Source organism: Euphorbia lathyris, chromosome 6 (genome assembly GCF_963576675.1).
Source record: "Euphorbia lathyris chromosome 6, ddEupLath1.1, whole genome shotgun sequence".
NCBI lineage: Eukaryota > Viridiplantae > Streptophyta > Magnoliopsida > Malpighiales > Euphorbiaceae > Euphorbia > Euphorbia lathyris.
In genome coordinates, this window is record NC_088915.1 from 87,540,980 (window position 1) to 87,613,068 (window position 72,089).

At 37.5% G+C, this 72,089-nt stretch overlaps 2 protein-coding genes across 3 annotated transcripts; one reads left to right on the forward strand and one right to left on the reverse strand.

The window, feature by feature from the left end:
* The first annotated feature begins 11,861 nt into the window (after positions 1-11,861).
* Positions 11,862-16,503, forward strand: LOC136232131 (eukaryotic translation initiation factor 3 subunit C-like). Its single transcript, XM_066021165.1, has 4 exons — positions 11,862-12,052; positions 13,036-13,104; positions 13,203-14,990; positions 15,138-16,503. The coding sequence occupies exons 2-4, from the start codon at positions 13,081-13,083 to the stop codon at positions 16,113-16,115; spliced, it is 2,790 nt and encodes a 929-aa protein (XP_065877237.1). The 5' UTR covers positions 11,862-12,052; positions 13,036-13,080; the 3' UTR covers positions 16,116-16,503.
* Positions 16,504-45,666: 29,163 nt separating this feature from the next.
* On the reverse strand, positions 45,667-51,456 carry LOC136232421 (autophagy-related protein 8C). Of its 2 annotated transcripts, XM_066021577.1 has the most exons (6): positions 51,185-51,456; positions 50,985-51,050; positions 48,573-48,628; positions 48,164-48,216; positions 47,248-47,366; positions 45,667-46,010 (listed from the first exon to the last, which is right to left on the reverse strand). In XM_066021577.1, exons 2-6 carry the CDS (start codon positions 51,019-51,021, stop codon positions 45,916-45,918), a joined length of 360 nt encoding a protein of 119 aa, XP_065877649.1. In that variant the 5' UTR covers positions 51,022-51,050; positions 51,185-51,456; the 3' UTR covers positions 45,667-45,915. The 2 variants fall into 2 exon arrangements, with proteins under 2 accessions (XP_065877649.1, XP_065877648.1); XM_066021576.1 differs by lacking the exon at positions 51,185-51,456 and having other exon boundaries at positions 50,985-51,068.
* Between the last annotated feature and the right edge of the window lie 20,633 nt (positions 51,457-72,089).

Genomic DNA, 72,089 nt, shown 5'->3' on the forward strand with positions numbered 1-72,089 from the left:
TACTTGGATAGATTTACATGCTAGACTAGAGAAAAATAAAACAATTGATAAGAATATTCAAGAGCAAATCAAAAAAGAAAAGCAACACTGGAAGGAGGTACTACAAACAATTTGGCTTTTCGTGGAACAAAAGAGAGACTTTTTGAGGATAATAATGGTAATTTTTTGGGACTAATAGAAATGATTGCTAAATGGGATCCAATAATAAAAGAACATATCCGGCGCATTGAAAATAATGAAATCCATTATCATTATCTTAGTCACAAGATTCAAAATGAGTTAATTATTTCTTTGGCTAGTCAAATTAAAAGTATCGTGATCAAAAAAATTAAAGAAGCAAAATATTTTTCTGTAATACTTGATCGTACTCCAGATATAAGTTATCAAGAACAAATGTCTTGGATATTAAGTGCTCTTGTAACTCTTGATCTTGACATTGATAATATTAGAGGACAAAGGTGTGATAATGGATCTAATATGAAGGGTAAGTATCAAGGTGCTAAAAAAATTGCTTGATATAAATCCTAGGGCTTTTTATACTCCATGTGGATGTCATAGTCTTAATTTAACTCTTTGTGATATGACAAACTAATGTCCAAAAGCAAAAGATTTTTTTGGGGTTGTACAAAGAATTTATAATTTGTTTTCAAATTCAACAAAACAATGGAAAATTTTAAAAGATAATGTTAAAATTAGTGTTAAGCCAGACTACAAGATGGGAAAGCCATGTTGAAGCTGTTAAAGCAATTAGGTTTCAACGTATTGAACTAAGAGAAACTTTACTTGAATTAGCTGAAACTGATAATGATGTTTGTTGTCGGGCTAATGCTTTAGTAACTCTTTATGTTGGAAATTTTGAGTTTTTGATAGTTATGGTTATGGTATGATGAGATTTTGCATGCTTGTTAACTTGATTAGTAAACATTTACAATCTAGTGATATGCTTATTGATGTTGCTATTGATGAAGTGAATGGACTAATTGAGTTTTTTAAAAAGTATATGGAGACTGGTTTTAGTGATGCCAAAAATATTGCTAAAGAAATTGATGTTGAAATGAAAATAGATTCGGTTTTTCAAGAAAAACATAGAATTCATAGATTTTTTTTTAACGAAAATGCTTCTTCACAAGATACACAATTACTAGACGAATCTTTTAGAATCAGTTATTTTATTTATTTAGTAGATCAAGCAATTGGATCATCAGAAAGAATGTTTGATCAATTCACTACATACGAAAAGAATTTTGGATTTCTTTTTTCTTATGAAAAGTTAAATTCAATGAATGAAAGTAATTTGAAAATATCATGTGATAATCTTGAACATGTTTTAAAACACAAAAATTCTTGTGATATTGATAGTCAGGATATATTTCAAGAGTTAAAAAATTTACCTACTATTTTACCAAAAGAAATAAAAAAATGTTTTTGATATATTGAGTTATTTGAAACGGTTTGATTGTTTTCCAAATGTATTTATTGCTTAACGATACTCGTTACTGTTGCATCTGCACAAAAAGACGTTTTTCAAAATTAAAGTCACTTAAATCATATTTACGATCAACCATGCCACAAGAAAAGTTAAATGGATTAGAATTATTATCCATTGAACATGAGTTGCTTGAAGATGTTGATTATAAGAGTTTAATTAGTGATTTTGCTTCAAAAAATTATAGAAGAACTATTTTTACTCGATTTTTTTTATTTAATTGTAATTTTTTTTTGAACTTTATTAGCTAGGCACTTTTTTACTTTTGTACAGGGCACTCCAAATCTCAGGACCGGCCCTGTCACTGATTGTAAAAAAGTAAGTTAAATTCGGAAGATATATTGCACACATGTGTTGTTTGATAAAACTGAAAATTAAGTGCTGAAAAAATAAATACTGAATTTTAAGTGCTGAAAATATTAAACGATGTAATTGCTATAAAAATATTAGTTGATATTGTTTAGTTTAAAATATTTTTTTAAAAGAAAATACCATATATTAAATAGAATCAGAATACAAGGCTTGAACAATGAAATCTGGAAGATTAGTATGCCACTTCATCAGTTCTGGCATGGAATAGGATGCCCTTGCAAGTTCATGGGAAACACTATTCGCAAAACGACTAGCAAAAATGATACTAACATCATTAAAGGAATGAATCAACCTATTACAATCATTAAAAAAACAAGACTGTAATAAGACCTGAAGGTAGGTTGATTAAGATCTAAAACCACCATCTCTACGTTGGTTTCAATAAGACAGTCGTCCATACCCTTTCTGTTGAGCCAACTTAGAGCTTCCTGAATGTCCATAGCTTCCCCTACACGAGGCAAGAAATCACCCCACACAAGTTTGGAAAAAAAGCTCCACAAAACTTGTCGATACAGTCTCATAGCACCGCACCTAAAACCAACATACCTGACCCCGAGATAGTAGAGGCATCCACATTCAGTTTAAAGCGAGCTGGAGGTGGCCGTAACCGGCGAATTGCACCCCGAGCAGACCCTGCCCCATCTGGAACAACCTGGACACAAACATTCATCCCCTCTGATTGAGCATCCTGCCACTCCTTCAACCCAATGCACGCTAGACGAAAACAAACATATGCAGAATTCCTTGAATTATTCCAAATAAAATTGTTTCTATTCAACCACATATTCCACACAACCATAGCCCACAAACAACAATTCTCAACACTAAAATTTGCAAGAATGGAAAAAATGATACTTGGTTTGTTGACCCGGACAAGATCCAAGAGAACTCGAACTGAACATAGGTTGCCCAGCCCACGTTGGTTTAGCTTAAAATGTTAAGTTACATACTTTGACTTATCAAAATAACTGTTTTTTTTAATTTAATTTAGTAATTTAAGTGGTATAGAAGTAATTGTTATCAAATGCACTTAAATTAAATAAGTCCTTAACATTTTAATTTAAGTGATTAAGTTAAATTTTATATGGTTTATAGAAGGCTTAGGCCCTGTTCTTTATCACTTAATTTCAGTAACAATCAGTTCAGTTCAATTCAGTTCAGTTCAATTCAATTCAGTTCAGTTCAGTTCAGTTCAATTCAATTCAGTTCAGCATTCAGTAATTTATCATTATTTATTATATTATAATTATTATTATTATTATTTATCTATAATTTATCATTATTATATATTATTATTATTATTATTATTCATACTTTATCATTATCTATAATTAGATAAAAGTCAAGAAATGATAGTTTATTAAAGTATATATCGTTTAATAAAAAAAATAAAAACTAAAGTATGCATCCATATTTAAAAATTAGGAATTGCATCCATATTATGAATTATTTCTAAAATTTACCAAATTTATCAATGTTATGGATAAAATTGCACCATTTTAGACGTTAGGGGTAAAATTACTCATGACCCAAAACGTTATGTTTGCACTTTAATCCTTAATTAGAATAAAAAATTAAGAGTTTATATTGATATGAAAATTTGTATTTAATTTCATAGGTGATAACTCGGGGAAAAATCCTTGATCGGAGCACGTCCCTGTGAGGCGCCGTTGGGATCAGTCGGGGACACTCCGATACCAAAGTCAGTAATATTTCTGAGAATAAACTGTAAGCACAAAAGTAGAGAATCAGTAAGTGTACCTTTGATCCTAGGAAGCTGGGGTATTTATATAGGTTTCTGTAACCTTCAGCATTAATGGGGAAGCAGGTGAAGAGTTGTGTCATTACTCATCTTTAATTGCTATGAATTCTCCATTAATCCCAGCATTTAGCATTGAAACCCTCAGAGTTGAGGTATTCGAACAGTCAAGTCTTTATTCCCCTTTAATGGCTATTAATTGCAATTTAATTGTATTTATTCCCATTCATGGATGGTAATAAAGGCGCCTTTTCATATTCTTTGATCCGTCAAGGCGTATGTACGCTCTCCTTGAGAGCTATGGTGGGTCTCCACTACTCGCTCTCATCGGGCGTATCTCGTTATGGCGTATCTCGCCATGGTCCATGTGGTGTGGCATAATGCTAGAAACTCGTTCCTTTTCCTCATTATTTGCATATTCACCCCTGCATTAATTATCATTAATTCCACATTAATCATGCATAAATATCTCTTTTAGAAGAAATAATGGTTTGTCATTATTTCTATTAATTTTCCCTTATTCCTTATTCAAGAATAATTTGGGTTGTTATCAGAAGCCCCCCCCCCCCCCTAAAGGTATAAAAAGCTCTTTAGGGCTGTCTAAATGGTGTTTTATTTTTCTATCTTGGAGGAAAGTGGACCCGCCCTAGATGGGGGATCATATATGGAAATGATGCGCCTTTTGGGGCTTCATTATGCAGGATCTTATGAACAAGATCCGCCCTATGTGGGATCATATATGGATATGATGCACTTTTAGGGGGTTTTGCTTCCTTGTGGATAGGTGGCCAACCGTATCCATTGTTATCCTCTAGGGGCTTCTTGAGAGTTATATTTCCTTTAGAAAGGGAATAACCCGCCCTTTATGGGACCATTTTTTCCTACCGCATAGGATTATAATTCGCCTTAGGGACTTCTTTTCTTCAGGTCTGCCATATTGAGGATCATGACCCGCCCTTAGGGATCAGTAAGAATGATCAGCCATTTAGGGACTTTTGTGCATTTTGTTATTTCTATGATGAAGACGTGAATTCATTACTTTGATGAAGACGAGGCTTCATTACTTGGATGAAGACGAGGCTTCATTATTTGGAGATGAAGACGAGGCTTCATTATTTGGAGATGAAGACGAGGCTTCATTATTTGGGGATGAATACGAGGCTTCATTACTTGGATGAACCCTTTGCTTTCCAGAACTATTTTTACTAATGCATTATATCTTTTAGCAAGTAATTTTCTAGAATCTGTTTTAGGATTTCTCTGATTGTTTAGGGTAGGTGGCCAGCCGTACCCCAATGTGTGAACCTTTGTGAAGGTTATAAGCTTTTATTCCTGGTGAGGAAGTTAAGCTGCCTTAGGCGATCGATTTGCTTCCTATCTTTGAGGTGAATCGATCTGCTGCCAGGTCTTGAGACTCTTCTTTGGGAAGAGTATTTGAGAGTGTAAAGTTCTCACGTCTGAGAAATGTTTTAACTCTGTCTCTGACGGCAATCAATTGTTTCCTATCTTTGAGGTAGATCGATCCGCCGCTGAGATTATTGTCCGATTGTTTGTAAAACTTAAGTACAATTGTTTTAATCCTTATGGTCGCCATTTACTTTTACGTTTGCGTAAGTAAATATATAAGTTTGTAGGATTTAATATGGAGTAGGTGGCCAGCCATACTCCGTTGTGCGAACCTTTGTGAAGGTTTGAAGCTGTTCTATTCCTTCTAGAGGAAGTAAAGCTGCCTAGGGGATCAACTTGCTACCTATCTTTGAGGTGAAGCGATCCGCCCGTAGGACTTGTGAACCCTTCTTTGGGAAGGGAGTGAGAGAGTGTAAAGTCCTTGCGTCCAAGGAATGTTTTAACTCTTTCTCGAATGGTGATCATCTAAAGATGGATCCGCCCATGAGAGTGTTCTCCTATCTTTGAGGAGAAAGTTGAGGGTGTAATGATCTCATGTTTGAGACGATTTTAACCCGCTTTTGATGGTGGTCAATCCTTTTCCTGTCTTTGAGGAGAGAGTTGAGCTCATTTGAAAGCTCCTAAGGGTCTGTGCTTCTTATCTTTATGGAAAGGGGATCCGCCCGTGATGGGATCAATCGTCCTATCTTTGAGGTAATTGATCCACCTGTGGAACTTTTCATTCGCCAGCCACTGGGCGTATATCAGCACTAAAAGCTAGGCAAATGAATATAAGAAGTATGGCGAGAAAGAATAAATTATAAAATATAGGATACTATAACAGTTTAATGCACATATAAGAATATGTAAAAATACTGATTTTTAGGCCCATGGTTCCGTCTTTTCTGAGCAACTAGAACCGCATCCTCAATGATGTTTAACTTATGAGTAATCACATCTGGGCTTACTCCTGTGGGGATCTCATTCTCCTATGTAAATACGCTTTCAGACTCAATGAGAACTTTTTTAACATCCTCTTTGATCTCAAGTTTTAATCCTTTGGCGATCCGCACCCGCTTTCCATCAGCAATAAGGAGCGTTTCTGTGTCGCCCAAAGCTGTAGTGACAAGTTAATATTTCTCACCTTCGTCCTCTTTGGATTGTGGGCGGATTGATAGTGACGCCGAGTATAAGTCTCTTTAGCCACCTTTTGGTTCCCGCTAATCATTACTCCTCCTTTGCTGGTGGGAATGTACATTGTCAGACGACGGATGGAAATTAGGGCTGCAACCTCTGGCCCTTGGTCTGGATAGTGTAACCCGTCACTCCAATGATGTCAACAATGGTTGTTTCTATTTGGATCGGATCAACCTTTAGTTTGGCGAATGCACCTTTGGTGATGACATTGTGAGAACTGCCCGTGTCTTTACTCGCTTCATTTTATCTCCCATCCTTCAATTGTCAACGCATCTGTATGTGGAGAGATTACTGGACCTGTTTCTGCAAAAGGGGCAATTGAGGGATGTTTTATCCAGAACGGATATTTTTGCTTTTTCCACGGGTGGCTGATACACTGGTCCATCTGCTATGACATTAATGACACTTTTGAATTTCTTTTTGGGATCTGTCTTCTACTTGTCGTCTTGTTATTTGTTATTCTGGACAAAGCTATCTAGTTTGCCAGCTCCCAGCAAGCTTCAGTGTGGTGGCCAACCTGTAGTATGCTTTGGCGTTTCTTCCAACGGCTACATGCTCCCCTCCTTTGGGTTCAGGATATGTAATGTCCCGCTTATATTGATTCTTTTCTTTTATATTGTGGCAAGTTGGAAGCTTTAATCATTTTTTCCGCCTCGTACCCCATGATTCGTGCTGTGAATGGCGAATTCTTGTTAACTGGATGGCGTATCTTTCTGCATTGTTCTCTTGTCTATCCAGAGCGGCATGCACTCGCCTTTCAATCTCATCATTCGTGTGTTCAATGTTGAATCATGATGGTGAAGCCGGTTCTTGATCTTGATCTCGATCATGTTGAGGTTATGCTTGGAGATATGGTTTAACGCGGATGGATGTTGTCACAACCGTGGGAGCCATTTTATCTAGCTTCGGATATCTTGTCTCCGCATCCTTCAACATTTTGCTAACATAATAGATGGAGAACTGTTGACCTTCTTCTTCTTGAATAACCACGGTGCACATAGCTTTATCCATGACAGATTGATACAAATGCAGGTCTCCCCTTCAGATTGGTCTGCTCATCAAGGGTGGTTCTGCTAGGAATTGTTTTATACCTTGATATGCTTATTGACAATCTTTCTAGTACGATGATCCGCCCGTTCAACCTCTGGATCTTTCTCACCTATTGTGGGGTTTTCATTTAGGCGCTCTTTTCACCTTTTTCCTCGCATGGCTTTTATTTAGGCGCTCTTTTCACCTTTTTCCTCGCAAGGCTTTTATTTTATCTGGATTTGCTCTAACTCCTTTTTGGCCAATGACATAGTCAAGGAATTTTTCTGAAGTGACTCTGCATATACACTTCTTTGGATTGAGCTTTATTTTTCATATCAGTGTTTGCACTGGTTGTAGTATTAGCAACTCCCTTGTACCTGTGGGTTAGCACTGAAAGAACTCCAGAAGTGGGGCATACTCTGTCCATTATTAAAAGATTGTGGTAAGTCATAAAAACTATATTCACTTACCTTGGGGATCAGTGGCTTGATCCACGGAACATACTTCATAGCAAAAGACTGTTTGCATTGGCCTTGTTGGCAAATATCATGTATAATGCAATGTCTCTTTATGGAATTTTTAGTTCATCTTGGAATCAACTTAATAATTCCTTCACGTTGGTCCCTGACTCTAGAATGAACTTAGTCAAAGGATAAAACCGAGTAAATATTATATGTCAAACAAATTCATAATAGAATTTTAATCGTGCTTGTTTTAATAATAATATCACGTATAACGGTCATAACCATAAAGATTGCTACTGCACATGAATATCATAATGAATTCTTAATAAATAACCATAATGAGAATGGTTTAAGAATAATGTCCTTTTGTATTTCAATGCGCATTAATATCCAAGATAGCATATTTATTTTAAACGTCATAAAAGTTATGACATACTATATTGGGTAAGATATCTTACATAGTTGCTATTTACTTGCAATTAATATTGTGCATCCATACATTAATGGCATTCAGAGATCATTAAAGCCTCATTTGAATGAGGTGTAATTAAAGAAAGGTAAGTGATGATTTAATAACATAGTTATACATAAAATTACTCTTATATCATTTCATTTGTACGAATAAAATAAAAGAGAAAGGGTAATTTTGGAAGAAAAATACATGTACCATGATTCTCCTCCAATTTAGAGTGTAAGGAAAATTACTCTAAATCCACTCTCACCTACCTTCACATACAATCCTTCAATCTTTAAGGAATTCTCATGTATATCCTAAGAATTTTGCATAAATTAATGTTCTGATCCGAAACCGACACTTGCACTATTTTGTAGTTAGCTCAGGACATGAAAGTTTTGTTTATCCAATTTGGTAATTCATCAGCCCATAATGGCCTTAATAGTTAGGGACAATTACAGGATAATTACAAATAGACTCAATATTTTCAAGTCTCTTGTGTTGGTAACAGAAATTCTAACAATGTCAAATAAACAGTTTTTATATGAATAGACACATCCTTGTAAAAAAGGGAATGAAATAACTGTTTGACAAAACAATATTCAAAAATATGAATTTCTGATATTAAAAGTACTATATAGGAGAAAAGCCATATATAGATGGTGAATTGTACAAGGAAAAACCAAATATGATTTTTTTTGTAATTTCTTCTAATAGTTATATGCATATTCATCCAAAAGACCGACTAGATCTAAATCGTTTGTAATTACATGAGCCCTTTTATGATATTTTAATATCAAATGACAAAATCACATTGAATGGATGATTTTTTTTTTTGTAAATCCCAAGATTACGGGTCTTATACATGCGTTTGTACTAATTCAATAATAATGGCATATTACACTTGTCATGCATAAAAATATGAGGGCATAGTAAGCATGCAAGATTTAATGAAAGATTTGTGTTTATGACTTCATCTTTCACAATTTATTAGATTTATCATAATAACATGTAATGATATTCATAGCACTTTATAAGAGTGGGGGATCTCAATTTTCTTTAATTAAAAATGGAATAAGAAAGGGGAGGAAATTTATCTTTTTCATCATAAAATTCCAGATTTAATGTAGAAAACTCTTCCCCACCAATATATGGAGAACTGTATCTTTGGATAGATTTGTTGTACTGATTGAGCCAAAGTTTAAGATTGTGATTTCTATTCTGTTGACTCCATTGTTTTGTTCTTTGTGAAACTCTATACAATCAAGATTTTGTGATCTTCTGTTTGTTAGAGATCCACCTTCACCGCACCAATTGATAACTCGGGGAAAAATTCTTGATCGGAGCACGTCCCTGTGAGGCGCCATTGGGATCGGCCGGGGACACTCCGATGCCAAAGTCAGTAATATTTCTGAGAATAAACTGTAAGCACAAAAGTAGAGAATCAGTAAGTGTACCTTTGATCCTAGGAAGCTGGGGTATTTATATAGGTTTCTGTAACCTTCAGCATTAATGGGGAAGCAGGTGAAGAGTTGTGTCATTACTCATCTTTAATTGCTATCAATTCTCCATTAATCCCAGCATTTAGCATTGAAACCCTCAGAGTTGAGGTATTCGAACAGTCAAGTCTTTATTCCCCTTTAATGGCTATTAATTGCAATTTAATTGTATTTATTCCCATTCATGGATGGTAATAAAGGCGCCTTTTCATATTCTTTGATCCGTCAAGGCGTATGTACGCTCTCCTTGAGAGCTATGGTGGGTCTCCACTACTCGCTCTCATCGGGCGTATCTCGTTATGGCGTATCTCGCCATGGTCCACGTGGTGTGGCATAATACTAGAAACTCCTTCCTTTTCCTCATTATTTGCATATTCACCCCTGCATTAATTATCATTAATTCCACATTAATCATGCATAAATATCTCTTTTAGAAGAAATAATGGTTTGTCATTATTTCTATTAATTTTCCCTTATTCCTTATTCAAGAATAATTTGGGTTGTTATCAATAGGCTTTAAATTATTCTTACCAAAAAAAAAAATAGGCTTTAAATTATATGTAAATTTGTGTTTGTATGTAATTTGTATTTTTAATTTAAATTAGACTCATTTTTATTTAATTTTATAGGCTTTTATCGAGCCAAGATTTTATCAACCCGAGCTTTTATTTGATATTCAATTTAGTTTTATCTTTAATAATATATTTATTTATTATTGATATTATTAAATTTATTAAAACCATTATTATTATTATTATTATTATTATTATTATTATTATTATTATTATGAGTTTATTAATGTCCAATATTATCATTAAAATTATGTTAAAGTCTAATATCATCATTATTGTTAAGTTCGGTAGCATTCAGTTAAGTTCAGTACCATTCAGTTAATTTCAGTAGCATTCAGTTAAATTCAGTTCAGTTCAGTTCAATTCACTTCAGTATTCAGTAGCATTCAGTTCAGTTCAGTTCTATTCAGTTCAGTTCAGTTCAGTTCGGGTTTTTTCAGCGATAAAGAACAGAGCCTTAATACCCTCCCAGTCCTTTCAAGTTGCCCTAATACCGCAACTGCCCCCCTCCCCCTCGTACTTACACTTTTAACAAGTAACCCCTCAACTTGCTTATTTAGAACAAATAACCCCTCAAATTGCTCAATTGTAACAAATAACTTCTTAAGTTGCTTATTTAGAACGAATAACCCTTAAACCCAAAAAAAACATTCAACATAATATTACATCAGAAATAAAAGATTTCAAATTATCGGTTGCTACATTTAACTAATCTAGTGATACATTAAGTAAATGACAAAAAAACTTCCGAAATAACCTATTTGATGGGTAATTTGTTCGAAATAGATAAGTTGGAGGGTTACTTGTTAAAAGTGTAAGTACTGGGTGAATTGAAGTATTGGGCCAACTTCAGTGGGGCTGAGAGGGTATCAAACCTTTGTAAGTCTTTGTTAAATATTCAAAATTTTCAAAAGGCCTAATACTTCCCTAGCCCCCTTAACTTATCCAAATTGATCATTTTACCCCCTCAACTCATCGAATGTCCTATTTACCTCCTTAACTCCATAAAAGTGGTATTTATCACACCTTCAACTTGTCCATTTATCCCTCCAACTCATAGAATGTTCTATTTACCTCCTTAACTCCATAAAAGTGATATTTTTCACCCCTTACAATCCGTTATCGAAGCCTAAATTGATAACTTTTTTTAAACGTTAAACCTATATTTATGTTATTTTGTAAGTGGAACCTAAATTGATACTTTCCCAAAAATCATAGGCCTATTTTTGTACATTATCCCTACATATAATGTATTTAACTTCTTTATACTAATATTCTTGTTATTTGTATTTTTTATTCGTTCTTTTTCTTTTCAACTTTTTTACTATTATAAAGGGATAAGAAATACCATTTTTATAGAGTTAAGAGGGTAAATAGGATCATAAGTGGTGAGAAATACCACTTTTATGGAGTTAAGGAGGTAAATAGGATATTCGATGAGTTGAGAAGGGGTAAAATGACAAATTTGGACAAGTTAAGGGAGTAAGAAATACAATTTTTATGGAGTTAAGGAGGTAAATAGGACATTCGATGAGTTGTAGGGGTAAAATGACCAATTTGGACAAGTTAAGGGGGCTGGAGAAGCATTAAGCCTTTTCAAAACAAACGGATCTTAATTTTAAGGTTCTTACAATTTTGCCCTTCAAGGAATTTAGGGTTTGAGCCATACGCAGTTCCCTCGTTCTCTACCTCGTCTACCTAATCTAGCCGCTGGCTGCTGCATATCCCAACCAAGCTGACGGAGAGGGAAATCGCAGCTCTTGTAGATTGAAGAAGCAGATAATTTGCATTTTTAAGGAAATCAGAGGCGTCTTGTTGATCGGCTTCCTTTGAGGCAAGTTTTTGTACTTTTTTTTCTTCATTATCTATCATTCTATGTTGATTTTTGGGTGTAGTCTGACAGTGGTTATTTTCTTATCTGAGAAATTGTTTGGTATGTTCTCCAGTATCATTTCTGATTTTGACCTTGTTTAAGTTGTTATAGTATATACTGAAAATTACTAAGACTTGTATTTGTCTCTGCTGCTAAAAACGGAGTTTTTGGTGCACAGGTTTCTGGTTTTGATAAATTGAGAATTGGTCTTACTCTCTCATTCCCCCCTTATGTTTAATGACCAAATTGATGATAATTCTTAAGTTGTTTTGGTAATTTGATTTGAATTTTGACATGAAAAAATTGATAAATGGGTATTGCTCTTCCTTTTTTTTTTTTTAAAGCTGATGAAAATATTCAGTTGAATGAAGATGGTTGGTGATGTGATGATAGAGCTAAAACATGATACAAAATTAGCAAACCCTTACCCACCTAAAGATGTTATGAACATTCTAGTTTTGGATTCACTAAAATTTGTAAAGTATGGTACATTATTTTGGGTCTTTTCTTACGAATATGTATAAGTTTTTTTGGAGATTTTATGTTTATGTGATGTATTTGGCTCCTATTAATACTAATAGGTTAGATTCGTTCTGGTTATTTGAGTTGTCAGATTAAGTCATGCGAGGAAAACATGGTTAATTATTTACACATATAACTCTTGTTGTGTCATGTTAATTGTGTTTTTAGTAGGTGGTGTTAGTGTTTGGTTTTTGGACATTGCACACGAATGATTCCATGATGTGTTTGTGTTTTCCATTTTTATTGGTTTATATAACGTAAACATAATTCACGAAGTTGATGCAGAGCTTTCTAAGTCCGCCCTTTCTCAAAACACCAAATATGTTCCTTTTGTGTCTTGAGTGTTTGGTCCTTTTGTTCTGAACTTTAGATTTTTTTTTTAAAGAATTCACCTTACGATTATCTTATATTTGTCATTGCAGGTTGTAGAGGTTCTCCGACTTAAAAGCTTTTTTTTTTTTCACAAGATGGCATCACGTTTCTGGGGACAGGTATGTTCTAGATTTAGTCTGTATTTTGGATTTGTTTGTTTTTTTTTAAAATTCCTGTGTCATGCTACTGACATTGAGATACCTTTCTTATCATTTAGGGTGGAAGTGACTCTGAGGAGGAAGAGAGTGATATTGACAACGAAGTTGCTGATGTTGAAGTAGGCGAGCCTAGTAACCAAGCCCCGCAAAACAGATATCTCAGAGGAACTGCTAGCGACAGTGATGAGTCAGATGACCAAAAACGTGTGGTCAGATCAGCCAAAGACAAACGGTTTGAGGAGATGTCGGCTACTGTTGATCAAATGAAGAATGCAATGAAGATCAACGATTGGGTCAGTTTGCAAGAGAGCTTCGATAAAATGAACAAACAGCTTGAGAAAGTCATGCGTGTCACAGAATCAGAAAAAGTTCCCGGCCTTTATATCAAAGCTCTTGTTATGTTAGAGGATTTCTTGAATCAGGCAATGGCTAATAAAGAAGCAAAGAAAAAGATGAGCAGTAGCAATGCTAAGGCATTGAACTCGATGAAACAGAAGCTGAAGAAAAACAATAAGCAGTATGAAGAGATGATTAATAAATGCCGAGAAAACCCTGAGAGTGAAGAGGAGCAGGAGAATGATGAGGAGTCAGAAGAGGAGTCGGATGCAGATTCAGAGACGGTAGAGGATCCATCGAAGATTGCCTATCTGTCATCTGGGGACGATATTGATGATCGTCCAGAAAATGAAGAGCGTGAAGGAGACTGGCAGAAGATGATGAGCAAGAAAGATAAGCTCATGGATAAACAGTTTATGAAAGATCCTAGTGAAATTACCTGGGATATCGTAAACAAAAAGTTTAAAGAGGTGGTTGCTGCTCGAGGTAGGAAAGGAACTGGAAGGTTTGAGCTGATTGAGCAACTAAACTTTTTGACCAAGGTTGCTAAGACACCTGCACAGAAGCTTGAAATTCTCTTTAGTGTCGTATCTGCTCAGTTTGATGTGAATCCCGGGCTGAGTGGTCATATGCCTATAAATGTTTGGAAGAAATGTGTGCAAAATATGCATATTATTCTCGATATTCTTGTGCAGAACACTAACATTGTAGTGGATGATATGGTTGAGCCTGATGAGAATGAAAGCCAAAAGGGGTCTGACTATGATGGGACAATTCGGGTTTGGGGGAACTTGGTGGCTTTCCTTGAAAGAGTAGATGGTGAATTCTTCAAGAGTTTGCAATGTATTGATCCACATACACGTGAGTATGTTGAGAGGCTTCGGGATGAACCAATATTTTTGGTGCTTGCTCAAAATGTTCAGGAATATCTGGAGCGAGTCGGAGACTTTAAAGCTGCATCAAAGGTTGCCTTAAGGCGTGTTGAACTGATTTATTACAAACCTCAAGGAGTTTATGATGCTATGAGGAAGTTAGCTGAGCAGACAGATGATGGTGAAAGGTTGGGAGAGGATCTGAAGGTTGAGGAAAGCAGGGGTCCGTCAGCATTTGTTTCTACTCCTGAAGTTGTGTCTCGGAAGCCAACATTTCCTGATAATAGCAGGACAATGATGGATATTTTGGTCTCTCTCATATACAAGTATGGAGATGAGCGTACTAAAGCTCGTGCTATGCTTTGTGACATTTATCACCATGCTCTCTTGGACGAGTTCTCAACATCCCGTGACTTGCTATTGATGAGTCATCTGCAGGATAATATCCAGCACATGGATATTTCTACTCAAATACTTTTCAACAGAGCTATGGCACAGCTCGGTTTATGTGCATTCCGTGTTGGGCTTATTACTGAAGGACATGGTTGTCTTTCCGAGCTGTATTCTGGTGGAAGAGTAAAAGAGTTGTTAGCACAAGGTGTTTCTCAAAGTCGTTACCACGAGAAAACTCCAGAGCAGGTACGTTTCTTCTGTATTTTCTTATATGTATGTCCGTAATTGAGTATCACCTTTTTATTGTTGTTTGAAGTTCTGAACTAGTAACTATTGTTGTTGTTAATTTTGGATTTCATAACTATTGTTTTTGTTAATTTTGGATTTCAACAGGAAAGGCTTGAAAGGAGACGGCAGATGCCATATCACATGCACATAAATCTCGAGCTTCTCGAGGCTGTTCACCTTATTTGTGCCATGTTACTGGAAGTCCCTAACATGGCAGCCAACACACATGATTCGAAGCGCAGATTCATTAGCAAGACATTCAGGCGTTTGCTCGAGGTTAGTGAGAGGCAAACTTTCACAGGCCCTCCAGAAAATGTCAGGGATCACGTAATGGCTGCCACCCGGGCTCTTACCAAAGGTGATTTTCAGAAATCTTTCGATATCATCAATTCTCTTGACGTCTGGAGACTAGTTAAGAACAAAGATATCATGCTCGATATGCTCAAGGTGAAGATCAAGGAAGAAGCCTTAAGGACATACCTTTTTACCTACTCTTCATCATATGAGTCACTTAGCTTGGACCAACTTACAAAAATGTTCGACCTCTCGGCATCCCAAACGCACAGCATTGTCAGTAAAATGATGATAAATGACGAGCTCCACGCAAGTTGGGACCAGCCAACACAGTGCATTGTTTTCCATGATGTGAAGCACACAAGGTTGCAGGCTCTAGCATTCCAGTTAACAGACAAGTTAGCCATCCTGGCTGAAAGCAATGAACGGGCCGTTGAGGCAAGGATTGGTGGTGGCGGTGGTATGGATCTATCTACAAGGCGAAAAGATGGCCAGGATTATGCCAGCATGGCTGCTGGGGGAGGCAAGTGGCACGACAACTCAAACTTCACTCAAGGGAGACAAGGCCGTTCAGGATATAATGTCGGTGGTGGAAGACCACCAGCATTAGGCCACACTTCCGGTGGTGGTGCTGGCTATTCGAGAGGGACTGGACGAGCAGGTGGATATTCTGGAGGCGCGCGATATCAAGACTCTGGATATGGTGGGTCAGGTAGAAATACAGTGAGGGGATCTCAGATGGATACTTCCAACCGGATGGTTAATCTCAACCGGGGAATTCACGCTTAGGGATTGACAGTCCAAGAAGTGCTGAGGAAACGAGGATTTTATATTAGGATCCTGGATAATATTAGGACCTTCCATACAATTTTTGAGGCAAGTGATCTCTGTTCTCCATCCAGCCACAGTTGTCACCGCTTCTGATCTCCACTGTCAAACAAGTGCAGGTCGTTGGTGATTAATCAGACTCTTAACATTCATCAGACTCTTCTCGAGAGAAAGACGGAGCAAGCAAAGGCGATATTGGATTTACTTCTCAAGAATTCGACATCGGTGTTTCTGTTTTAGGACTAGACTGTTGTAATATATTATTGTCTTTCTGAAGTTTGTATGTTTTGCTGAAGTTTGATTTCTGAAGAAGCTAATTAAATAAACCATGGCACCAGAATTTAAGATACTATACAAATTTGCTGAACAACTGACACCCTCCAAAGCCTATAGAATATAACTGGTTGGCTTAGCCATCTTACACATTCGATTCAACTCTATTTCAAGCTGGATCTATAAGGCGAATTTAAATTATAAGCGAATCTTAAAGTTCACTTCGATTCACTTTGATTTAGGTATATTTTGAGCCTGTGAATTTCTTCAACAAGCCAGATTGTAGCTTCAGCTTTACATGGATGAATCATAATATCCAAGGGCTTTTGCTCATCATCATCATCCACACCTGCAGATGTCATTTCTTTTGCAGGTTGATCAATTTCAATCAGTGGGGAGAAATTCAGCTCCATTTGTCTCTACATGATCTGGCGAAGAAGATTCATCATCTGATGATAAGACGAACCGAAAAAAAAAAGAGGTAGCATTTTGCCATCATCAAGACGAACCGAAACTAAGCAGGTAGCATTTTGTGCACCTATTTTTTCTTGACTGGCGATGTCATTGGAAAATGTCACGGAGGATGACTTTTGGCAAGGTTTGTAGAGCATTATAGTAATTCATGTCCTCCCAGTTGGTAGCATTTGTGCTGCAGAGATCTTGCTGTTGAGTGGAAGGGTAATTCTTGTCCTCCCAATTGGTAGCATTTGTTTTTACTTGTGGCAATTGAGGGCTGCTGTACAAAATCATATCTGTAGTCTTCTGATGTGCATATTGAGGCTGTAATTCTTGATGTGCATATTCGTCATTCCTTTTTTCTTTTTTGGGGATGATTCCTGGCAACAAATGGCTCATTTAGTGCTCGTTTTTCATGCAATAAATCGTATTCCTGACGCATTTGATCAATAGAATGACTACGATCACATGTGGGTTCTACCATGACTTCAATTCCACGCCCAAAGTTCACATAGGAGTTGAACATTTGAGCAAAATGTTGGAGAGGCAGTATTCCTTCCTGGCACTCATACCAAGTCAGATGAAAAAAGCAATGATTGCAGGTCACCGGCGAAAACTTCATTCTCAGACTCGGACGAATTGAGGCTACAAGGTACGTTGATGTTTAAAATAACTAATCTCTTATTAGTGTTAATCTGTCCTGAAAAAAAGATGAAGTTTTTGTATTGGTTCTTTTAAATTGTACGAGCTAATGTCTAATTCAATCCGAATGACAATAAAATCATTGTACTGATTAACAGATGGGTTTTTGTATTGATTCATTGTGTTCTTAAGTTGTATGAGCTAATGCCTTATTCAATCTGAATGAAAAGAAAATCGTTCAACTGATTAGATCAGTTTTTGTATTGGTTTATTGTGTTCTTAAGTTGCGTAATTATTGATCCTTAAAATCATTTATATCTTTCGTTACCATTCAAATTCCTGATAGAGTTGCAACAGAAAAGAAATGATATTTGAATGTATCCTCGTTACCATCTTCACGTGCTTGTAGGTGAGTTAATATGCTGCGAAGAAGGCCCCTCGACCAAATTTAATGTGAGAAAGGAGGAGACACAATGGTGTTCTCTCAAACTACTATTACAGCAAAGATGAAGATGAAGACAAGGAAATTGATACCTTCTCTGATCCTGATTACACCAGAAAATGAAGAGTCTGGGACCGGAACCAAAACCAAGGAGCTGGTAAACCAAGGCAAAGGAGAAAAGTTACTACTTCTGCTGCCTCAAGTCATGAATGTAGCACATTATGAAGACAAAGCGAAACACAAGAGAAAATGATAGAATGATCAATAGAAGGTGTTTTGTGTGGATGTTGCAATACTCTGATGAATGATTTCCGTTGAGAATGAATCTCGAAACCAAGCACATTCATCACAGTATTGCAACATCCACACAAAACACCTAACCCTTTCTTTTTGATCATTCTATTGATTTCTCCTTGGTTTATCTGAGAGACTGTACGAATCAATAGTTGTGATTCGGACTAATAACTCGCTGTTGAAACATCTTTTGAAGATTTGGAATAAGGACAGAACAGGAATTATTCAACACAACATAATGGTGTAGTTCTGAAACCTGGTTCAGAAGATGGTAACGATGATACATGTCAAATATGATGCGATGAATGCCCCTTGACTTTCGCGTATTAAAGTATGCAAAAGCAATTAAAGTTGGAAGAGAAACAAGAGGTTGATTCTTAACTCACGAGCAACAAGCACCAACTATGTATAATTTATATTTATTTCTAGTTGTACCCTAGAGATTTGTAATTTTTGTTTTGTTTGGTATATGAACTTTGGGTAAATTACACCCATGGCCACTTAACTTTATCTATTTTAACATTGTGGCTACTGAACTTAAATTTTTTAACGGTATGTCCATTAAACTTTACATTTTTTAACATCGGTGGCCACTCAATTTTAACTAACTCCTCAAAATGGCTGTTAACGACCGTTAACGATCTCAAAATGAAAATATTCAAGAATTAAAATTGATCAGAACGATATTTACCATAGAACTACATTTTTTATTTTCCAAAATCACATTTTTTGGAGCTTTTTCTCTCTAAAAATTCACTATCTCTTCTAATAAAACAACACCTAAATGATCCCAAAACGAAAATTTTTAAGAATTAAAGTTTCTTAGAATATCATTAACGCTTTGAATTTTTTATTTTTAGACCGTCAACGGCCGTTTTGAGACGTTGAGTGGCTACCGGTGTTAAAAAGTGTAAAGTTCAGTGGTCATACTGTTAAGAATTGAAATTCAGTAGCCATAATATTAAATGGGTAAAGTTCAGTAGCCATGGGTGTAATTTACCCTATGAACTTTGTAGTTTTCTTAGATGCATCATCTGAATTAACGTGTAATTTCCATGTAAAACTAGTGTTGGATTGATGCCCTAGATTATCAAAACAAACTCTCTAACATTTGTAAATGGAGGATTTTTGTGTTAGACATTGTTAAATTTGGCCGTTAATGACATTAAAATGAAAATTTTGAGGAATTTAATGAGCATTAACATGAAAATTTTGAGGAATTTAATGATATTTTAAGTTTTGAGGTCATTTTAGATATTGTTTGAATAGAAGATAGAAAGTTAATGTTTAGAGAGATAAAGCTCACAAAATGATGATTTTGAAAAATAAAGGCTTAATAAATCATTTGCTCCATGAACTTGTCCAAAAAGGTTGATTGGTCTCCTAAACTTTCAAAATGTCCCGATAGCCTCTTGAATTTGCATAAAATGTTCAATTAGCCCTCTGAACTTGCGTAAAATGTAATCAATTGATCACTCGGCCACAAAAAAAAAGTAAGTTAAATGCGAAAAATTTATTGCACACGTCTTAAAAAGAGTAAAACAATCAAGATCGGGGTATTGTGGTTGTAATATTAGAGAATACAAGGTTTATAGTTGAGCAAGTAATAACTTCATTTTTACTCTATTATTGAATTATGCAATAACATTCTAAGCCACGTGGAATACATCTTCCGCATTTATTATTATTTTTTTTTTTTGCAACCGAGTGATCAATTATTTACATTTTACGCAAGTTCATGAAGCTAACTGAACATTTTATGCAAGTTTAGGAGGCCATTGAGACACTTTAAAAGTTCAGGGGTCAATCAACCTTTCCGGACAAGTTCAGGGGGCAAATGATGTATTAAGCCAAAAAATAAAAAATATGATGATTTTGAAAAATAAAAAATATGGTTAAACATACCACGATTTGATGATTTTAAAATGAAATTTTGAAAAATAAAAAATATAGTTAAGAGCGATGAAATTGAAACACAAATATGAAAATATCACCATAATTTAAGCATGAGCAACAAGACGATTAAATTTGCATTCTCTAAGAGCGGGAAACTCAAACACCTGAATTTGCATTCTCTAAGTCATTCTATTTTTTTGGTAGAATAAACCTTAAACATACAATTGGACCTTTAAATTTTATAGTTTTAAAGATTGGGTTAATTATAAATCTGACCCATTTGAAAGCTCATTTACATATTAAGGTGTTGTTTAATAAAACTGAAAATTAAATGTTGAAAAAATAAGTACTGAATTTTAAGTGTTGAAAGTATTGAATGATACAAGTTTTATAAAAATATTAATCGATAATATTTAACTTAAAATATTAAGTTAAATATTTTGATTTATCAAAATAAGTGATTTTTCACTTAATTAACTAATTTAAGTGATAGAAAAATAACTGTTATCAAACGCAATTTTTTTTTTTTGAGGAAAGTTGAATTTGTATTACTGAATAGCAAGATTACATATATCCTGTAAATAACAATGGGATATTTCATCCGGTACCTCCTCTACAAGGATAACCGCGTCATCAAGATTTCGCCCCCATCTAGCTAGTTCATGTGCCACCTTATTACCATCTCGTTTTGTATGCACGAGCTCTATCTTTTGAAAATCCAAGGCTAGCACCTTTATGTCCATAATCAGCATTGATCCCGACACCATTTGCAACCGAAGCTCCATTTACTGCTTCTACAATATTTGAGCTGTCAGTTTCAAGTATGATATTGCGCCAGCCTCCGTCACGTGCCAGCTCCAGAGCCCAGATTGCAGCCTGCAATTCTGCCATTTCAGCGCTAAGGCTGGCCTCATTTCGCTTCGCGGCCGACAGCAAAACAACACCCTCCGAATCACGGATAATTACACCAATTCCGCCTGGACCCTCCTCCGTCCATGCTGCATCGGAGTTGACTTTAATTATCCCCATCCCCGGCGCCCGCCAGACGACAGCCTTCGCAGGATCAGCGCTGCTACTTCCACGATCATTTTCCATTTTCTATAATATCAGCATCCATTCCCGTCTCATCTCCTCTGCTCTCTGCAAAATATCATAATCAGGGCTGATATCCTTTTGGTGCACTCTTTGGTTTTGAACATACCATATAAGCCAAACCACGGTTACAATTAATTCAATCTGTTCCCTGTTTTCGTAGCCTCTGATATGTTCAAACCATTCTCTTATACTCAGTACCTCAGCCTTCCATCTGCGGTCCTATCCGAACAACCTCTTCCAAATTTTTCTAGTTTCAGGACACTGAACTACCAAATGCATAGCGTTTTCGTTCGGTACTCCGCACTTGATACATTGTAACGGCGTGGTGACCCCCTCCCTCGCAGCTTGTCAAACGTGGGTAGCGTATCCTTACATAGCCTCCAAACAAAGTGTTTAATTTTAGACGGTACATTGAGCCACCATATCCAGCTCCATTCTTCCAATTTGTTTGCAGACCCCGATGCCCTACATTCCTCGCTTGCTCGGATTTGCTCAGCAAGGAAATAAGCGGATTTGACAGAGAAGGTTCCGAACTTTGTTTCTGACCAGTACAGTTCATCTTGGAGTCGATGCCAGCTAATGGGGATTTTTTCAATTGCTGCAGCCTCGTCCCTGCTAAATAATCGGCGAGTTGAAGTCTGATTCCATTGGTTTGTTTCCGCACAGATGAGACTATCTACTGTTGTGCAATCAACTTCATCTAGTTTTGTCACTGCTTTTTTGAAATTTAAAGCTGGTACCCAATTATCTTTCCAAATGTCAATTTGTTGTCCGTTGCCTACCTTCCAGCACATCCCCTTTTTTTTTTATCAATTCTCGAGCTTTGATCAAACCCCTCCACACGAAGCTGTCATTGCTTTCGCCTCTTGCTTGTATAAATACTGAGTTTGGGAAATATTTGCCTTTAAATATCCTTGCGCATAGGCTAGAGGGCTGTGTTGTTAATTTCCATGCTTGCTTTGCCACCATCGCCAAGTTAAATGATTCGAACCACCGGAATCCCAGCCCGCCTTCCCTTTTAGCTTTGCACAAGGCATCCCAGGACAGCCAAAAAATAAAAAATATGATGATTTTGAAAAATAAAAAATATGGTTAAACATACCACGATTTGATGATTTTAAAATGAAATTTTGAAAAATAAAAAATATAGTTAAGAGCGATGAAATTGAAACACAAATATGAAAATATCACCATAATTTAAGCATGAGCAACAAGACGGTTAAATTTGCATTCTCTAAGAGCGGGAAACTCAAACACCTGAATTTGCATTCTCTAAGTCATTCTATTTTTTTTGGTAGAATAAACCTTAAACATACAATTGGACCTTTAAATTTTATAGTTTTAAAGATTGGGTTAATTATAAATCTGACCCATTTGAAAGCTCATTTACATATTAAGGTGTTGTTTAATAAAACTGAAAATTAAATGTTGAAAAAATAAGTACTGAATTTTAAGTGTTGAAAGTATTGAATGATACAAGTTTTATAAAAATATTAATCGATAATATTTAACTTAAAATATTAAGTTAAATATTTTGATTTATCAAAATAAGTGATTTTTCACTTAATTAAATTTAAGTGATGGAAAAATAACTGTTATCAAACGCTTTTTTTTTTTTGAGGAAAGTTGAATTTGTATTACTGAATAGCAAGATTACATATATCTTGTAAATAACAATGGGTATTTCATCCGGTACCTCCTCTACAAGGATAACCGCGTCATCAAGATTTCACCCCCATCTAGCTAGTTCATGTGCCACCTTATTACCATCTCGTTTTGTATGCACGAGCTCTATCTTTTGAAAATCCAAGGCTAGCACCTTTATGTCCATAATCAGCATTGATCCGACACCATTTGCAACCGAAGCTCCATTTACTGCTTCTACAATATTTGAGCTGTCAGTTTCAAGTATGATGTTGCGCCAGCCTCCGTCACGTGCCAGCTCCAGAGCCCAGATTGCAGCCTGCAATTCTGCCATTTCAGCGCTAAGGCTGGCCTCATTTCGCTTCGCGGCCGATAGCAAAACAACACCCTCCGAATCACGGATAATTACACCAATTCCGCCTGGACCCTCCTCCGTCCATGCTGCATCGGAGTTGACTTTAATTATCCCCATCCCCGGCGCCCGCCAGACGACAGCCTCCGCAGGATCAGCGCTGCTACTTCCATGATCATTTTCCATTTTCTATAACATCAGCATCCATTCCCGTCTCATCTCCTCTGCTCTCTGCAAAATATCATAATCAGGGCTGATATCCTTTTGGTGCACTCTTTGGTTTTGAACATACCATATAAGCCAAACCACGGTTACAATTAATTCAATCTGTTCCCTGTTTTCGTAGCCTCTGATATGTTCAAACCATTCTCTTATACTCAGTACCTCAGCCTTCCATCTACGGTCCTATCCGAACAACCTCTTCCAAATTTTTCTAGTTTCAGGACACTGAACTACCAAATGCATAGCGTTTTCGTTCGGTACTCCGCACCTGATACATTGTAACGGCGCGGTGACCCCCCTCCCTCGCAGCTTGTCAAACGTGGGTAGCGTATCCTTACATAGCCTCCAAACAAAGTGTTTAATTTTAGACGGTACATTGAGCCACCATATCCAGCTCCATTCTTCCAATTTGTTTGCAGACCCCGATGCCCTACATTCCTCGCTTGCTCGGATTTGCTCAGCAAGGAAATAAGCGGATTTGACAGAGAAGGTTCCGAACTTTGTTTCTGACCAGTACAGTTTATCTTCGAGTCGATGCCAGCTAATGGGGATTTTTTCAATTGCTGCAGCCTCGTCCCTGCTAAATAATCGGCGAGTTGAAGTCTGATTCCATTGGTTTGTTTCCGCACAGATGAGACTATCTACTGTTGTGCAATCAACTTCATCTAGTTTTGTCACTGCTTTTTTGGAATTTAAAACTGGTACCCAATTATCTTTCCAAATGTCAATTTGTTGTCCGTTGCCTACCTTCCAGCACATCCCCTTTTTTTTATCAATTCTCGAGCTTTGATCAAACCCCTCCACACGAAGCTGTCATTGCTTTCGCCTCTTGCCTGCATAAATACTGAGTTTGGGAAATATTTGCCTTTAAATATCCTTGCGCATAGGCTAGAGGGCTGTGTTGTTAATTTCCATGCTTGCTTTGCCACCATCGCCAAGTTAAATGATTCGAACCACCGGAATCCCAGCCCGCCTTCCCTTTTAGCTTTGCACAAGGCATCCCAGGACAGCCAATGGATGACCCGCTTTTCAGAGGTACCACCCCACCAGAACCGTCCGATTAGACTTTGGACCTCCCTGCAAAAAGATTGGGGAACAATAAAGCACGATAATAAATATTGCGGTATAGATTGGGCAACCGCCTTGATCAGAATCTCCTTTCCACCACTCGACAGCAGTCGCTCTCCCCAGCCTTTAATTCTCTTGCTCAATATTTCAAGTAGGAACTGAAATACTGCTTTTTTGGATCTTCCGATAGTAGTCGGCATGCCTAGATACTTTGGAAACTGGCCGACCTCTTGTACACCAAGTGTCTGAATGATCTGATCCCTCATTTCCCTACTTACACCTCCACTGAATGAGATATCTGACTTCTCATAATTGATCATTTGTCTAGAGGCTCTCTCATACTTTTCCAGAATCATTTTAACCACCTTTCCTTCTTCATTAGTCGCTCTACCAAATATTAATGAGTCATCTGCAAACAGTAAGTGGCTAATTTCGAGGCATCTTCTTCCGGCTTTTATTCCGTGTAGCTTCCGACTCTGGTTTGCCAAATGTAGCTGCGTAGACAGTCCTTCTGCACAGATCACGAATAGATACGGTGATAGAGGATCACCTTGCCGGATTCCCCTTGTCGGAGTCACAAAACCACTGGGCTTTCCATTCACCAGGAAAGAGAAAGAAGATGATTTAACACATGCCATGATCATCTTGATAAAGTTTGGGGGATAACCCATTTTAGCCAGCATTTTCTCCAAAAAGGACCACTCAAGCCTGTCATATGCCTTACTCATATCCAACTTAAACGCAAATGCTCCTTTCTTACCTTTTAGCCGTTTTTTCATGGAATGGAATACTTCAAATGCAATTAATGTGTTGTTTGTAATTGCTCTACTAGGTACAAAGGCACTTTGGTTTTCAGATATCACTTTACTCAAAGTGTGTTTTAATCTATTTGCCAGAACCTTCGCCAAAACTTTGTAAAGCACGTTGCAGAGGCTAATAGGCCTCAGGTCCTGAACCCAGGTGGGGTTGTTTACTTTTGGTATCAGCGTGACATAAGTATGATTTAAATTACCCGACATGATACCACTATTAAGGAATTGTAGAGCCATTGCAATAACATCAACCCCAACGATATCCTAATAAGTTTGATAAAATAAAGAAGGCATACCGTCAGGGCCAGGTGCTTTGTCCGGGTGAATTTAGAATACAGCGCCTTTTATCTCCTCTGTAGTGAATGGCTGATTAAGATTTTCAATGCTATCCTCAGACAGGGTACATCGCACGGCCTCAAGAAATTCATCTTCCCCTTGGACTTGCCCTGCACTAAACATATCTTTGAAATATGATTCGATTACTTCCCCAATTCCATCCTCAGACTCAACCCAAATCCCTTGATCATTCTGCAGCTGTCTAATTTTGTTCATATTTCGCCTACTGGAAGCTTGTGCATGAAAGAAACCAAAGTTTCTGTCGCCTTCCCGTAGGCATGTCACTCCAGCCCGCTGCTTCCACATAATTTCTTCTTTGGCTTGTAGTTTCGCCAACCTTTCCTGTATCAATTGCTGCTCCTCAGCACTTTCACTACTATGATTCATTTTCTGTAGGTTCAGTAGTTGACTAGATGCCTACTGGATCTGTTTAGCAATGTTTCCAACTGTATTCTGATTCCAGCTCGATAACAAAGTCACGCACTGTTTAACCCGTGCTTCAATATCATTGCCGTTTTCCCCACGGAGCCATGCGCTTTCTACAACCTCTCTACAGGTGCTCTCCCTCAGCCACATTTTCTCAAATTTGAATTGGCGCACTCGGCCTCCCGTTCTTACTTGTTCTGCTTCTGTTTTAACAAGAATTGGGCAGTGATCAGACCCAAATCTTGTTAAGTGATTAACTCTGTAATGAGGGAAGATGTCCTGCCATGCTTGGTCACTAGTAAATCTGTCTAAACGCTCCATTATTAATCCATGTTGCTGTCTCCCATTAGACCAGGTATACTGTGGACCCGCAAAGCCTAAATCATGCAATCCGCAGTCTTGAAGGCAGTCAGAGAAACCAACCATCTTATTACACTCCTTTTCTCGCCCCCCAACTTTCTCAAATGGATAAAGGATCTCATTGAAGTCACCAAACGCTAGTAGTGGGTATGTGTGGAGTTCTGATAAATGCCTGAGTAACTCCCACGTACTGTACTTGTTTGTCTCCTCGGGCCAACCATAGCACCCCACCCCTCTCCATATCACCTTATTATCCCTGTTTCTGACAAAGAAGTATATATAGTGATCCCCATAATTCTTTATCTCTACTATAAGGTCCTTCCTCCAAGCTAAAAGTAAACTTCCTCTCCTTCCCCTTGGCTGAACGTTGAATATTTCAAAGTTGCTGTAAAAAAATTTCAACCCTGCAAGTTCATTGTCAAATGCTTTTGTTTCCATCAAGAACACTATATCGGGGCAGCTTTCCCTTAATTGTTTTTTAAGGGCATGGAATGCGCGCGGACTCCCCAACCCTCGCACATTCCAGCTAAAGATTTTCATAACTCCGGTTGGGACCGTCCTGTGGTCGCCACCCTTTCCTCAATATCTCCAACCTGCATTCTTAGTTTTTTCCCATCATCCACCGGTGTCATTTCAATATCATCATCCAGAGGCCTTTTGTGACCTTGCTTGGGTTCAATAGTACTTCCCACATTGTAGTTTTGTTGTGGTGCAACGGTCTGGCTTCTTGCAAGGTTCTTCAATCAGAATTTCCTCCTCTTCTGTTGAACTTTCCCGCCCTTCTCTGTGTAGCACCCAATTTCAAATCCTAGTTTGTCGATGTTTTGGATTTGGTTCACGTTTGTAGCATCGTCAGTTGTGGTGGTATGGACAGCAGTCACAATATTTATAATTCTGAGACCCTGGCTGTCTTGTACCTGGCTAACCGATACTTCTTTTGCCATCTGGTTACCTTGCACTTGGCTAGCGGATGTTTCCTTCTCCCTTTGGTTGCGCTGTTCAGCATTCTGGACAAACAATTGCCTCCTAGCAGAAGAATTGCTTCCTTCCCCTGATTCTGTCTGGCTACACTGGCTCTCATCCCTTCGCTTCTCTTTAAATCCACAGTTAAAGGACTTTAGTTTCACTGGTGTAGCCCTTAGACTTGGACCATATGGGCACTCATCCCCTTCACTTTCCTCGTATCCCTATTCACAGTCATCCTTTACATGTCCAATCACACCACACACGTAGCAGTAGCTTGGAAATTTTTCAAATTGGCACTTGACCTAGGTTTGGAGACCATCCCCATTCCTAATTTTGATTCCTCGCTTCAATGGTTTGCGAATATCAAGGCTGACTCGTACCCGCACATAATTTGCCCAGTTCGTCAAGCTCTCTTCATCAACCGACATTGCAGTCCCTGCACTGTTTGCAATCTTCAGAATTGTTTTGGCCCCCCGACAGTTAAAAGGAATTCCGCTCAATCTGACCCACGTCTCACAGAAGTTAAGATCAATCTGCGTTAGTTGCGTAATCCCTTCGAAGTTAGCAAGAATGACTAGTTGTCTATCGTAATGCCACGGTGAATCGTCCAGTACTCGATTTTTGTCCCTCTTCGACTCAAATTCAATCATGAATATACCGTTACCCCATTCGTTCACTTTAAAACCCTTATTCGTTTGCCAAATTGAGGAGAAAGCATTCGCCATAGATTTGAGGTTCAAGGGTTTTGTCGAAACTAACATGCCAATCAGTTTGAGCTTTGCTATAGGATCTTCAATAAGTTCTTCTTGCTCAATAATAATCTCTTCCTCGTCATCTTCGTGTAATTTTAATTTCCTCCAAGCCGCCTCCAATTCGTCCCCCATCTTCCTACAATCTTCCTACGATCAGTTCCGCACCACGGCGGCAGTGTAACACCAAGAGTCGGTATTACCGGTGAGGCCACAGCGGCCGAAATCCTGAGAAGACCTAAAGAGAGCTAGGGTTCCAGGCAGAAACCGCACAAGGGGCTTTTTTTTATATATTATCAAATGCACTTAAATTAAATAAATGCTTAACATTTTAATTTAAGTGATTAAGTGGGGGTTATCAAAAAAGGCCTAAGTCTAGTTGTCCAACATCTTAAAAATCTAGACACTTTCACTATACTTAGACAAAAATACCATCATCTTCCTCATTCCTCATCTTCAACCTCAGATATATCGAAAGCTCGTATCTTTCATTTCTTCCCTTCTTTTTTTTTTTGCTTTTTATATGTGTATAAGATGATGTATATAAGATATATATGTCGAGGATTAATAAAAAAAATAGTTTAGGTTTATGCAATTCGAAACTATACATCCCATTGAAACTTTGCATTTTCAATAAGTTCTCATAATACTGCATTTTTCTGCAATTCCTAACATTTATCGCATCTGTCACATTTCCACTTAATGCGACAATTGTGTAGTGTTTTTAATCTTGTCGCATCTGTCGCATTTTATCATGATACGACAAACTTCAGTAATTTGAACTTATCGCGTCTGTCGCAACATTTTACCAAAACTTTTCATTCTCTAATTCTTTCAAACTCTCAACTCTCTAATCTCTCCTAAAATTAGATTTCGAAACGAGAATCATGTCGGGAAATAGATTCCATCAAGCATGACAAAATCAATTATGATTTGAAAGATACCGATAATAGATTCCATCACAAACATTATTATACAAAAAAAAAATGAGATAATAACATACTAATCGATCACTTTAAACAAGAGGTAAATTAAACATTTTAACATTATAGGGAGGAATTGACTTGTTTTAGACAAGTACATGAGCTAGGGATAGAGATTTTTTAAGCGAACTTAAATTGATCCAAATGGTGATATATTTATATTCATCCGTTACAAACCTTTTCCAATAAATAAGGGGTAAATTATATCTATGGCCACTGAATTTTACCCATTTTAACATTGTAGTCATTGAACTTCAATTCTTAACGGTATGACCATTGAAATTTACACTTTTTAACACCGGTGGCCACTAAATTTTAACTAACTCCTCAAAATGACCGTTAACGACCTCAAAATGAAAATATCCAAGAATTAAAGTTGTTCAGAACGATATTTACCATGAAACAATATTTTTTTATTTTTCAAAATCACATTTTTTTGGAGCTTTCTCTCTCTAAAAATTCACTTTCTCTCTCCTAACCAAACAACACCTAAATGACTTCAAAATAAAAAAAAAATCAAGAATTAAAGTTCCTTAGAATATCATTAAATCTTCGAATTTTTTGTTTTGAGGTCGTTAACAGTCGTTTTGAGGCATTGAGTGGCCACCAGTGTTAAAAAATGTAAAGTTAAGTGGTCATACCGTTAAGAATTGAAGTTCAGTGGCCATAATATTAAAATGGATAAATTCAGTAGCCATGGGTGTAATTTACCCACTAAATAAGGCTTAATACTTTTGGAGTCCCTTGTCTAATAAAATTTGATTGGCCTTACAACATGCAAAGTGTCTCGTAAGCCCCTGAACTTGCTTAAAGTAACATGATTAACTCCTTAAATGAACATGGAAGAAGAAGATTGGTTTTAGACAAATTTAAATATTTGTCACTTTAAGCAAGTTCAAGGGGCCAATTAATCACTCTAAGCAAGTTCAAAGGCTAATAGGCCACTTAAAACAAATTAAGGTGGTTAATAGGTCATTTTAAGCAAGTTCAGCAGGCTGACGAGAGGCTTTGTAAGTTCAAAAGGCTAATCGACCTTTTGAGGCAAGTTTAGGGAGCTACTGATGTATTAAACCAATAAATAATAATAGGCTTAATACATCATTTTGCTCCCTGAACTTGTCCAAAAAGCTTGATTGCCCCTCTGAACTTTCAAAATGTCCCGATAGCCCTTTCAACTTGCATAAAATGTTAGTTAGCTCCATGAACTTGCACAAAATATAATCCATTGATCATTCGGTTGCAAAAAAAAAAGTAAGTTAAATACAGAAGATGTATTGCAAGCGTTTTAAAAAAAGTAAAACGACAAAGATCGGGGTATGTGGTTCTAATATTAGAGAAAACGAGTTTTATAGTTGAACAAGTAATAACTTCCTTTTTAATCTATTCTTGAATTATGTAATAACATTCTAAGATGCATGCGTGGAATACATCTTCCGCATTTAACATGTCAACCCTAATCCAAACCCAAAAAATTACGTGTCAACCTAAACATAACACATTAGAGCATCTCCAACAGCCTCTTAAGTTGGCTCTTAAGTTAAAATTTGAGGAAGGAGAATGAAAAATGAGTTCCAACAGCCTCTTAGTGGCTCCTCAAATCACTAAGAACCTCTCCATCCCCTCTATTAATAGAGAGTATCTTTCCACCTCTGAGTGACTCTTAATTCATTTTTTATTAATAATTTATTATTGAGGACTCTCTCTCCTCACACTATTGGTAAATATAACAATAATTAATAATAAAATAATAAAATAACAAATAAGGAGTGAATATAAGGATTATTGTTGGAGATGATAGTAGGGTTGGGCGCGGATCCTGGAGATACTGGACCGGGCCGAATATCCGAGGAAAAAACTCTAGAATTGGACTGGACCGTTGACTTTTTTTGGAGAACCGAACTGGATTGGACCGTTGACTTTTCGTCAAAGAACTGGACCGAATTGGACCGAAATTTATCCAGGATCGGACCGATAACCGGATTGGATTGGATTGGATTGGACCGAACTGAAATAACCAAAAGTTAATAATAAATTTATATTTCATACATTAAATTTATATAAAGAGAAATATTATATAATATATAGTTATATATTTTCTAAGGTTTGGTAAACTAATTACAACAATATAAATTTATAATTTATTAATAAGGTATAACATTATTATATAGTCATAAAAATTATCCCGATTAATTCCCGTTTATAAAATGAAATAAAAAATATTGACCTAAAATGTAGACATGGAGAATCGAACACCTAACCAAATGGAACATTGTTGTAGACACCGAGTCGGAGGACCTGTGACGAAAACCTGAAAACAAGACGGTTGAAGCGGTTGATTCCGGAAGTTTTGAAAAAAAAATAATAAGTACATAATAAGGAAGAAAAAGTTACGGCGGGTCGCTGTTGTCGATCGGATGGCTCGCGAATGCTTAGCGGCAGCCGACGCGCGTTCAACGACAGTCGGACGCCCGCTTGACAGCACGAGGCGCGCGCTCGACGTCCATCGGACGCACGCATCTAACCACGAATGGCACGCGCTCGACGTCCGAGCGATGCACGGGCCCGGCGGCGCGGAGCGCGCGCTCGTCGGCCACGGGGCGTGTGCGCCCGACAGCGCGGAACGCGCGTTCGGCGACCACGACGCGTGGGCGCCCGACGGCACGAAACGCGCGCTCGACGGCCACGGGACGTGCGCGCCCCGGCGGCCGTTGGGCGAGCGCCCAACAACGTCGGACGAACGCCCAACGATCGTTGGGCGAACGCCCAACGGCAGTTGGGCACGCGCCCAACCTTTCGTTGGGCGCTCGCCCAACGCTGTTGGGCGATCGCCCAACAAATGTTGGGCGATAGCCCAACGGAAGGTTGGGCGGCCGCCCAACATGCCTTGGGCGACCGCCCAACCCTCTTGGGCGACGCCCGATTTTGCTCGGGCGTCGCCCATTCTTCCGGGGATCCGATTTACTATAAAAGGCACGGATCCCCATGCATTTGAGAGGGGGAGGAGCCTTTTTTGGAAGGATTTTCTCACTCTAGAAATTTTTAGAGAGAGAAAATTTATTTTTTGGGAAAAAACATTTTTTTTCCTAAAAATTCCAAATCTCCTAAAAGTTAAAATTTTATCAAAAACATCGGGAAGCACGATTCGTGGAATCAATCGACGTCAACCGTCAATACCGAACTTAAGGTATTATCCGAGGACTAGACTCTTTTATTTTACTTAATTTATTTCCTTCTTCTATTTATTTTTATGTTATGTTTTTATTTATTTAGTCATTCATTTATTTCATCACTTTTTATTTAATTTTGGGTATTTATTTAATTTTCATCTCGTGTTGAATAAAATTGGGTTTTGTTTTAAAATAAAAAACCTCGTTTTGATATCCCAATACGAACCGTGATCCGATAAAAAGGTAGTTCGGGTATTGAAAACGTTGTAATTATAAGTTTTTAATTTAAAGAAATTTCCAAATAATGTTTTAAAATAAAAACGTCGTTTTAGGAACTTCCGTTATTGACTATGACCCATTTTTGGTAGTTCGGAAATCCAAAACGATTGAATTAGACTTAATTTAAAGCTTTTGAATAAATCTGGAAACAATTGGAGTGCTGCTGTAATTTTTCGTTTCTGTCACTAATTGCTGTTTACCGACGGATTTTCCATCGGTAAATATGCTGGAATGTAAAAAATGCTGTTTTGGTCCCTGTTTCTTAACTTTTAAGCTTTTGGTCCTTTGTATATATATGTGTATTTATGTAATATATATTTTCAAACTATTTTTAGACATTTGATACATATAGTTATTTAGAATGTTTATATATCATTTTTTATTTTATTTTAAATATAAGTATATGTATATATATCTTTTCTTTTCTTTTTCCTTTACTTAAAGGGTAATGAATTTTATTTTAAAATGATATTTACTTGGGTGTTTTAGGAGTGATTAATTAGTAGACATTTTGTAGATAAATGGATATTATTTTGACATTTAAATTACATTAGGTATGTATATATATAGTTTTTGGGCTATTTGGGCTATATTAGTTATTATTAGATAAAACTATTTTGGGGACAAATGATATTTTCTTATTTAGGGGTTTTATTTATTATTTTCACATATTTAAAGTAAAAATGTATTATATTTAGTATTTTCATATATGTATTATATAGTATCTTTTCATTAACCTTTATTTCATGTTTCTTTTTGGCTAAAATGTATATATATATTTGCCTATATTATTTTCTTTATTCTTTTGGTGGAGTGAGTTTGGATTTAATATGTTTATTGTTATAATTATGACAAGTAAAGAATCCATTGAGTGAAAAGGGGAAAATAAATCACAAAAAGAGTTTTCAATTTAATTATCTAAACTAAAGGTTTTTTAGAGGTTCCTAATGTAGATAAATAGTGTCTTCTTGGCATTTTAAATCATTTCTTAAAACATCACGTTTTAAAACCTTAGTCCGTTCCAACGACGGATTAAGCGAACCTTGTAATTAAAATCGTTTTCATTATAAATAATAGAGTTTCGAATCGTTTTCTTAAATGATTTGTACAAAATAAATTGACTTGTATGCTTAACCACGTTTTCTTATTAAAGGTTTTTACCTTAATGTTTTCAAACGCTTGAGTCGTTCCAACGGCGATTCAGGCGGACTTCATCAAACGGGGTTTTGAAACGTACCTAAATCGTTCCAACGGCGATTAAGGTGCGAACCATGTAAATGAACTCGTTTTGGGGGAAATGAGTTAGTATAGAATTAACACGCAACACGAAATGTAAATCACGTTGTAAACAAATCAATTCTTCCTTCTTTCCCTCTCTTTTATATGTACATTGAACTGATGTAAATGGGTGATTCTTTACTAAAGTGGCTTTTCAATAATATATGCTCAAAACGGTTTCCAAAATGAGAAAGAAAAGGTTTCAAATGAATTTTAAACTTAAAGAAGTATACGATTAGTCCGTTATCGCCTAACATGCTGAGTAGGAGGCTGGTGGTTCATAACCGGACGATGTCGGGGTGCCTAGTAGCCTTTCTCCGGAAAGGAGCTAGCCTTCTCGGCTCGTACCTAAGTTTCCCGAACCCACACCAGTCTCCCGCAAGGGATCGGTGTTCATTTTCCCATTCGTGGGTGGCGACTCTTCCATATCTCCGAGCTCCGGTCCTGCCGAGCAGCTTGATTCCACGATTGGTTGCTTTCGGCGCCAATCACCGCTTACGTCACCATGAGGTGTCCGCCCGAGAGATTAGGCCGCGGCACCTCATCTAACAATTGTTAATCGACTTAACCATCTGAACCAATTTGAGAGAATCTTGTCAAAAATTTCCACACACAAAAGACTTGACTAAAGCATAAACCACTAAAGACAAAGCTCAAACAATTTTACTATTTGACAAGCCAGCTGATAAAGAACAAGGAAAATTAGCTTTTCATCATTTTGATCAGGAATCTTGTAGAAAAGATTTGGTTAAAATGATTGTGATAGATGAAATGCCTTTTAGAACTATTGAGAAACCTGGGTTTAAGACGTTTTGTGCTAATAATCTTTCAGAATTCAAAATCCCTTTAAGGAGAACTATTACCAGGGATTGTTTTGCTTTGTTCAACACAGAAAAAATGAAATTGAGAAGGAAGGTTGCAGGAATCTGGGGATTGTGCGTGCTCGGACGACTGCAACGCTCGATCCTACTGCTGACAAAAGAACCGACGCCCAAATGCAAGACCAAGGTAATCAACAAATTAATAGGGAAACCTCAGAACTGGTGAATGGCCCGGTTCCTACTACGGATAGCGACAATGTCGAGACAAACTATGGAGATTGGATTTGCATCACCAAACGGAAATACAATCCACACCCGAAACAAACAGAGAGCTCTCTTCAATCCAAAACACCAATGAACGCCTAGCTGATATAACTAGAGAGGATAAGTGTGCTGCAGAGAGGGGAAGCCGGACCAAGTCGACCTAACCAGGAATCCATTGGATTCTCGTTCAAAACGCCAGGCTCCCGAGGGAAGATTCTTAAGTCACGACAAGTGCCGAATGGAGGGAAAACTCACGTTTCTCATAATGTTTTTGGGTCCTTATTGGATAGTGTCAGTGATGGGGTGATGGATCTTGATAAAGCACATAGGATAAGGAGAATTGCCTGATGATTACCGATTGCCCAGGGAGAAGCAACCGGAGTAGACCAAGTTCAGTTGCGCAGGTTCTGTTATCTTCTCTAGACAGCTATGTGATCAATGAAGTAATGGGTCAGAATTCTGGCCTTGAAGCTCAACCTCAGTAAAAAGAGGGTCTTGTGCATTACTGTTGACAATGCTTCAGCAAATGATGTTGCTATTGAACCTCGGTAAGAAGAGGGTCTTGTGCATTACTCTTGATTGCTAAGTACACTGAATTTTATAGTGAGAACGATGCTAATGAGTTGGTGGCACAAGTCACAAAGATTATTATTGCATTGTTAGATGGGTATATAGTGCAAAATGTGCAAGAAAATAATCTTGGAGCACATTCTTCTAGTTTGGATGAAGCGGATGATGACATTGCTGATGACATTGATGATTATTTTTGAATATTGATAAAGATATGTCAATGAGGCACCTGAAAAATATGTAATTGAGTTTGACCTTCTATTATGGTGGAAGGTTAATGCTATGCGATATCCTGCTTTATCCAAAGTTGTAAAAGATGTTTTTGCAATTCAATGCTCAACTGTGGCTTCTGAATCTACGTTTAGCATAAGTGGTAGAACTTTGGATCAATTTAGGAGTTCTTTAACTCCTGCTACAGCTGCGGTTTTGATTTGTTGTCAAGATTGGTTGAAAACTTCAACTCAAGCTTTCAAGCATGAAGAAGAAGTTGAAGATCTTGAAGCTATTGAAGAAGGTAATATTTACTAGTTTTATTTTAATTAAATGTTTATGAATACTAACTATATAAATGTTATTTAATTTGTAGAAATTAGTTCTGATCCTGAAATTGCATAATCTCTTTTATTCATATTTCAATTGGATATTTAAGGTTTTTTTAACCGAATCAAATGCACTTTGGTAATCATATTTTTTTCCTTTTACTTTTTGCTAGTGTGTTGACTAATTTTATTCAAGTGAAAAAGCTAATTAATTTAACATTTGTTGATTCACTAATATAGTAAATTTTATATGTTTAGGTTGATGTTTGGCTTTTACTGCCTTTCTTTGGAAAACAAGGAATTTGTTGTGTTAAGAAGATTCAATTACAAATTGAGATGATGATTAGAGAGATTTTACTAATGAAGTGTTGTCTTTTTTGAATTAAAGGTTGTTTGTTTTTATGGATTTGTTATTTTGTAACTTTGATTTTGTGGGTTTTTATAGCCTTGTTGTCTACCGTGACTTTTAATACTTTGATTTTGTGGGGGTTTTTTAGCCTTATTGTCTACTGTATCTTTTAATGAATGTTGTTTACTTTCTACAAAAATATCATTTATTTCAAGTTATGTAAGATAATAAAATTTTGTAAATTAAATTTTTAATTTATTTTTTAGGACTTAAACTATTAGATATTTATCCGAATCATCGAAAAATTATATTGGATTGGACCGGAACCGAATCTCCGAATCCCCGAACTGGACTGGACTGAAATTTTGGGGCAATTCAATTCTGGAGATTTCCTTTTATTAATCTCCGAATCTCAATCCAGTACTGGAGATTCATGAATCCCCAACTTGGACCGAATTGTGCCCAGTAGTCACTCTTAAATCACTAAGAGTCAATTATTTATATTATTTTTATAGATTGCACTAAGAGTCTTTTAAAGATGTTCTTATCTACTAAACTAAACTAAACCTAAACACTAAAATTATGTGTTGTATAATCGGATCGTAGGTACTTTTTCTATCTCTACTACAAATGAGTAAAGTTAAGCCAATTATTTGAATATAACAAGAAAAAGGAAGAAATTATTAAAAGAAGAAAGAAGAAATGTTGAGATTCCAAAACCAAACATAGTTTGCTTCACAAGTAGGAAACAGGTGAGTTGGCAATTCATCTTTTAAAAAAGGAAAAACAAAAACTGAGATAAAAACAGACAGATAGGCAGACAGCCAGACCCATCTACTACTCCATCAATGGCAGCCTGGACTTTTCCTTTTCATCAAACAACAACAATCTCATAGACAGAGTCACAGTCCTCTCTTCTCAATTCTCAATTCTGAATTCTGATCCAGTCAGGTACTTCCTCTTCTCTTTCTCAGCCTAATTTCTTCATATGCTCTTTTCGATCTTTCAATCTGTCAATATGTTCTTTGATTCTTTTTCACCTAGTGTCTGTTCATGATCTTGAGCATAGGCGGAGATAGGGGTCCACGGGTTTAACAGTGACGGATCTAGATTGTGTTTAATTGAATTTCTTTTTAGGATACTTTTAACCTAGAAATTTAGATTATAGCTTTATACATAAATTCAATTGAGTTTTCCGACCATCAATGATGCTTAACCCCCTTTCCAACTCCATAGATCCTGTCACTAGAATCTACTTTAACAGAGGTGGTTCCAGAGACGAATTCAGAATTCAGAATTCATTGAAGGGTGGTTATATGGTTTCGTGGGTGTTAAATTGGTATTTTTAGAATTCAGAATTCATTGGAGGGTGCTTATGTGGTTTTTTTTTTTTTTTTTTGTGATTTATGGATATTAAATTGGTTTTTTTGGTGTTTTTGCATAAAAAAATTAAAGCCCTGTACACGAACTGGTGACAATGGATGCTCAAGCCCCTATTCCCTTGGATCCGTCCCTGGGTGTTTCCAGACACTCAGTCTATAAAGAGTCTTGAGAATTCTGAGATTGAGCTAGCCCACTGATCTTGAATTGATGAATTATTCTGATTATATATCTAGGTTTGTTGGACTTTTGGGTTTATTAAGATGATTGTGGTGGTCTCGTGATTTGTCGACGTTGAATTGATATTTTGTTGGGTGCTTTACACAAAAACCCACACATTTTTCATAGAATTTTTGGCGTTTTCTAGCAAATAGTGGATGCTCAAACCCCTGCTTTCCTCTGGATCCGTCCCTGGATGGTTGCAAACGGCGTTCGGAATAGAAAGAGAGTTCTGAGATTGAGTTAGGCCACTGATCTTGAATTGATGAATTATTCTGATTATATATCTAGATTTGTTGGAATTTTGGGTTTATTGAAGTTTCCATCGTTTGATGATTATGCTTGATTATTATCATTCATTTCCAAATTTGGTTCAGAAACAAATGTAAGGTGTTGTTTCGCCAGAGGCGGAGTAAGTGGTGCACGGGTTCCAATGACGGATTCAGGGGTGTTCTAATGAATATAGGTGTTTAATTGAATTTTTTTGTGTGTTTATTCTAAATGTTTTAAAGCTTCATACACAGATCCAATCCAATGGAGTTATCCGACGATCAAGGGATGCTCAAGCGTCCTTTTAACCCCAGATCCGTAACTGACTGGGTCCCTTTGCACTCCATGTCACTAGAACCCACCTTAAGGGAGGTGGTTCAAGATGGCACTCCGTCTAGAAAGAAAATCTGGGAGTATTGCGATTGCGCCTCCGGATTTGGAATTCTAGCTCCGCCACTCATCTTGAATTGATGGATTATTTTGATATAGATCTAGATTTGTTCATGATCTCGAGTAGAAGCCGAAAAACGGGTGGACACGTTCTAGTGACGGATTCAGGGTGTGTTACAATGTCTGTTGGATGCGTAATTGAAATTTTTCATTGTCTTTTACCGTACGAAATAAATATCCATACACAGTTTCGATGAAGGTTTGTGGCGATTAGTGGACGTTCAAGCCCCCTACCGACTCCCTAGACCCGTCGGTGACCGAGTCCCTTGCACTCCCTGTCACTAGAATCCACCTTAGGGGAGGTGCTTCCAGACGGCCCTCTGTCTAGAAACAGAATCTGGGACCAGCTCCCTAGATCTGTCCTGACCGAGTCCTTGCACTTCCTGCCACTAGAATCCACCTTAAAAAGGTGGTTCCAGACATCCCCATCTAGAAAGAGAATCTAGGACTACCGCAATTGCACCTCCCGATTTAGAATTCTAGCTCCGCCCCTGATTTCAAATTGCGGAATTATATTATTCCGATTATACATCTAGACTTTTTACACATCTGGGTTCATTACAATTCCATTCTTTTCATCATTTAATTGATTAATAATCTCCAATTTTGGTTTCAGAAACAAGAAAAAATGGCAACTCCTTAATTATGTTAATTAATTATAGTGATTTGAAATTTGTTTAACACAAAACTACATAGTTTTGGAATCTACAAGTTTACACGAAACTACTTTGTTTACACTTCGCTCAGCTCATTTACAGCCCTACTGCCGACCTATGAAGCAGGGACTCTTCCCCGGGGTCGCCGTGGCCGTGTCGGACTCGCCGGGACACGGTGGGACTCGTCGGTGACATGGGACACGGATGAGACTCGGCAGTGACACGGTAGGGACACGGCGGGGACTCGGGGGGACACGGCGGGGACTTGGCTAATGGTGAAAATATGTAAAAGTTTAGGGTTTTTTTTTTAAATCTTTTAAAACCTATGGTTCAATTACAAAATTTGACAAAAAAAAAAAAAACTAAACTATATCTAATTCTCACCTGTGTATCGTGATTATAAACGCTTAGAGCTTCGTTCTCTTCCTTCTTCAAGTTTTTTTTTATATATTTTATATCTAATATATATATAATTAATTATACAGAATTTGCCGTGTCCCGCCGCATCCATGTCTCATATTTTCTAAAAATGCCGTTTGCCGTGTCCGCACCTGAGTCCGCATCCGTGTCCGCACCCGAGTCGGTGCTTCATACTGCCGACCCTAATCCATCACCTCCCGATTTGGAATTCTAGCTCCGCCCATCTGATGATTTATTATTCCGATTATAGATCTAGACTTTTAACACATCTGGGTTCATCAAAGTTTCAACCTTTTCATCATTTAATTGATTATCAATCTCCAATTTTGGTTTCAGAAACAAGAAAAAATGGCAAGTGAAGCACCAAGTTGGGCAGATCAATGGGGAGCAGGAGGAATTGGAGCAATGGAAGAAGAAGAAGACACAGCTACCAACAAAAAAGACAACAACAAAAAAGGAGATGGAAAAACTGGATTAAACAAAGCTAAATCTGCAGCTGTTCTTGGTGCTCAGAAGTTCAAATCTGGTGCATCTAATAGCTTCAAATGGGTCAAAGATAAGTGTCAGAAAAAAGGATCCAATCCTAAATGAAACTTCTAAAGATTTGTTTAATTGTTTGTGATGATATTACAATCATGTTCTTCAATGAGTTTGATCCTGTTATTTTGAATCTCGTGGAGCAAATTAAACGAATTAAGATTGAGGTTTAACGGGTTCGGGTTGCAAGTAGATTGACACGTTTAACTTATGAAATAAATGGGTTGTGGTACGGGTTGACTCGTCAACTCATTATAAGCCGTATAATTCAGTTGATGGGTTGTGACAGATTGACTTATCTAGGGGAGGAACTAAAGGGTTACAGAGGATAAGTCGACCCCTCGATTCCGGAAAGAAAGAACAAAAATTATACTTACAAGTCGATAAACATAAGTGTCAGAAAAAAAGGATCCAATCCTAAATGAAACTTCTAAAGATTTGTTTAATTGTTTGTGATGATATTCAATCATGTTCTTGAAAGAGTTTTATCCTGTTATTTTGAATCTAGTGGAGCATTGATGGCATGATTCGTTTAATTCGTAAATTAAACAAATTAAGATTGAGGTTTAATGGGTTCGGGTCGTAAGTAGATTGATACGTTTAACTTATGAAATAAATGGGTTGTGGTACGGTTGACTTATCAACGCGTTATAACTCATATAATCAGTTGGTGGGTCGTGATACAAATTGACTTATCTAGGGGAGGAACTAAAAGGGGTTACGGAGGATATGTTGACCCTTCGACTCTCAAAAGAAATAACGAAAGTCGTTAGTTCTAGAATCTATGAGAAAATTGACATAATTGACGGAATAGGCAGACATTAGTTCTAGAATCACATGGAGCATTTTCCTCCTATTTTCCTAATTTTTTCTATCTATTTAACTAAGGAGCCATTAAAATGATTATACGATAACACGATTCACATAATTTGCAAATTAAACGAATTAATGTTGAGGTTTAATGGGTTTGGGTTGATACATTTAACCCATAAAATAAATAGGTTGTGGTATGGGTTGATTCATCAACTCGTTATAACCGTATAATTCAGTTGGTGGGTCGTAAAGGTGGCAAATTACACACGACACTCAATTTTAGTATTTGGATTTAGCACTGAACATAAATTTTTTGGTTGGTTAGGGTTGGCATGCTAAGACTTGAACCCTCAACCGTTTGGTTCAATAAGCTCTGATACCATATCATAGAACTATTTAAATTAAAAGCTCAAGCTCATAGTTAAGGCTCAATTATAAATCTTATATTAATAACTATATCCTTTTATATTTTTAAAAGTCGTCATTAATATACGTATATAGTAAAATTACATGTGACCCATAAACACGACACGAAATCGGTACTAACCCGATTAAGTTAATACGATTTTGATATAGAAGTTTTTGAGTTTGGTTAGGGTTGACTGATTAGGTTAACACGAAATCGACACTAATCCGATTAGGTTAACACGATTTTGATATGGAAGTTTTTGAGTTGGGTGAGGGTTGACTGATTTTAATATTAATCCGAAATTGACACGATACGAATCCGATAATTGTCACCTCTAATAAGTTGTGGCACAAATTGACTTATCTAGAGGAGGAACTAAAAGGGGTCACGGAGAATAAGTCAACTCCCGACTTTGGAAAGAAAACAACAAAAGAAAACTATATTTACTGATGGAAATTCTGTATAATTTCGGTGGTAATTTTGTTCGTGCTAGAATCTATGATAAAATCGACATTACTGACGGAATATGCAGGCAGAATGTTGCTGAATCTTAAACCAAAAAAAATAAATCTATATTTCTTATTATATTTTTGTCCATTAATGCCCTGAATGTTTAGTTCTAGTTCCGTCACTGGATTCACCAACTCGTCATATATTAAGGGGGTGTTTCTTTTACCTTTTCACATCTGCGGTTTGCTGTTTGGGACTTAAAAGGAGATATATAGCTGTTTGGTTAAAAATTTGTAACATCTGCTGGTTGCTATTTAAATGGCAAACCGCTGCTTTTTGCATCAGCAGCATAGAGCTACTTTTTGCTCTATAAATTGTTGCTGGTGCTTTTTTCTCCTTAATAAAATAAGGCTTAATAGGCACCCAGCCCTCTAAACTTGTAACTTTTTTTCACATGGTCCCTTCAAGTTAGGGGACAACCTCTCAACCCCCTTAACTCTCCAAAAATATCACATACAACCCCTTAAATTTGTAACTTTTTTCCACCTGGCCCCCTCAATTTAGGGGACAACCTCTCAACCCCCTTAACTCTCCAAAAACATCACATACAGCCTCTTACACCCCTATATCCGGTCAAAATATTGACCCGTGTAGAAAACGCGCTTGACTGTTGACCACACTAATGCCACGTGTCATTTTTTTCTTAAAATTTTCCATGTAAATCCAGTAAATTACCTATAATTTGGGCATCCGTAGAGTCTTCTTCCTTGATTTGCAGGTTTCATGAAACCTTAAGTACAACATATTCACCACAAAAACATGATTCATGAATACCCACCATGAAATCGGTTTCAAGAACAACACAAGCCATAACCTAATTGATAAAAAAAAGAATTATCTCAGAAGAAGAAGAAGAAGAAGAAGAAGAAGAAGAAGAAGAAGGTAGAGGAGGAAGAAAGGAGATGAAGGAGATGAATACTTACTGTTGAACTTGAATCGGAGACCGATCAGAGACAGAAAAGAGGTGAATCCAAGGAATCGGAAAAGAGGAAGGAAGGATTTCTGAGGAGAACGTTAGGGATTTAAGAAGAAAGGGGATTTTTTTACCGTTTAAGTTTCTAAAGCCAACTTTCACGCGAGTGCAATCCCAACTTATTCCATGTCAGAGCCACGTAGGCGTTAAGGGGCTATATGTGATGTTTTTAGAGAGTTGAAGGGGTTGAGAGGTTGTCCTCTAAGTTGAGGGGATCCGGTGAAAAAAAGTTGCAAGTTTAAGGGATTGTATGTGATGTTTTTGGAGAGTTAAGGGGTTGAGAGGTTATCCCCTAAATTAAGGGAGTCAGGTGAAAAAAAGTTACAAGTTTAGGGGGCTGGGTGCCTATTAAACCGTAAAATAAACTCTGAACTTATTATTTCTATAGCTTCTCCCACTCATCTGTCCCTTTGTCCACCACTTTCTTGGTTTTTTTTTTTTGTTTTTTTTTTCGTCTTTTTCACCTTTTATTATTTAAAAAATCTTCAACATAACTCTTTCTTTTCTTCATTTTTTTTTTGGAAATTGATTTAAAAAGGCAAAAGCAAATATCCAAACAAACACAATGCATAATCTAAATTATTATTGTTCACATGGGTAGTTTAGTTTGGAGAGCTAATTTACATTAATTTAGATTATGCATTGTGTTTATTGAGTTCAAAGAGCTAATTTTAATGTGGTGAAGCTCTTAGTCTAATGGTTGAGAGCTTACCTATGACTATGGAGGTTATGGGTTCGAATCACATCCGGATGGGGCCGGGATTTTTCTTTCTTTTTTAATGTAAGCGCATTGTGCGCAAATTTATTTTTTTTTAAAAAAAGAGCTAATTTTAATCATAGTTCTATATAGAAAAATGAAATTATTTATAAAATGATTATTTTTATGTAATTATTTTCATTATTTTTAGAATTAATTTTATATATTTATTTAAAACATGTCCATATTAGTCATTTTACATATTAACAGCAACAGATAATCATAGTTTTACCAAACACTAATAATCAAACAGCAAATAACAAACAGCAAACCGTAGCAACAAACAACAACAACAAACAGCAGGTAAAACAAACAGGCCCTAATTCAATTGACGGTCATGTCAACTCATCCCTTTAACCCATTTAAATTGACTATAAGTGTTGAAACACTATAATTTTGTAAAATCACCCGTGTTATTTTTCCCCCATATTAAATTTGTTTAGCTAATTGTATAAACCTGTTTATTTAAATACGACGTGCCAAGATTGATCGTTAACGTCCTTAACGGATCACTAGGATAGATCAACGTGACATGTTTATGGACTCGTCAACCTTTTTTAAACCCATATATCTGACCTCCATAGAAGCTTCAATCCCTAAGAAACACATGAACAACAAATTCGAGCCATTGTTACTGCTATGCACGAAACTCGACCTGAAATCTCGCTTAAGGAAAATAAACTTCCCTAAACACGACACTAAAATTTGTTTATAAATGTTCTAATCGAGCTTGCTTACGAGCTTTCGAGCCGAGCTTTGGCCTGCTCAAGCTGGCTTGTTTACGAACTGAGCCAGTAAATCATGCTCACGAGCGGTTTATTTACAAATAGAGCCGAATCGAGCCAAGCTTCGACCACCGAACCGCTCATGAGCGGCTCGGCTCATTTACAGCCCTACGTTTAACCATTTAAGTTGACTATAAATGTTGAAACACGGTAATTTTGTCAAATCACCCGTGTTATTTTTGCCCATATTAAATTCGTTTAGCTAATCGTATAAACCTGTTTATTTAAATACCAGGTGTCAAGATTGATCCTTAACATCCTTAACGGATCACTAGGATAGATCAACATGACATGTTTACGACTCATCAACCTATTTTAAACCCATATATCGGACCTCCATAGAAGCTTCAATCCCTAAGGAACACAGGAATAACAAATTCGAGCCACTGTTACTGGGCTTAATACATCATTTGCCTCCCGAACTTGTCCAAAAAGCTTGATTGGGTCCCTGAACTTTCAAAGTGTCCCGATAGCCCACTGAACTTGCATAAAATGTTCAATTAGCCCCCCGAACTTGCATAAAATGTAATCAATTGATCACTCGGTTGTAAAAAAGTAAGTTAAATGCGGAAGATGTATTCCACGTGTCTTAGAATGTTATTACATAATTCAAGAATAGAGTAAAAATGAAGTTATTACTTGCTCAACTATAAAGCTTGTATTCTCTAATATTACAACCGTAATACCCCAATCTTGATTGTTTTAATTTTTTTTAAGACGCGTGCAATATATTTTTCGTATTTAACTTAATTTTTTTGCAACCGAATTATTAGTTGATTACATTTTATGCAAATTCATGGGGCTATCGAAACACTTTGAAAGTTCAAAGGGCCAATCAAACTTTTTGAACAAGTTCAGAGAGCAAGTGATGTATTAAGCCACTGTTACTGCTATGCATGAAACTCGACCTGAAATCTCGCTTAAGGAAAATAAACTTCCTAAACACATCGTTCAAAATGTTTTTTTTTTAAATTAATTCAATTACTCAGTTTGAAACTCGTCAGACTCTGTTTTTTTTTTTTTTCATAACCATTATATTGCAACAGAAGATTTCTTCGGGCCGAAACCAAACTTGCATAAATAACTAAGAAGATATGTCTATACATGATTAGAAAGTGAAAAACATAGGATGATCCGAAACTCTGCCGGAATACAAATGCATCCAATCGATTCCATTTAATGTCAGTTAAGATGAACAAAATAGAATTAGCAGATCAGATCATAGAACCCGTAAGACGGCTAAGAATTTACATCTTGTAAGAGTATCATTTACGCATATAGATTCGACTCCGATCGATCTTAGTGCAATCCGAACGTATTCTCTCCGCTGTAGACCATGTACAGAAAACCATCTTCATCCTTGTTTTCCTCGTAGATTGCAGACATCAATGCAGCTGCAATAAAACAAGAACATTACCGCTTAGAACCATTCATAGGTTGGCTCGGTCGGACTTAATGGATTTACACCTAAACATCCTCAGTTCAGCCCGAGATTAATTTAGGTGAACTCGAGCTTGAAAATCAAATATCAAACAACTTCACACGGGCAAAACTATTGGGGTCATGGAGGGTCCGTCAACCCCTGACTCGGAAAGAAAATAATGAATTTTATATTTACCGACATAATTTCCGTCTCAAAACATAAAAAAAATAAAAAAAAAAAGTGTAAATACATTAGTTCCAAATTTTTTGACAAGTTCGAAATTAATGACTTAATTGGTGACGGATTTTTTCGTGCCGATTCTTAATCCAAAAAAATTTGGATTAATACATCACTTGCCTCCTAAACTTGTCCAAAAAGCTTGATTAGCTCCCTATACTTTCGAAGTGTCTCGATAGCCCTCTGAACTTGCATAAAATGTTCAGTTAGCCCCCTGAACTTATATAAAATGTAATCAATTAAGCAATTGGTTGCAAAAAAGTAAGTTAAATGCGGAAGATGTATTGCACACGTCTTTAAAAAAGTAAAACGATTAAGATCAGGATATACGGTTCTAATATTAGAGAAGACAAATTTTATAGTTGAAGTAAGAACTTCCTTTTTAATCTATTTTATGAATTACGTAATAACAATCTAAGACGTGTACAATACATATTTCACATTTAACTTACTTTTTTTGCAACCGAGTGATTAATTGATTACATTTTACGCAAGTTCAGGAGGTTAAATGAACATTTTACGCAAGTTCAGTGGGCTATTGATCGAGGCACTTTGAAAGTTCAGAGGCCAATCAAGCTTTTTGGAAAGTTCAGTGGGCAAATTTTTGTCAAAAAATCTGTTTTTGTACTAAATTTTTGTCCATTGACCTCCGAGTTTTTGGTTCTCGTGCCGTTACTGGTTGCACATAACCTCACCTCAAAAAATATATTTTTTTATTTTATCAATTATATATATATATAATCATTAATATTAATAGGCCGGACCAGTCCGTCCTACTTTTATAAATCCCAGGCCCGCTTGAGAAAATAGACAGATTTAGACGGGCTTGGGTAGGCTAAATGTCATTTTCTTCCATTCAAACCCGAAATATTGAACGCAACATATGCATTACCCGGGCCAAAAACAGGTCCAGTTACCAATAGAGCTCATGGAAATTATTTATACATAGAATGTTAAAGAATGTAATTTACCAGTAGGAGGCAGTGTGTTCTTCACAAACACAAATATAGCCTTTTCGGCACTGAGCTTAATCCTTTTCCGGACAACATAGACGAACTGTCCCACAGTCAAATCAGCAGGCACAAGATATCTGAAACAATGATACCAAAATATTCGTTTCAAATGAATAGTGTTAGATAGATTCTCTCTATAAATTGTGTTGTCGTGTCAGAAATTCGTAGTCCTACTTCCAAGTTTCATATGCTTTTCAAACCCAAACTAAGAACTACGGGAAATTGACACATTTGTGGTTAATTACTAAACAATTTTTTCGTTTTTGGGCAAATTTCGAACTATTTCTTTAACTCGCTCTGCCGATCAGGAAGACGGATAAGGAAGCTTTCAGAATTTTCTATCAATCCTCCTACCACACTGACGGACCAATATCAGTCCTACCACACAGGGGGGCTAATATCAGTCTGTTTGTCACACAGGCGGACCAACATTTTACGATTGTTTGGTCTAATCGAAACAATTGTGAAATCGAATTCCTTGGCATTTGTTTGTCTAGCTTACCGAGGTTTTTGTCATTCCTTAGCTTCATTCGAGCTGACAAAGATTTCAAAATTTCACAATTGTTTGATGATCAATCTGTCTCCTAAAATGGATTCTCAAGTTGTAATTCGGACACTGATCGATATCCGTCTGCTTGTCACACAGACGGACTGATATTCGCCCGTGTGACTGATACAACAATTCCACATCCGCTTATCTTTCTAACCGGCAGAGCAAGCCAAAATTACCACAAACACGCAGAAATAGTTTGAAATCTACCGTAAATGAAGAATTTGTTTAGAAATTGACCACAAATGTGTCAATAACCCGTCTACCCCGAAACAATCATGCTAACAAAAGTTTTAACAAGAATATAGAGAAGATGCTACTGACTTTTTCTTATCAATATCAGGAACATCAGTTCTTTCAGCCTTTTCCACAATTACCTGCATAACATCCAAAGAATATTCGCATAACTTAAGATGAGACTTTAAATACGAATTAAGGCTCAAAATGGCGTCTGAAGTTAGCAGGCATGATCGGTTTAGCCCAAATCGAAGATTAGGTATCAACTCAGCCCTGAAGTTGGCAATATTCGATAGATTAGTCCAAATTTGACAATTTTTCAGGTATTGAAACTGATTGTATTTGGGCTAATTTGTCAAATATTACCAATTTTAGGGCTCAGTTGATATCTAAAACTTCGATTTGGGCTAAACTGATAATGTTTGTCGACTTCTGGCGTCATTTTGAACCTTAATTCCTTTAAATAGACAGACATTGAAAACAGAATCTTACTTACTGGTATTCTATCGGGATACTTCTCCCTAATGCGAGTAGCTTCTGCTTGTCTCCTCTCTGAATAAATACACACAAAGTAAGTGTAAACGAATGCCTAATTCACCCCCAAAGGTATCCGAAAGTAGAAGAATTGTCTCACATATACAAAGACTCATGCAGCTATCTAATTAAATAATGTGAGATATCTAACACACTCCCTCACATCCAAAACCATTTAGAGCGTGAAATACATATCCACGTATGGAGAGGTGGCAATTTCTTGTTTCGTGTCAAAATTGTGTTATCTCATATATAAGTTCCATATGGTTATATATGATATAAATGCTAGAAAAATAATTTTCGTGTCAATCGTGTCGTATCATTCGGGTTGTCTTGTCTCTATGAATTGTCTTTTCGTGTCAGAAATTGCCACCCCCCTGAAATACAAGATTCTGATACTATCAAAGAACTATTTGACCAAAAGCTTAAACTCGAAAGTAAGGCTCAATAATGACGTTTATTATCATCTCCAGTAATCAAAGCCTATGATTACAACATCTTCACCCTATTAGGGAGGTTAGTGTCGTCACAACCTTGGTTCGGGTGCGAAGAGAAGATTGTTGGGTTTACTCACATCGGTTGTGAAAGTAGCTGTGTTTGGTTAATAAGTGTGAGAGATAAATTTTATCGTTTGAGCTAGCTTTTAGGTTTAGAAGGCCCAATAGCGCCCAACACTAATTGTTGCGTTTTCCCACATTGGTTGTAGAAGGGGCGGGTGTTTCGGTAATAAATGTGAAGGAGAAATCTCATACTTTGAGCAAGCTTTTAGGGTGAGAAGGCTAATAGCACTCAATACTGGTATTAGAGCCTCTTAGAACGAGCGATTGAAGGTTACGGTTCAAACCCTGGAAAAACTCCATTTATTAGTAGAATTTTAACATATGGTAAGATGAGTTTGTGTTGAACACACTTGTGGATCAAATGTTTCCTTAATAAAGAAGATGTAACGATAGAAGGCCTAAACAAGGAGCAGCTCCAAGGGATGGCGATGGGTTCATGCATGAACTGAATTCCACATCAAAAATGGAGAAGGAATCTATGTTGCACAGAGAACACGGGAAACATTATTTCTAAAACATAATCTTCATAAAATAGCCTATAAATAAAAATAGACATGGACACGAAAAGCAGAAACGCTACTAACTAGAAGTGACTGTGCCTACTAGCTAGAAGTGTCCGTGCAACATAGGAGGGAACGAATGAGTTATATTAGTAAGGTTTGTTTCAATAGACTTAATACATCCTCAGCCCCTCTAGTTGTCCGAAAACTGCAACTGATCCCTGAACTTTAAAACGTTACAACTAACCCCTCAAGTTGCTTATTTGGAACAAATAAGCCCTAAACCCAAAAAAACATTCAACATAATATTACATCAGAAATAACAGATTTCCAAAATATCGATACATTAACAAAAGGGCAAAAAAAACTCTCAACTCACAAATATTAACCTATTTGAGGGGTTATTTGTTCCAAATAAGCAAGTTGAGGGGTCAGTTGCAAAATTTTGAAATTTAGGGGTCAGTTACAGTTTTTGGACAACTTGAGGGGCTGGGGATATATTAGGCCTTTTTAATACATATAAATGCATTTTAAAGTCGTGAGTCCAATGTTTTGAATTTGAGTCAAAGCGGACAATATCTAGATGGTATTGGATCATACTATTACAATTGATATCACATTCGACTCTCCATGTACGATTGTGTTGGTTCGGAGATGAATCAGGCGGAAGTTGGTAAACTTGTAACGAACTGGTTCGGAGTCTGTAACGCCGGGGTAGACAGCCTGAGCAAGGAGCCACTCTAAGGGACGGCGATGGGATAGAAGGCCAGAGCAAGAAGCGACTCTAAGGCAATGACGATGGGAGTGGGAATGACCGGGTTATATTAGTAAGTTGTGTTTTCAATATATATAGACGCCTTTTAAAAAGGTGAGATCTTATAAATTGGAGTTAGATCTGGGGAGGGGGCCGGTGCACTACGCGTCCCCGCTGAGCGAGGGTCTGGGGAGGGGTCCACCACAAGGGTGTACTTGGGGCAAACCTTCGTCTGACAATTTATTTGGCAAGAGGCCGCTCCTAAGACTCGAACCCGTGACTTCTTGGTCACACGACAACAAAGTTTACTGTTGCGCCAAGGCTCGCACTCATAGTCTTTAGAGAATATGAATGAAAAATTATCACCAATGTAAGCAATCCAAAGGTTTCACAGACAAAAATCAGCTCAAAACCAAAATAAAAAAAAGGCTGCGCCGTGCACTATGCGTCTCCGCTAAGTGAGGGTCGGGGGAGGGGTCCCATCACAAGGGTGTATCGGGGCAAAAATCAGCTCAAAACCAAAATAATCAACAAAATTAACCCAAGAAATAGAAACGAACCAAGAGGCTGTTCAAGCTTGAAAGAACCCTTAGCCATGGTTGAAGACGAGCTCCAATTACACCTCCCTGCAAATTTCAAACATGAAAACACCATAACCTCTCAAATAAATGTCGAAAATCCCCTACACCATGAAATCAGAGAAGAAAAAACAACAAAAGATGAATTTAACAGACGGGAAGTTTGAAAATCGATAACATACCTAAGAATTAGGGTTTCCGAAGAGAATTGATTGGTTGATCAAATTCAGAATTTGTGACAAGAACAGCTCAAAAGGTCAATATCAAAGAGGATTATAGATTTCTAATTGAGAGGAAACTTATAGAGTTTGATTCAGATTCCAACACGAAACCTTAATCTTTGTAGGATTTTCAGTTCTGAAGAAACCAACTTTTTCAAGATTGGAAAATTTCGATTTGGATTGCCTTCAATTCAAGCAAATTGGGTTGTCTTCGCGTCAGCAATTTGTTTCAGGCATGGCTTCACTCCTTCGTTTTTCTATCCGACGTCGTATAACTTGAGTCAAAATTCATAATTACAATAATTCTAATTAGATACTTATTTTTATTTTTTTTTTACATTTTTATTAAGAACCCAATTCAAAACCATACAAATAAAAGTCGCAGGCGCAGAGATCCAAACCCCACGATCACACTCAGACGCCTTAACTAACAAGTGGATGACCCGATTTGCAGACCGTTTAGAGAATAGGACCGAAGAAATATCGAGCTCTTTTAGAAGAGCTTTACAATCATCCACAAGAATGTCAAAAGGAGAAACCAACACACTAGTGCTATTAAGTACCAAAACTAGAAATTGCGAATCTGATTCTAATTGAACATTGAAGAGGCCAAATGTTATTAACTAGCCCAATGTTTCTCAGCAGCTAAGTGCTTTTGCCATGAGGGGATCCGGGATAGAGGGGATCAAGCCGTTTGCAGCAGATACGAACTCACCAGATGAGTTTCTAATCACCATTCCGAAATTAGAACAGCCCAATTCCTCGAAGGTTGTTACGTCGATGTTTAACTTCAACTTGTTTGGCGGTGGGGGCTAACACTTAATGGATGCAGCCACTGGGCTAGAAACCAGGAATGATGCTTGAGCCTGCTTCCATTTACTCAAGTAAGTTGTCATGTTGCTAAAAGAAATACTAGGAAGAGTAGACCTGTTTGTCCAAACTTTGAGGTTTCGATCTTGCCAAATGGCCCAACAAATTGTAACAGTTGTCTTAAGAGTTTTCCTCTCAAAACTTTCTTTCACGTGTGCCCAAAATTCATGGAAATTAGACACCAGTAAAAGAATAATTCCATATCAGTTTAGCTCTAGGGCATGCGACCAAAGCATGATAATCAGTCCCTGAACCAGCATCAATTCGGGGACAAGAGGGTGGCACATCGATATACCTGCAAATTAACGTTGTGTGGGGATGCATTTTGCACTGGTTCGCCAGATAAAACTTCTAATTTTTGGCGGGATCGAATTTGCCAAATGCTATTCTAGAATTCTATAGAATGAACAGTAACATTAGCGCCATTGACAGTATTCAGGAGCATGTACCCACTACGTACCGTGTAGCTACCCTTATTATCCGCGTTGTACCGCCAACGGTCCCACACATAACGGTTACTCAATGAGATCCTAATTATAAGAGCTTTATCCTTGACCGAGAACAAATGATTGAGAACCTGCATATTCTAGGGACCGTTTGGGCTGATACGTAAACTGTCAACAATAACATCTTCAAGGTCTAGGGGGAAAGACTCTTGATGAGGGTTGAACTCATCCACCAACCATGGGTCACTCCAGACACTAGTCGTCGACCCATTGCTTACCAGAATACAAGCTCAAATTTTAAGAAGGGGAATGCTTGACAGAATACTGTGCCATATGAAACTAGGATTTGCTTTAATAGTCGCATCAAGGAGTGACGTAGAAGGGAAGTATTTTGCCTTAAAGACTTTAGCCACCAATGAAGTCGGATTAGTAAGCGTCCTCCAGACCTGTTTTACTAACAATGCAATATTGAACTGGTGAAGGCGACAAAAACCATTGTTATCATATCTCTTTGGAATGCACAGCCGCTCCAAGGACTGCTAGTAAATTCAATGAGTACCACCTTCTTTTGAGCCCCACCAAAAGGAATTCATCATATGTTCCCGGTCTACACAGAGAATTTCAGGAATGAGAAAAAGGCTCATGACATAAGATGGTAAAGACTGAAGCATAGATTTGATAAGCACTTCCTTACCAGCCTTAGATAAGAACTTAGCCTTCCAACTGGTAATCTTATCCTTAACATACTTTGAAGATAACCAAACACCTCAGTTTTATTCCTTCCAATAAGTGACGGAAGGCCTATCTATTTACTAGGGGTCGAGGCCACGTGCACCCCAAACGGGAACTCAGGGCTGGTTGCATTTCAGAAATGACATTTTTGCTGAAAGTGACAGATGACTTAGCAAAAGTAATATTTTGCCCTGAAGCCTTTTAATACAAACAAAGACACTTTTTAATTTCCTCACATTCATTCACATTAAATGGTTGTCATCAATAAAGAAAATTAGGTGACAGATTGGAGGGGCGTGCTGAGTTATCCTACAACCGTGAATGGATCCACGGGCTTGTAGGGTTGAGAGGGATGCTGAGACCCCTTCAACAGAAATAATGAAAAGATACGGAGATATTGAATCTCCCTATTTGAGGCCTCTGTGTGGAATAATATGACTAATAACATGATTAGCATTAATAATGTGATACCAGATTTTGGTGACACACTACATTAACTGAACTCGTTGGTTTCTGAAGCCCAGCTTTATCATCATCTGCTCTAGAAAGACCTCATCAACTCTATTATAGGCCTTAGTCATATCTAGTATCAGCAAGGCATAACTTATTTTACCCTGAGTTTTTCGATTTAAGTAATGGTTTACTTCGAATACAAGCATAACATTATCCAAGATCAGTCTTCCAATAATAAAAGCACTATGTGTGTCAGATATAAGCAAAGACAACACACATTTCAATCTGTTGGCAATTTCTTTACACATAATTTTGTAAAATCACATTACACAGAGCAATAGGGCGGAGATGAGATGCATATTCGGGAAAACATTTCTTTGGAATAAGAACTAGAGTTGTTTCATTGAACTTGTCAAGGAAAGACCCTGCATTCATCTAACTAAGACATGAACTAGTGACTTTATCTCCCACTATTTTCCAAAATTTCTGATAAAAGCAAGGATTGAAGCCATTTGGACCAAGACTTTTGTCATGATGTATAAATGACTACGTCTTTAATTTCTATAGCAGTAAACGGCCTTAACAACTCAATATCATCCTCGGTAGAGAGTTTTGCAAACAACATTTGCCAGAATAGGTTCCACATTGCAACCATCAGAATTAAATAGTGTATTGAAGTAATCTAACAAGATATGATCCATACCTTGGTCCCAACCGCACCAACTGCCATTCACATCCTGTAGACGGGTAAGTTGATTTTTACGTCGACTAGTGGCAGCCATGTGAACGTATTTTGAATTTAGATCCCCTTCCCAAAGCCACAATTGCTTTAAGCACTATCTCCATTATACCTCTCATTGTACCAAAAGAGTGTCTAAAAGTTGTCTAGCAGTAAGATACTATTGTTGAGTAAACTAATTATGATTTGAGTTTTTCTACATGAAAATTATAATCAGTTATAAAACTACAATTAAATCATACTAATAGAATTAATTCTCAATATATCATTATTTCTATATATCACAAATAAAATATGTTTTATACCCTAATTTAAAAAAATTAACCTAAATTCATAAATTTTAAATCCTAAAAAATATACCATAAACCTATAATTTATAAATTCAGTTCTTAAAATATATTAAAAACAATAATTTAATTAATTTAATATAATTCAAATTGTTATTTATAATTGTAGATAATTTTTTAAAGGGAACTGTGCAAAAATATCTCTAACGTTTACAAACAGGGGCAATTTTACTCGTAACATCTAAAATGGTGCAATTTTATCCCTAAAGTTGGCAGCCAATAGCAACTTTACCTATAACATTGATAATTTGGATCAATTTGAGAAATAATTCATCAAACTGTCTTCTCGATCATGAATCTTGTCATCTACACTTCATATATGCGTTATTTTACCAGTAATTAGTAACATATCACAAACGTATGATTAAACGTGGAAAAAATTCAAACAAAAATTTAAAAAATATATTGTATTTTGTACGAGTTGGACAAAATAATTTCAAATATTTCACTGAATTTAAAAATATTAATCTCTAATTCAATTATTACGTTTGAAAAAAGTATGATTTTTTTTTTGAACAACAGATATGTAATTGGTGTAGAATAAGGGACAAGATGTGTGTGTGTTGTATAATTATGTCTGAAATTGATCAAACTCGCTAACGTTAAGGATAAAATTGTTCTTGATTGTTAATATTAGAGATAAAATTATATAATTTTGGACGTTAGAGGTAAAATTGCTCCGGATGTAAACTTTAGGGTATGAAATATTCTATGTGGGAATAAAATTTGCTCCGGATGTGCAATTGGATTGTTATTATATTTGTTGGGTGGGCTCAATGGGCTTGAAATTGAGTTTTTGGGAAAGAGCTATGATCGGGTGTGGAGGGGACACAAATCTGCGTGTGGCCCAAATTTTAATTTGTGGGAATAAAATAAAGGGAAAAGTATAAAATAAATCATGTGGTTTGATCAATTTGTAAAATAATTTATGTGTTTAAAAATTTGCAAACAGGTGTACTTTATGAATTTTGCAGTTATAAGATCAAATTTTTCGATCAAATAATATTTCTAATTTAGTTAATTTACAAAATTAGAGCTGAATTTTAGATAATTTACAAAATCAGTCTTGCTTTTTTTTAAATAAATAGTTACTACAATAATTTTTAAATAAATGATAGCAAAAAAAAAAAAAAACACAAAGCGCAGGCTTGTTGTGGATTGGAACATGAGGCTTGTTGTGTATGTAAAACTAACTAAAACTATGTTGGCGCCGATCTTAAGAAACTAAAGGCGTAATATATCATTTGTCCTTTGAACTTGTCTATAAAAGTTAATTGTCCCTCTAAACTTTTAAAGTATTTTGATAACTCCCTTAACTTGTATAAAATATTCAGTTACTTTCATGAACTTGCGTAAAATGTAATCAATTTGATCACTTGGTTGTAAAAAAATGAGTTAAATAGAGAAGAATGATTGCACGTGTCTTAAAAAAGTAAAACGATCAAGATCAGGGTATGAAATTCTAATATTAGAGAAAATAAATTTTATATTTGAACAATTAATAACTTCAATTTTAATTTATTTTTGAATTATGTAATAACATTCTAAAATTCGTGGAATACATCTTCCGCATTTAACTCATATTTTTTGCAAAACCGAGTGATCAATTGATTATATTTTAAGCAAGTTCATGGGGCTAACTGAATATTTTACACAAGTTAAAATGGCATATTGGGATACTTCGAAAGTTTAGTGGGATACATTGTGTTTTGGAACATGAAGCTTGGTGTGTATGTACGACAATCTTCTTCACTTCTTCTACACTTCCAACATACATCGTGACGTGCCTCCCATGGCTTTCAATCCCGCAATCTCTTTCTTCCTCGCTTTCCTGTATCAGAGTCATGGTTTAATGTTAGGATCACCGTTGATATTAGCGTCACACACAAAATAAAACGACATAACAAGAGCGTGTTAAATATATGTCATATTACTAAATTGAAAAGTTGTATATCTCCTTAAATATGTGAAGCAATCCTCATTGTTTGAGATATTTTTTAAGGTGAATATAAATGCCAATGTAAAGACCACACAAGTGTTCATCCCTTGCAAGCTAAGCAGGGTCTTATGTGAAAAATTCTACTGTAGACCAAGATCAATAATGACCCCTCCACTCAGATGATGCCACATCATCCCAATTGCTAATCTGACATCATTTGAGTGGAGGGATCACTACTGATCTCGGCCTATAGTAGAATTTCTCGTCTTGTGTTTGTATTTGATCACTTTGAGTATATATATTTTTTAAATACTTTCTTTGCCCGATCTAGATTTAACATATTACTAGACTGATTTCCTCTGCCATTTCCACTCATAGATTCACTAAATCTATATTTTCATGGTATCAGAGCCATGATTCAAAGTTGAGATTCCCTCTAATATTATTGTCACGGCACAAAATGAGTTAGATATGAAGAGGGTGTGTTAAATACATCTCACATTGTTAAATTGAAAAACTATATAACTCTTTCAATATGTAAAACAACATTTCTCTTTTGAGATACTCTATCCGTTTTTTTATATGTCATTTAAGGTTTTTTTTATCAATACCAATGCACTATTAATTAGATTATTAAAATAACTAATTTACCCTTAATACTTCTCTCATAAATTTCTATTTTCAATGAAAAATCATCTCTCTTATTAAATTTTATAGCTTAACTAGGATTGTTTGTATTTAATACTAAGCCTCTTCCGTATTTAATGATTCAAAAAAAAAAAAAATACTAAACCTCTTCCTTATTATAAATAAGAGTTTATTGCTAATACAAAATTAGGGCCGATCCTGAGCCTAGGCCGGGGAGTGTGTCGGCCTAGGGTCTTGGAGGGGGTCCAAAAACAAATTCTAAATCTATATATATAGTTTAATTTTTTTACTCATATATTAGTCATTTAGATTTTAAAGGGTTCAAATGATTGATATTTTAGACATAAAAGTGATCCAATTGACTTTTTGAATATTAGTTGTGGGTTAACCTAACGAAATTGTGAAACATTTTTTTTTTTATTTTGCGTAACCAAAGGTATTTGGTAAACATAATAATAAGTACCGTACAATTATTAATGAAATACCTTTTTATTTATTATTTATAGGAATATATTTTAAAATTTTATGTATAATTGTTTTTTTAAAGGGACCTTTATTCTTTTATTTCATCTAGGGTCCATAAATTGTCAGGACGAACCTTATATAAAATGATATATAAAAATGAACAAATTGAAAAACCTACAACGATATTTTTACCATTGTACTGTGGTAACTAATTAGTTTTTATTTATTCTCAAAGTAAAAAGACAATTTAAATAGTGGTTTATTTAATAAAAGTTAATTAATATATATGGATTGAATCAAAACGTCGTATATTATGAAACTAAAAAAGATTTTCAAATGGTCAAACGGATGGAGTATACTACAAAATTTGAAAGGAGTATATATCTCTCTAAACTAAACATTTATTCACATGATAACATCTTCTATTATCCCTTACTAGGTAAGTAGGGTCTTAGTGATAGTAATTATTTTTAAACACTTTTTCATTTCTAATTAAATACTTTTTTTTCTATTAATTGTGCTTCCAAACTAAGAATTATACGGACACTTATTCTTTCCCCCAAACAAACAAGTTCAAGTCTCTACCTTAGTAGTTGGGACAAATTTTGAGGATACCTTAATAATAATAATAAAAAAATTGTGGATACGATATTAGTTATATTTAAATAAAAAAAAAGTAGGTACTAGGTATTAAATAAATTGTTATTATATTTTGATGGGAAGGTAATAAAGAATTAGGTAAGAAATGTGTAATAGACATAAATATGATGTATGATGGGGTCCATTGGAGTGAGTCAGAAGATTTGAGTAATTAAATAAAGAAGATCACGTGAAAACAGTGAGAAGTTAAAAATAGGGGAATTAATGAAGGGTACAAAACATCTTTTCCGTTTTCAGATCATTTTTTGCTTTCTTTTCTAGAGAAAAACTTTGTCACTATTTGTATTTTTTTTTTCAAATTTCTTATAGAAAATATTTTTTTATTTTTAATATAAGGTAAAAAAATACTTTTTTTATACAATAAAAAAATACTTTCATAAAAAAAATTAATATTTAATTTTATCTCTAACGTTATAAATGATGCAATAATATCTAAGAGTACAAACGAGTCGAGCCGAGTTCAAACTAGATAGGTTCGTGATAACCCGCGAAGCCCAAAACGGGTTATATTCATTTCGCAAGCCCAGCCCATATTAAAGCCCCATGGGCTAAGATTGGACGGGACCCGAATGAAGGAAGCGGGCACAGCGAGTAAACCGCCCCGAATTCCTAAACGGAGCGTCAAGACTCCCACTCAGAACCACGTTCGTTGCCATGAAAGCCACGAAAGGGACATGGCCTAAAAAGGGGTAACCGTCCTCAGAACGTGGCCCACTAAGGAGTAACCGCCCTCGGCGGAATGTCACCAGCAGCGGATGGAAGAGGTCCGGCGAGTACCCGATATTGACTTAGAAGATCAATTACGGAGCATGATGGAGCGAATGGGGTACTCACCTCGGCCGAGAGCAGAGGTCCAGAGCGATTCACCTTTTGCCCCTTCGTTGCGGGAATTCATTCCAGATCACAGAATCAAAGCACCTGCCATACCAAAATACTATGGGGATCCAAATTCTGACCCTGAGGCTCATGTCAGGAACTATAGAGAGTTAATGGATGTTGCAGGGGCAAGCGAAAGCATAATTTGCAGGTTATTCTCGACAACTTTGGGCGGAGCCGCATCTGATTGGTTTCGATCTTTACCCGCAGAATCTATTCACAATTGGCATCAATATAGTCGGGATTTCTGTGCGAAATTTGTGGGCTGTAAGGCAGCGTATGTGACGGATAGGCAGCTAAAGGAGATCAAACAGAGGAACTATAATTCCATAAGGGAATTTGTTGTCGCATTCAACGATATTCTGGTGCGATTGCAAAACCCGGATATCGTGAGCATCCGCAACATCATGGCAGATGGAACCACAGATTGGAGTATGCGGGAGGAAATCATCCGCAACAAGCCGCGCACAGTGGCCGAACTCATGAAAATAGCAAAGGAATTCATGGAAGTGGATGATGTCAACAGGGAACATAGGGCTCAAACTCGGCGAGAAAGAGATGCCGCTAGATCCACTTCGGACAATCGGCGCCAGACCCAGTCCAAGAGTAATTTTGCTCGAAGAGGCGATCGCCCCTTTCAAAGTGGCGGATATCAGACACCATTAAACACGACTCGCCAGGAGGTTGGATCGAAAAGAGCCCCCTGAAGAAGGATGTGCGGTTCCCCGAGGTAAAAGGTCGAACCAGTTTGGGGCGACATCCTAACAAATATTGCAGGTTCCACAGATTGAACGGCCACGACACGAACGATTGCTATGAATTGAAGAAGGAGATTGAAAGGCTGATCGAAAGGGGCAGGCTGAATCAATTTGTACGAAAGGAGACTAGTGACGAGAAAGCAACGTTACCACATGAAGAAGAGGCAAGGCCCGAAAAGAAGCAGAAAAAAGGAGTGATAAACGTGATAGCCGGCGGGATCTATGAGCCTCCAATAAAAAGAGCTCGCCGTGAACAGCGAAAAAGCAACACTCATAGGGGGGATGCCCTCAATTACTCATTCGCGCGAATCATGGAGCCGCATGCGGATGCTTTGGTGATTACAATGGCTGTAGAAGGATGGGACGTCAAGCGGGTCCTTATTGATACTGGCAGTTCTTGTAATGTTATTACTCGGACTGCATTCAACAAGTTGGGAATTAATGACGAGCGAGTGGAACATACATTCATGGATGTAACAGGTTTTGGGGGTCAATCCTCTCAAACAAGTGGACAGGTGGTGTTGGAGGCAGAAATGGGCGATAAAAAGCTAAAATGGCGAGGTGATTTAGAATTCGTAATTGTTGATCTCCCATTGGCCTACAACATAATTCTGGGACGCCCATTCCTGTCAGAAACGGAGTCGCTCATCTCAATGAAGCATTTAACATTACATTTACCAACACACCAAGGGCGAGTCATAGTTGAAGGTGATCAACTTGTATCTCAACAGGCCTATACATTGTCACTTGAACCAAAGTCAGACGAGGAAGATAGGGTAGAGGAGAAGTTTCCAGCGGAAGCATTGGGAGAAACGGAACTATTCGCCATCTCAAACGACAAAAATGTGTGAATAGCGACGGGCCTCCCCGAAGAAACGAAGAAAGCCATTGCCAAGGTGCTGGTCCAATATGAGTCGGCATTTGCCGCCCCAAATGAAATACTGAAAGGAATAAGTCCAGATGTAGCAACCCATCGTTTGAATGTAGACAAAGGTGCAACCCCAGTGCGACAGAAAAAGAGAGGACATGCTCCTGAACGGCAAAAGGCGATTGAAAAAGCAGTGGCGGATTTGCTAAAGTCAGATGCAATTCGAGAAGTCACCTATCCGGAGTGGTTAGCCAATGTGGTGCTAGTCAAAAAGCCGAATGGAACGTACAGAATGTGCGTCGACTTCAAAGACTTGAACAAGGCATGTCCGAAAGATATGTATCCACTTCCTAACATTGATATATTGGTAGATGGAACTGCAGGATATGAAGTTTTATCATTCACCGACGTGAAATCCAGTTACCATCAGATACCCATGGAGAAGGCGGATGAAATCAAAACATCATTCATAACTCACTAGGCGACTTATTGCTTCAAGGTGATGCCCTTTGGATTGAAAAACGCGGGAGCAACATACCAGAGGATGATGAACAAGATATTTTCAGACAAATCCGGCGAGAACTTCTCGATCTATGTTGATGACATGATCATCAAAAGCAAGAAAATGCAAGACCACCCGCGGGATATCAAAGAAATCCTAGAAGTGTTGATCAAATATGGCCTCAAATTGAACCCAGAGAAATGCACATTCGGAGCAAGAGCGGGAAAGTTCCTGGGTTTCATTGTTAGCGGCAAAGGGGTTGAGGCGAATCCTGAGAAGGTTAAAGCAGTAATGGAGATGAAGACGCCAAGGAACATAAGGGAAGTACAGAGACTGAACGGGCGGTTGGTGGCATTAGGGCGATTCATATCATGCTCAGCTAGGCGATGTCTACCTTTCTACAATGCCATCAAAAAATCCAAGTCCTTTGAATGGACGCCGGATTGTCAAGAAGCATTTGAGGGGATAAAACGATTACTATGTTATCCGCCCTTAATGAGCAGGCCGGAAGATGGAGAAGATTTGTTTCTTTATATATCCGTCACCAGCATGGCGATATGCACTGTGATGGTGCGAGAAGAAAAAGGGCAACAATATCCAGTGTACTACGTGAGCAAAGTCCTGAAGGATGCAGAACTCCGGTATTCGAAGTTGGATAAAATGGCCCTCGCAGTGATAACCACGGCGGCTAGATTGAAACCATACTTTCAGGCGCATACTATCATTGTGAGAACTGGCATCCCGATGCGAAAGGTACTGCAGAAACCTGACGCATCCGGCCGGTTGATGGAATGGTCGATTCGCCTGGGCGAATTCGATATCCGCTATGAAGGAAGACCAGCGCTAAAGAGCCAAGTGCTCGCCGACTTCGTGAACGAATTCACCTGGGATGATGATGAATGTCCAAAGGCACAAAAAGAAGAGTGGAGCATGTACACAGATGGGGCCTTATCTGCAGACGAAGCTGGGCTAGGAATCGTCATCAAAGGTCCGGAGGTTATCCGCCTGTACTATGCAGTAAAATTAACTTTCAAAACTACCAATAATGCCGCAGAATACGAGGCTATGATATGTGGATTGAGGTTGCTCAATGAACTCACCCCAGAAAGAGTGGTAATCTACAGCGATTCCAAACTCATGATAAACCAGATCACAAAAAATTATCTGGTGAAACAGGAGGAGCTAGTAAAATACCATCAGGTGGTCAGCCGATTGACACTAGAGTTAACGCACAAAGGAGTCGTTTGGGAGATGGTGCATGTTCCACGAGGCTAAAATGCAAAAGCTGACGAATTGGCAAAAGCAGCGGCAAGTAGAGAACCATGGAGTCAAAAAGCATGCAGCTTGGAAATAAAATCGGCACCAGCATTCGAGGTTGATCAGATTATGATCATCGAGGAACTGGAAGATGATGAAGATTGGCGGATGCCAATCCGTCAATATCTGGAGCAGGGAGATTTGCCGGTTGATAAGAGCTTAGCCAGAAAAATAATTGGTTAGTCGGCACGATACTCAATGCGGGATGGAACTTTGTATCGGAAATCGTACACATGTCCATGGTTGAAATGCGTTAGTCGCAATGAAGGAGACTATGTGCTGCGAGAACTACACGAAGGAATTTGTGGCGCGCACGAAGCTTCGGCGGCATTGGCAAGAAAGGTCAAACTGATGGGATACTACTGGCCCAAGGTGGTGGAAGATTCCCAGAAGATGGTTGCGGAATGTCACAACTGTCAAATCCATGCGAATGAAAAGCATGTTCCCGGAGCTGAACAAATCACTATAATGACGGCGTGGCCATTCGCAATATGGGGAATTGATATAGTGGGTCCATTCCCAGAAACAACAAAGAAAAGGAAGTATTTGATAGTCGCAGTGGACCACTTCAGTAAATGGGTAGAAGCGGAGGCAGTAACCGCACAAACACCTGAGCGAATGATCGAGTTCTTACGAGAGAACATTATCATGCGATTTGGGATCCCGCAGAACCTTATAACCGACAATGGCACCCAGTTCAACTGTGCCAAGTTCAAAACATACTGCGAAAGCATGGGAATCAAGAATCATTTTTCTTCTGTAAACCATCCCCAATCAAATGGTATGACGGAGGTTACCAACAGGGCCATGGTTCAAGGCATCAAGAAGCGGCTAGGTGACAAAAAAACAGGTTGGGCGGATGAGATACCCCATATGTTGTGGGCATACAGAACCTCTGTAAAGGCAGCAACAGGCGAAACACCTTTCTCGCTAGTTTATGGAGCCGAAGCAGTCCTACCTGTTGAAATCAAGTCGCCCACAGATCGGACAATTTATTATTGCGACACACAAAATCCTATCAACATCAGAGATGCTTTGGATTCTGTGGAGGAACGAAGAGAAAAAGCTTACATGCGAATGGCAATGTACCGCAATAGAATCAAGAAATACCATGACAGAAGAGTGCGAAAAGTAATGATCAACGAAAACGACTTGGTCTTGAAAAAAGCAGATAAAATACAGTCTAGAGATGGCAAAGGCAAGCTAGGCATCAACTGGATCGGGCCATACAAAGTATCCAAGAAGATGGGACCGGCCACTTTCGAAATAGAAGAAATGAGTGGAAAGAAGCTCCCGCGCACCTGGAATCTAGAGAATCTACGCCTATATAGAAAGGCCGAGTAGTTCGAGGAAATAACGAGTACTCTTTTTCCTTTTATGAGTTTTTCCCACTGGGTTTTCTGATAAAAGGTTTTAATGAGGCTTCGATCCCGCACAATTGGTGTACATATGTAATAAACTTTTTCTCGTCATCAATAAAAGTTATTACATTCACTCAGTATGTTACAACAAAATGCGGATTCTTTACAAAAACACATAAATGTGTTGCCTCTTAAAGAAAGGCGGATGCATGATTACGCATCACTCGCAAAAAACCTTAGGGTTAAAATAAAAAACACATAAATGTGTTGCCTGTTAAAGAAAGGCGGATGCTTGATTACGTATCACTCGCAAAAAACCTTAGGGTTAAAATCAAAAACACATAAATGTGTTGCCTGTTAAAGAAAGGCGGATGCATGATTACGCATCACTCGCAAAACCTTATGATCAAAACTTATGATTATTTTTGAAAGAAGAATTATAAGTTAAGGCATAAAATTAAGCGAATAAACGAGTACTCAAAATTGCAAAAAGGGTCTGGCCACCCTAGCTATGAAGAAACACAAATATGGAGTCGGCAAAAGGACAAAGGGCACATATAAAGGGCAAAAAAGTGACAATCACACACATATGAAAAGCAACAACCGAAAGAAAATATGTATATCAGAGCGGTTTGTTACATGGTTTTTACATACAAAAGTCCAAATATAAGTTAAGCTATGCTACAGCTTCCTCTCCTTCGCCCCTAATGCCCTCCTGGACTGCGGAGACTCCCTCATCTCCTCCGGTAGGAGGATCTACTTCAAGCGAATCCTCAACCCTTGAATCGGTAACCGCTTCAGTAACCTCTTTGGTGAGAGGTACCTCTTGCACAGGTTGAGAAACGGCTTGGGGTGCCTCTCCTTCCGCGGGCTGAATAGGGATCTCGCAGCTAATCGGAGGATCCTGAAGACTCTTCCAATCTAAGAAGAGTACCTCATCCATATCAGCATCCTCGGCTTCCAGCTTATCCCACTCCCCAGTTAAATCCTTTTCAGGGATGGGAACTTTGGGGCGGTTAAGTACTAGACCCTGATGCCCGTGCTCATAAGCCGCATGAATCCGCTCCCCATACCAGTAGATGCGGGCGCCATCTTCAGCCAAAATCTCCTCAACCCTCTTCTTTTGGGCCTCCTTGAAAGCAGCTAGGTCGTCGAGGGCTTTTTGCAGTTCATCGGACTTGGCCTGAAGGGATTTAAGGGCCTCCTCCTTCTCGCCCACGGCCTTCTGACAGGTGCCCTCTAGGACCTTCACCTTCCCTTGGACATCATCATAAAGCGACTTCTGAGTCGCCAATTCCGTACCAAGACTTTCCAACTCCTTGGCTCTCTCTGCATCCCTTCGAAGAATGCCCTCAGCGAAATTGATAATCTGCATATAACACGTCTCACAAATAAAAATGGGCGAATAGAAATATGCGGTTACAATGAACACAAGATATTTGAAAGCGAAGGACAAAGCAATAATATACCTCTACAGAACGCTTCTCGATCCCTTCCACAGCAGTAGGGAGCGGTACTTGCTCGCGCACACGGGAGGCAGAGGGAAGTCGCCCGAGGACATTGCATATGGAAGATACAATATCCTTGCAAGAGAAGTTCACGGCCAGGCCGAAAGTCCTAGTCCACCATCCGCTAATATCGGGGATTGGCTGCAAAAGCATAAAGAAAAATATCAAGAGAACGACAGATAGCTCATGAGGAAAAAGTAGCAATACGAGAGGGAGTAGATCAAGATACCTCGTGAATGGGGGTACTGCTCTTTCCTTTAGACGAGGCGGATACAGGTGCGCCGCCAACAGTAAGGGACACAGAAGTGTTCTTCTTTTTAGAACGAGAAGACTCTGTATCCGCACTTATCTTCCGCTTCCTGGTTAAAGGAAGATCCTCGGAGGCAGAAGCGGGACCTTGTGAAGCGGAAGCCCTAACCGAGGAAGCCGCCCCAATAGAAGGAATCGTCCCTCCAGAAGGATCCGCCCCTACAATGGAAGCGGTTTCCATCATCCGCTTCTTTCTTCTCGCCAGGGCTTTAGCCTCCCGATCTGCAGCGATTTGAGATAAAGGATCACCCCTGCAAAGGGTTAAAAGAAACCATCAACTCGGAAATAAAAAGTACCTTGCACAAAAACGCGATAAGGAATATAGACAACGCGATCCCCCTCGCGGTACGCAATCGCTACTCGACTCCTTAGCATATGAAAGGCCTGATCGTATGTCCATACAAAAGGAGGAGTGCTCTTCAGGAACTTGATAACGGCGGATTCTTCCTTGCTGGGATACCCGAAGTTCAAACTCTTTACGTTGGGTCGGCTCTAGCAACGAAGGAAGTTCAGGTTTTCCTCATTAAACTTGATAAAAAAGTAAGATCGATCCTACTCGCGGATCTTGTTCAGCTTCTCGTCAAAACCATAGTATCCGCTCTAGCGGATGAAAGTGAAATACCCCGCCGAGCTTTTGAAATGGTGGAGCTTGGAGAAGATTTTGGACGAAAAGGGAACCTCCAAACAATCCGCCAAGAATTTATCCAGAGTCAAATCGGCCCAGCCGTTAGGATGCAATTGCCCGGGCGCGATTCCGTAACCGCCTAGGACGGAAGCAATCTCATCCGCCAGCGGATAAGTGAAGCCGCAGATAATCTGGGCCACGAAAATAGTGAAGTACCCCTTTGGGTAATCGCCCGGTCCCCTATCCTCCCCAGGAATGATAGTCTCGAGACCTCGGAGCCAGGGATAATGCTCCCGCAAATCATCGATTGTCTCTTGACAAACCAGACTTCCCGACCTGTCCTTCTTTGGTAAGAAACGAGGGGTTGGGACAGGTGGCGGAATCAACTTTTTGGGGTCAAAACCTAAACCCTCGTCGGTTGTATTCGCCAGATGAAGGAAGTCGGCGGGATGAGAATTACACCCAGGAGAGCTGGTTGAAGCTTCCTCAACCATCTCTTCGACCTCGTTAGAGACCTCGCGGACATAATCGTCGTCAAACGGCGCGAAGTCGAGGTCTGACATGATCGATAAAAGGAAAACAGAAGCAAAAGGCCGAACAAGGAACAAATGTGAAAAGAAAAACTTACATGAAAAAGACAACACAGTGAAGTGACGGGATTAAGAGGTCAACGCCGGAAAAGAAGTAACGGAATTAAAAGGTCGACGCCGGAGAAAACGAAAGAGGGGAAATGCACAAATTCAAAACTTTGAAATAATCGGACAAAGACGAAGCGTCCCCTATAAAAAGATCCTAAAAGGGGTCTTGCTAGACCAAGGGGGAGGCATGTGATAACCCGCGAAGCCCAAAACGGGTTATATTCATTTCGCAAGCCCAGCCCATATTAAAGCCCCATGGGCTAAGATTGGACGGGACCCGAATGAAGGAAGCGGACACAGCGAGTAAACCGCCCCGAATTCCTAAACGGAGCGTCAAGACTCCCACTCAGAACCACGTTCGTTGCCATAAAAGCCACGAAAGGGACATGGCCTAAAAAGGGGTAACCGCCCTCAGAACGTGGCCCACTAAGGAGTAACCGCCCTCGGCGGTTACCCAAAAAACACCTATAAAAGGCCTTAAGAATAAGGGGGGAGGTACGTTCACATTTTTTCCCACAAAGCTATTTCTAAATTATAGACTCATTTTTACAAAAACTGACTTGATCGTCGGAGAGTTTTCCCGGAGATCCTGTCTCCGGTTTTGTTTTGCAGGTAACTCCGGCAAAGAATATCAAAGTGGATCCAGCAAGTTATCAGTTCGGTTTTGGCTCGTTAATACCTCGAGCCGAGTTTTGATCGAGTTTGTAATGAGATTTAACCAAATTTATATATACATAAAATAAGTAAAGACAATAAAAAAAAGTTTATAATATAATCTATATGAGTTTGAAATATTTTTTAAAAAAAACCAATCACATGTTATGATCGAGATAACTGAGTCTACTTGCGAGCTTCCAAGCAAACCTAAGGAAGATCAAGCTAAGGCTCGTTAGTGCTCCAACCGATCCCGAATTCAAATTGAGACCAGCCAAGCCGAGTTTTGACCGAACCGAGCTCGAATAGTTTGCGAACTACCAAAACTCACTGACACCCCTAATGATATCCTTACCTTTGTAACTTGAGCCAATATTCTTGATGTTTAAAAGTTAGACCAATTTTTTCATTATTAATAGAGAATTATGTGGTCATGAATTTCATTATTTTCACTCCATTTGTGTGTTATATTTTAAACAAGTTTAATTCGTGAACTTTTTTTAAGTCATTTAAGTATTTTTTTTTTAGTTCAGAGAGAAAAAATGAATGTTTAGAGAGAGAAAACTCCGAAAATAACGATTTGAAAAATTAAAAACATGATTCTAAAATTGCAATTATTAATTTTTTTCTATTTTAATATCGTCAACTGTCATTTTTGTAGTTATTTATATTCATAAGAGACTTGCATTAATAAAAGGCAAAGTTCAAATTTTTTATATCCGGTTTTAAAGTTCGGAAGTTATAAAAAAATTAGATTAAAGGAAGTATGGATGTAATTTACCATACAATTTAATTAAGAATTGATAAATTAAGGAAAAGGTATAAAAAAAATACATGTGGTTTTGCCTATTTATAAATACATGTGGTTTAAAAATTTAGAAATTTCTATTTCTGATACATTTTACGAAACAAAACATTTTAAATTACATATCGATAAAGTATAGTTCGTCATAAATAAAAATCTTCCTGAATAGAAATCATAAATCATATTATAGACATTTTATAGATATTTTTTACTTATTAAACATTTTATGAACTTAAATTAAGTTGATTTCACATGATTAATTATGCAATCTAATTTGAAAGAATGATGTTTTTATTAATTTGTAAATATAATTTTTTTAAAAATAAAAATACATTTGATTATTATCATAAATTAATAGTATAAATTAAAATACTTTATTTTATTCCTAATTTCTATAAGAAAAATAAAATACTTTATTTTATAAAAAAATATATTACCAAATTTTATTTGTAAATTTTTAAATGACATATCTATATTTACAAATAAAATAAATCACATTTTTTTTTTTCACTTTGCCCTGCCCTATAGTTAATGTTTGTCCAGAACAACTAACTCATCAATATATGCACGCTTTTATTAATATGTATGGTCCCTAAAGCATATTCATGAGATGAAAATGTTTCCTTTGGAATATATTACAATGCTCACATGATGATTATGAATTTATGGTAGCCAAGGCTCTAAATGAGCCTAGTAGCTCATGAACGGTTTGATGTTCAGTTTGATAAAAGCTCGAGTATGTTCGGTTTGATTTATAAAATGAGTTGAGTCTGAGCATCGCGAAACACGATTCAAAAGCTCGCGAGTAGATTCGATTGTAGTTTTATGAGCAAGCTCATCAATATGCTCGATTATAATGTTTATACGCTCACTAGCAAGCTTGATTATTTTTGTAATAATAATATTTCTATAAAGAGAGAAATGTAAAAAATGCAGTTTTATATAAACTTTAGTTTTGTAGATTTCAAAACCATGTAGTTTTGTATTAAAGAAATTTTAAATCAATATAATTAATAAGTTTTTTGCGAACGAAATTCATTAATTAAAATAACGAGCTGGTCGCGAGCAAAGCTCGTGAACAACTCACAAATAGAATGTTATACTCGGCCTCGTTAATTTTCTGACAAACCGAGCATAAACAAGTTAAGCTCATATGACTATATAATCGGCTCGATTACAGCCCTAACCGTAGCTGAATCAATTTTAACATCAAAATAAAATAGATATTTTTTTTATAAAAAGTTATAGTTAAAGGTAGTTGTATCCATTTTGAGGTTATTGCAAACTATAGACATGGGTAAGACTTTATAATAGACCAACGGTCCGTTTGTTTTACCTGCTGTTTGATGTTTCCTGTTTGAAAAAACTGATTTTTCAAAAAGTAGGGATTCCTTGCTTTTATAAAAAATGCTACACGATGAAGATCGGGAAGGGGAAGAAAGGCATTGTGGCTCTTAAGTTGGATTTGGAGAAAGCCTATGATCGCATCAATTGGAGTTTCCTGATTGAGAGTCTGGAAAGAGTAAGGATCCCTGACAGTTGGAGAAGGTTAATTAAGGTTTGTATCTCTTCTCCTGTTTTTCAAGTTATGATTAATGGTGATATGTCGGAGGAATTCTCTCCGGGCCGGGGTATCCGTCAGGGTGACCCAATGAGTCCCTTCCTTTTCGTTATTGCTATGGAGAGGTTGTCTCATCTGATTCAAGATGCTATTGATAATGAGAATTTCCACCCAGTGGCTATCAATAGTTTCTGTCCCCATGTTACTCACTTATTCTTTGCAGATGATGTCCTAATCTTCCTGGAAGGTAATGAGGAGCAGTTGAGTGTTATTATGGATATTCTTGATTGTTTCTGTTCGGCCTCTAGGCAGAAGCTTAATGTCCAGAAGTCTAGGATGATGTGCTCTAAAAATATGAACTAGAGAGTCTGTAAAAGGTTAAGTGATCTGTCGGGTATTCCTCTGACTGGCTCCCTAGAGAAGTATCTGGGTATTCCCCTCCACAGTGAGAGAGTTTCTAAGGTGTCTTTTAAAGATACTTTGGATAAAGCTAATATAAAGTGTGCCACGTGGAAAGCCAAGTCTCTCTCTCTCGCTGGCCGCCTTACATTAATTCAATCTGTTAATTGTGCGACTCCCAATCACATTATGCAGGCTTGTCATCTTCCGGATCCTGTGCTTAAAGATCTTGATAAAATTAATCGTAGGTTCCTGTGGGGGGAAGCTGAGGAGGGGAGAAAGATCCATCTTGTGCCTTTGAGTGAGGTTTGTCAGCCTAAAGATTCAGGAGGTCTGGGCATTAAGAAAGCTAAAGATAATAATAAAGTCTTATTAATGAAACTCCTGTGGCGAATGTGGCAATGTCCTACAGCTCTTTGGGTCCAACTCTTATGCGGGAAGTACCAGAAGGATAAGGTGTTGGGGGGCCTAAGGAGAGAGTGGTTAATTGTTCCTTTCTTTGGAAAGGCATTAGTGCTGTGTTTGCTGAATTTTGTTCTGGGATTGGCATTAGTCCATCAGTTTCTGGAAGGATATTTGGGTAGGTAAGAAGCCTTTATTGGAGGTTTGTACTTCTTTGCCTCCGTTGGACGTTCAGGACTGGAGGATTGCTGATGTTGTGGATTCTGAGGGTGAGTGGATTTGGGATAAATTTGATTCATACCTTAGTTTGGAATCGCTCCTTTCTATTAGAGGGGTTCACATTAGTAATCAAATTGAGGATCAGGATAGTTACTGTTGGGCGCTGACAAACAATGGGGCCTATTCGTGTAAATATGTTTTTCAGGCATTCTATCAGGGTTTGGATTCTTCTTCCCCAGGGGTGTGGAAGACGATTTGGGGCTTGAAAGTACCATACCGCATTAGGAGCTTCCTGCGGCTTGGGGCTAGGAATAGGTTGCTTACTAACTCGTATAGAAAAAGGAGGCACCTGGTGGATTCTGGAGCCTGTGGCAGATGCAGAGGGTTTGAGGAGACGTTGTGCCATGCTCTCAGGGATTGTGAGAAAAGTTTAGAGGTTTTGAGAAGAATTCTCCCTAGGGATGTGCTTCCTTCCTTTTTAGCCCATTCTGAAAATAATTGGTTTGTTGATGGTATTAATGGGATTCTTCTTCCTGGGAATCAATGTGTTCTTCTTTTTGTGGCGGTGTGCCATCAGATTTGGAGGTGGCGGAACGAGGAGATCTTTGGAGGAGGAGTGGTTTCTATGTCAAATGTCCTTGATTTCTTTTCTAAGAAGATTAGTACCTGGGTTGAGAGTTTTAGTGAGGACCCCTTAGCTAGGGTGGTTCAGAGGAAGAAGGTCAATCTTTTAGGCTGGTGTAGGCCAAGTGAAGGTGTGGTTAA

Coding starts and splice junctions, on each gene's coding strand:
- LOC136232421 (XM_066021577.1), bottom strand. CDS start 51,021: ATGGCTAAGGGTTCTTTCAAGCTTGAACAGCCTCTTG. Junction 48,217..48,572: donor AGTATCCCGATAGAATACCA/GTAAGTAAGATT, acceptor GATGTTATGCAG/GTAATTGTGGAAAAGGCTGA. Junction 47,367..48,163: donor CCTGATATTGATAAGAAAAA/GTCAGTAGCATC, acceptor TCATTGTTTCAG/ATATCTTGTGCCTGCTGATT.
- LOC136232131 (XM_066021165.1), top strand. CDS start 13,081: ATGGCATCACGTTTCTGGGGACAG. Junction 13,105..13,202: donor CATCACGTTTCTGGGGACAG/GTATGTTCTAGA, acceptor CTTATCATTTAG/GGTGGAAGTGACTCTGAGGA. Junction 14,991..15,137: donor ACGAGAAAACTCCAGAGCAG/GTACGTTTCTTC, acceptor GGATTTCAACAG/GAAAGGCTTGAAAGGAGACG.